Consider the following 72,089-nt stretch of genomic DNA (forward strand, 5'->3'; position numbering starts at 1 on the left):
CTTGTCACAATACTAGCTTCGTTCTCCTCACATGAACTATTATTACAATGTCAGAGTAAAATATAAAAAAAAATTAACTAAACTACATGTATACCTATGAAGTACTTCACTAATATTATATACATATCTCAGTATTAACCTGGATGTCAAAGAATAAGGAAAGTAAGCAAAAAGTGCAACATGGATATAAAAAGATGTGCATGAAAATTATTATTAAAGAGAGCAACATAATTTACAAATTATATTTCTATATTATTCATCTTGTATTCTCTTCTTAATCAATTTCATTAGTTCTCCTGAATTTCTCATTTTTCAACATTACCCACATTTGAGTCTTATTTTATTGAACAATTAATATAGTTTATTAGTTGGTGAATCACATATGTAACATATTCATTAAGGACGTATTGTATAAATAAAGATAAACAACTTACAATTCACCTAATACGAATATATCATGTATAAATGTAAACCTACAATCCACTCGAGAAGGATGCATCATATATGAGAGTGAACGACCTGTAATCCACTCATAACGAAATGAGTACAGATTACTTGTTGTTTTGCTTTGACTTAAATATAATCATCCCCTAGTGTAGTGTTCTGGATCATAGAAATGGCTAGAGATGACAATGTCATCATTTTAAAATAATTGATGCTAAATTTTATTATAAAATCATATACATATATTTCAATACGATGCGGCTGCGGCTGTGGCTGCAGCGTGTGGACATGAGGAAAGCAGGAGTTCTTAATGACATGGTGGTAGCGTCGCATTGACTGAGGAGAAGGGCCTGTGGTTGGACGGCGTCGGTTCTTCTCGTGGCGGATCATGCTCATAGTGTGCGTGGGTGAAAGAGGAGATGAGGAGAGGGGCAGTCGGTTAGCAGTGGGAGGTTGTAGCAGGGAAACACGACGTCGACGGTGGGGTTTCGATCGGGCGACTGTTGGCATGCAGCAGCAGCAAGCAGCTCGTCTGCGTGTGTCACTTTCAAAACATAGTGGTGGAAATGTAATTAGGGTTTGATAAACGTAGCGTAGCTTTTATATTTACGAATTAAATAAATGTTTTGGGAAATAAATAAACAAATATTGTAGGAAATTAAAGATTTTCTTATTTAATTAGGATAACTAAAACAACTTCTCTTTTATCCCGTTTATCCATATAAAATATAAAAAGACTCCTAAAAAATCTATAAAAAATCCAGTAAATTCTATAAATTCATATAAATCTATTTCTCTCTTAATTTTGCACCAATAATATTTACATCGAATTTTAATTATTTTAATCCTTATATATACTTTTTTAGCGTATTATATTCTCCCTCACTAATAAAAATTTGCTCTCAAAATTTACTACTCAAATTTTAATATTAAGGTATCCTTATAAAACGATAACTACTAAGTAATACACCTCGATACACTAGTGCATTCTAGTATCTCGAAAAGTTTGTAACGATCTGGGATCTCTTATACACTACATGATCAATTTCTAAAGTAGATAATCATTATTCTATGGGTTATGCACCCATCATGCATCCGTTATTCCCACCTTGTTGTCTAGTCAGAGCCGGCCATGGGCCAGGGCTACCAGGGCCCCTGCCCAGGGCCCAAAAATACTTAGGGCCCAAACATTATATATATATATATATATATATTTTAATAAAAATTTTATTCCTCACCTTCGCTTTTATTCCTCACATTCGCTCCTCGCGTTTCTCCCGTCGCCGAAGCATCTCCGAACTCAGCGAATAAGCCTAGCTCTCTCGAGTGACCGAGTCTCGACTCTCACCTTCGCTGCGATTCTCCGGCTGCCATCCTCAGTCCTCACCAACCCCGACTCTCACCCTCGCCAGCGTGGCAGCGCCGGTAACCTCAACGGCGGTCGGCGGCTCCTCCGTCCTCCAGTCCTCCGGTTAGTTATCGTTTTTATCTTTTAGGGCAACTGCGGTCCGCGACCAGATCTTGATTCCTAGTTAATTAGGGTTTTGTTATTTGATTAGGCAATCGATTAGAGTTTGTATACTTGATTTCACCAAAATTTTTTGGGGTCTTCATCGTTCCAAAAGCCTGCTGCAGTGCTGCTCCTACTCTTCTTAGCTGACAAAATTTGGTCAGTGGGTTGTTAATCTTTACCTTTAACTTTAATCTTTGATGAATACAAGCACTGCTCCTAAAAATTGCTTCTTGATGTTCTACAGTTGGCTGGAGTTCAGAGTTCTATTTGTGATGGCAAGATGCGGCAGTAACATCACAATTTGGAGTCTTGTCAACTCAGATTGAGTGAGCTTAGATTTAGATTTTACTTTTGACAGCCTAAATCTCAGATAGAAATTTGACTGTTTTGATTTGGCTTGCTGCAGTGTTTTTTGGGGTCTTCATCGTTCCAAAAGCCTGCTGTTCCTACTCTTCTTAGCTGACAAAACTTGGTCAGTGGGTTGTTTATCTTTACCTTCAACTTTAATCTTTGATGAATGCAAGTAGATTCCAAAGTTAGTATTTGTAGTTGGTCACACTTAGTAGGTTTTTGATTAAAAAGAATAAGCAGATATCAACAATTAGATTTTGTGGATTTTGTGTGTGTATGTGTAGATACAAGAATTTTCTTATTGGTTTACTCTAAAAAGCCTTGGCTTCTAGTTATTTATTCTCTTCAGATGGGTTCTTTTAGCTAGTAAATGATAAGTAGATTAACTAAGTTTTCATGTCATTTAGCTAGTTAGATTAATGTGCTTGTGTCTTTAATTGCATGAATAAGGTCCCAACTTCTAAACAATTAAATTATTGTGTTTTTTAATAAATTTGCAGGATATCCGTGTTAGGTCTTATATAAGTGGATTTCGAATCAAAGAAAAATTCTCCATATCAGGTTGTATTGTTCTTTGTTTATTGCTTATTGTTCATAATTATTTATCATCATGAAACAACTCTCTGGATATCAAAAAAGACAAAAAAAGAAAAAAGAAGAGGAGATAGCCCAAAGCTTAAGAGGTTCATTGAATAAATATTTTAGTAAAGAATCACATAACACAACGGAAAGTTTAGTTCAGATTTTAAGTAATGAATCAAATGCAAATGAAGATTTTGTTGAAAATAATAATAATGAATATGAAGAATGTATGAGAAACGAAAGTGATGAGAATGAAAAATTTGTAGAAAATGAGAATGAAGAGAATACAGGTCTTAATGATTTGAATGAAATTGAAATTGAAATTGACAAAACTAAAGATATTGATAATTGTTGTGATGATAAGTGTACAAACGAATATCAATGTTCGACATCTAAATATGATATAAACATATTTGATCCAAGAGTTTGGGATAACCTTGATACAAAAATGAGAGATTTACTTGTGGAAAGAGGTCCTAAAAGAGAAGATATTCTTAAGTTTCCTTTAGATAAAGAATCTCGACACTTTTCTCATACTTACTATGTTCAAATGTTACCAAATGGTGAAACTCGTGATCGAAAATGGTTAGTATATTCGAAGGAGTTGGACAAAGTATTTTGTATTTGTTGTAAGTTATTTAAAGTAATACACACCAAAAGTAATTTAGCAAGAGAAGGAGTTAATGATTGGAAACATTTATGTGACAAACTTAAACAACATGAAAATAGTGTTGAACACCTCACTAATCTGAGAGCCTTTGTTGAATTACAAATGAGATTAAAAAAAACATTGACAATTGATAAGGAAATACAAGAACAAATTAAAAAGGACACAAAACATTGGAAACATGTTATGCTAAGAATAGTTGCTGTTGTCAAATGTCTTGCTATACATAATTTGGCATTTCGTGGTACACATGACAAAATTTATGAAGATGGTAATGGTAATTTTTTGGGTCTACTTGAAATGATTGCAGATTTTGATCCAATAATGCAAGAGCATTTTCGACTCATTCAAAATAAAAAGATTCATTATCATTATCTTAGTCATAAAATTCAAAACGAGTTAATATCTCTTCTAGCTTCTAAAGTCAAGAATGCAATAATTAAAAAAGTAAAAGAGGCAAAATATTTTTCAGTAATTCTTGATTGTACACCGGATGCAAGTCACAAAGAACAAATGACTCTCATATTAAGATGTGTAGATGTTTCAGAGACTCCAATTAAAATAGAAGAGTACTTTTTAGAATTTATAAATGTAGAAGACACAACCGGTTTAGGTCTTTTCAATGAATTGCAAGTTGTTTTACAATCTTTAGAACTTGATATTGATAATGTCAGAGGGCAAGGTTATGATAATGGATCTAATATGAAAGGCAAAAATCAAGGTGTGCAAAGAAGATTGCTTGACATTAATCCTAGAGCATTTTACATGCCATGTGGTTCTCATTCTCTTAACTTAGTTGTTTGTGACATGGCAAATTCTTGTGCTAAAGCAAAATCATTTTTTGGAGCATGTCAATGTATGTACACTGTGTTCTCTAATTCAACAAAAAGATGGAATATTTTGCTTGAATATATTGATGGATTAACTTTAAAATCATTGTCAACTACAAGATGGGAAAGCCATATTGAAACAGTCAAAGCAATACTATCTCAAGTTTCCCAAATTAGAGAAGCTTTGTTCAAATTAGCAGAAATAAGTGAAGATGGCAAATTAAGTAGAGATGCTGAAACTTTAGCATCTGGTGAACTTTCAAGTTTTGAATTTATATTAAGCCTTGTTATTTGGCATGATATTTTGCATAAAATTAACTTAGTTAGCAAAAAATTACAGTCAGAGGATATGCATCTTGATGTTGCTGTAAAACAATTGTCTGGTCTTGTTTCTTTTTTTGAAAAATATAGAGAAAATGGTTTTGCTTCTGCTATGGATGATGCAAAAAAAATAGCATCTGATATGGAAATTGAGCCTGTATTTCCTACAAAACGTAAAATTTGTAGAAAGAGACATTTTGATGAAATTGCTAACACTGAAAGAGAAAATCAATCACCAGAAGAATCTTTTCGAATAAATTATTTTATCTTAGTGGTCGATATTGCTCTTGGGCAATTGAAGAGTAGATTTGAACAGTTGCAATATTTTGAATCTATATTTGGATTCTTGTATGATGTTGCAAAATTAGTTTCATTAGATGATGATGAATTGATGAGTTCTTGTGTGAATCTTGAAAATACTTTAAGAAATGGTGACACTTCTGATATTGATGCAAAATATATGTTTTCAGAACTACAAGTTTTGCAAGTAATGTTACCAAGTGAATCTTATGAAACAAATAAAAAATGGTCTTCCATTCAAATATTAGATTTTTTAAAAACAATGGATATGTTTCCAAATGTGATGATTGCTTATAGGATATTATTGACAATACCCGTGACAGTGGCATCTGCTGAAAGAAGTTTTTCAAAATTAAAATTAATAAAATCTTATTTACGGACCACAATGACTCAAGATAGACTAAATGGATTGGCAATTTTATGTATTGAAAAGAATATTTTGGAAAATATTGAATATGATGTTATTATTGATGATTTTGCCTTTAAAAGCGCATCACGAATACACTTTAAATGAGTTGCCTTTGTATTTTTTTGCAGGTGTATTACAACCAATAATTTAACTATATCTTCTGCATTCACTCTCATTCGCACTTGAAGGTAAATATTTTGTTACTTATGAGTACACGTGACATTGTATTTATGCTTTTAAAATGTTCATAAGTCATAACAACTCTAGTACCTATGCTAATTGGTGCTACTCATACTTTTTTCCTTTTGGTGATTAGATCAATTGATAGTTTAATAAATTGATAGTTTAATAAATTGATAGTTTAATAAATTTATACTTTTTTATTTACTGTGGCTTTCGGAGGGAAATGGTGGAGCATTTTCTATGGTGAAAATTTTGATCCAAGTAGCATCCTTTTTATGGAGTATTCTTAATATGCTTTGATACAAAGATGTTTTATTCATGTCAGATTAGGTAGCACTTTTTTTGGTGGTTGGCTGGCTGGAGTATGGATGTTGCAGTGGGAATCTTGCAGGGAGGAGAAGCTTATTTACAAAATGTGCCTAAAAGGGGTTGGATTGAAGCTGTGATGTTGATGGTTTATGATATGTTGTACAGGAATATTGGTACGATGTGCTTTCTTTATAATGATTTTTTGTATTGGTTGTTGGAAATTTGTAAAGTTGGTTTTTTGTATTGGTTTTGCTGGAAATGTGATGTTCTGATAGTGTAGGGGGTTTATGCATTTGGTTGGTTTTGTTTTGATGTGTTAGTATTTGATATGTTTTGATTGTGAGATACTATTGCTGTTGGAGTCTAATATAATGGTTTTTGAAGGTGGAGCAATGCATATTTTTTGAAAGGTTGTATATGTGGTTGATTCATTGAGTAAAATTTTATTAGATGGATTTCTAAAGATTTTCTTTGCAATTTGGAGTTTAGTTATTTTGATCAGAAATTGATAAACTATTATTTGTTTTGATTAGAAATTGTAGTATGAGATCAGCTTTGACCCTCTTCATTTTATGATTTTTTTTTTCATATGTGATTTTTTAAATTAATGAAAAGTAGTGTTTTGTAGAATAAATTGGGGCATGTTTTATAATTTCGCCCAGGGCCTTTGAACAATAAGGACCGGCTCTGTGTCTAGTTAACCGCTGTGGGTAAAATTCACTAGGCATAAATGATCTTTTAGTTGCCTCCAAAATCCTTTGCGCATGTTCATAATAGATCCTCCAGTTTGTGGATGGTGTGCTCCATCCGCTTGTCTGAAATATTACACCAAATGAAGTTTTGTACACATGACTCATTTGAAACTCTGCCAAGTGATCCAAAGAGTTAGTCCAACATGTCAGTAAGAACTAGACGAACTTGGATAATCGATCAACGATCACCCAAATTAAATCATGCACCCTCCAAAATCTCTTGTACTATGTTTCCCTTTCTACTCATGTATAAAAAATTCTTAAAGTAAGTCTACAGATCTCTGACACTCCTTTGTGTTGTGGGTTCGCAACACCTCCCCTACAATATTCTGATGTTCTGCCTTCGCTTGTTGACACACCAAATATCGAATTGCAAAGTCCGCAATATCCTTCATCCTAATATTCTAATAGTAAGAGCACTTTAGGTCTTGATACACACGAGTGTCTCTCAAATGACTAATGAATCTTGATCGATGTGTTCTTGGCGTAGGTCTTCTTTAATCATATATGTCTTGGGAACACACAATCTTCCTAGCTATTTAACTTTTCCCACATAAATTAATCTCCTTGGAAGAAAACAACCAACTCTAAACTCAGTCATCATTCCATAAATTAAATTTTGAAACTCCCATGTTCCAACTCTCTTGCTCAAAAAGGAAGAACAACTACTTGATTCAACCATCGTTACAGGAAACTGAATTTTCTGCAAGGAACTACAACCATTGTTTTAATTGAACCAAAAAAAAAACTATTCATCACATCTAGAATTCCATTGGTCTCAGCCTTATCTATGGCAAACTGATTAACAACATTTACAAATTCTCTTATATAGTCCATATTATCATATTCACCAACTTATAAGATTACCAATTGCAATTCTTCAAATATATAAATATCACCCATGTGTCACTCCCATGTTACTATCAACGATAAATTTTCAATAACTAAATCATAAAATCATATATCCACTAATAGACTATCAGAAAGTAACATATCACGAAAAAAAAAATCCATTTTCATAATATCCACCAATCCTAATTCATTCTCAACATCAATGTCTTATACAATGTATGTTGTAGGTCACATCAACAAATGAGTTGGCACTAACACAAGCGGTCCCCACCAATCTGTAGTACTCGATATTAACAATTCACCTCGATCAACACATTGTTCAGCATCTCCAAATTAATAATATTTAATTATCACGAACAAAGTCATTAACTAGATAATTATTTCCTATTTAAGCAACCTAAATCATCACTAGATCACTTCATCAATCATGTCATATATCTATTAAAAATTGTCATAGCACCATAGTCCATTTAGATCATTATAATCATCAGATAATTATTTCCTATTTAAGCAACCTAAATCATCTCTAGATCACTTCAACAATCATGCCATATATCTATTAAAAATTGTCATAGCACCATACTCCATTTAGATCATTATAATCATCATCATAATCATAACAAAAACACTAATCGCTGCTACAATCGTTATCATTATTGATTCTATCTTGAATATCAATACCAACACATGATCAATTTCAAAGAACAATCTTAGCACACCCATATAATCAATCAATTTTGGAAATCAGAAATGAAATTGTCCAAATGTTGATTATTCACCTTAATCTGCACTTCACATCAAGTATTTCTTCACTACGATTGATATCCACCATAGATCAGCATTTCATGCCTATGTTATACCAACTAAAGATATTATACTTTATAAGTAAGTTTGTTGCAGTTTGTGAGACAAACCTGACATATGCTTACAAATCAAGCTTCCCAATGACCAGCTCTCATCATTAGATACAATTAAGATGTAGAGCTATATTACCCTCCTACCAAAGGTGATATTGATTCTTTAGAAAAATTTTATTAACCTATTGGCATCAATATTTGAGCAACAATCAGTGCACACCTCACTAGTGTACATACTATCTACAACTATGACATATCAAAGTTTGCTGAACTCCATTTATAATCCTCTCTTATGCAAGATAATCCACTCTTGACACCTCCACCGGAGCATCAATTATGCAAAACCCTAGTCTTAGGCATTGGAGACATCATCGCAAGTACCTCAATCACGAACTTCACTCACCTTATAGGTGGCAAACTAAGGAGTTCGTCTAGAAATATATCTAAGTATTCTCGAACTATGCGAACGTTCGAGCAAAGTGATATACTATCCTTGTTAAGTCTTATTGACGGTAGCGGATACCTCTGACATCCATTATATAACAATTCCTTGTCTAATCGATCGTCCTAAAACAAGGTATTCCTTCGTCGTTAGTCTTGACCAATTTCAAAGATGGGTCGCCCAATGGTTGCATGGGCATTACCCTTTCTCAACAATTGAGTTGTAGTAATACAAATGACTAGTCCATGCCTAGAATGATGTTAAATTTCATTATTTTTCCAAAATTGGTAGCTCAATAGTGAGGGTACAACAACTAATGTCTAAGGGGCAACTCTTAACTTCTTCGCTAGAAGTCAATACTTCCTTTAATGGTATTATTACACCTAATCCACATGATCGCGATGTTGGGACTCTTCTAATCTTACTGATAAATATTAGGTCTACTGACTCTCTGATAGATACTGACCAAAGGCCTGAACATTCTGATTCAAATGTAGGATTCAAATCCTTGCGGGAAATAGAACCATGTGGTCCCAGTATTGAGGTACTAGGTGGGGGCAACTTTTCAACGAGTTGACTAAACTCCGTCTTATGCCAATTATGCTATAATCACCTCATTTAGGGTTCAAGAACTCTTGAAAGTAGAGAAATATTGACTCTACGTCTCGAAGGTCATCTTCTGCAATTTTCACTAAGTAATGTCATGATCTCACAAGTAATAAGCATCTAGTTCTATCTTCTCCACATCACTGTGGGTCATATATCAAAATGTACCTTCTAGGTTATCTAATCGGCTACGAGCGGTCTATGATTAAAATTTCCATGGTATAGGATATATCGATCCTTAATTGACTATGATAATATGAGTATACATTCCTTGTTCATTAGCCAAATTGTAGTGGCAAGAATGGAATGGTTGTTGATATTTCCTGAGACTATGCTCTTTAATCTCCAATAGGTTGTTGACGGGTCGGAACCCTACTTTCCAACTCGGCATCAGTTGGTGTCACAAAAGAATCTACATTCTTTCCATGATGTTCGGGTCCCTAGCTAGTGTCAACTGGTCACATCCATGGTTGACACCGACCATGATTGCAAATAAGGTTGATTCACTAAGTGTCATCATGCTAAACCAAATAGTGAGTACTTAATAGATAGATATAGAAATAGTTACACAATCCAACTAAATTGGAGAGCGTCTAACTAACCATACCTTAGTTTCTAAAACATACAATTTGATTACCCGTAACATAAACAAGGCAGTCAACACAAAAAGCAAGATAATCACTAGAGGTATGCCTTACTCTCCTATAGCTGAGAGATGTCCTTCGACTTGTCTTGTGTCTCAAACTCGAAAAATCATAAATCAAAACAAGACAGAAATCTCAAAAACACATTACGCAACATTCAAAATTGAACCATACTATGATACTAATAAAATTGTCATGCCCCGAGGGTATACTTGTCTGCCAAAATGGATGGTACCACTAGTGACAATATAGAAAATAATCAATATCAACCAATTCAAGCCAACACTAACGCTAATACAATATAATATCACCACGTTACAAATGACAATACATGTATGCATGCATGTACATGCGATCATACTACAAATACCCAAGATAAAAGTCATATTCTTCTAACAAGACTTAAAATTGATACAGAAAAAAATTGTAAATACCGGCAGCAAAAAATAAACCAAGCAACTTAAAAAAAAATCAAACTAGTGGGACCGACAGCTAGGACCTCTGAGTGACACAACATATCCTCTATCTACTAATCTAAACGTCAAAAGAAAAGCAAAGGACCGTGAGTACAATAACTCAATGGGTATAAGAAGATAATGCATGATACTATTTGTAAGGAGATCAAAAGAAGTAGTCTCAGGTAAAATACTTAATGCAAAAATAAGAGTACCAATATAATCATCTACAAATCCAAAAATATAACCAATAATATAACACCCACTAACTTGCTTAACTCGGTATAACTAATAAAATGGGAGTACATATAGTTTATTCAAAAACCTTCATGAACAAATACACAACCAACATATAGCAATTTTATAATGAATCTTGACTACACACAATAACATTCGATCACGATTGAGTCTCGTGGATAGTCGGAGTATATAAATAGTCACTGTCCGTGGAAAAATGGTCTACCACGCATTTTGCCAAGTTACTGACACCAAATTCGTTGGTGATTTATGATTGTTTGATCGATTCTTAAGTGCGTCGAGGTTGATTTGGAGTGTACTAAAATCAATTATGATTGAGTTATGGCTGGACACAATTTCTTCTAACTCGATATGATTAGTGAGTTTGGGTGCTGCTATTGGCAACATTGAGAAGTTTGATGCAATTTAAGGAAGTAGACTGGAAAATGATGGAGCAGTGGATCGACCAGGTGCTATGAATCCAAGCATTTTGGAAACATTGCAAAACATTTTGAACATGGACTTATCAAGTGTCTCTTTCAATCAATCCAGTGTCCAGTTCCTTTCCAGTTGCAGCAGCCAAAGAAAGAACACATACATATATAATCCCACCACATTAGACTTCCACAAACTTTAAACGAGTAGCTATCATGAACTACTCTGTTACAGCAATAGGAAAACTTTTTGAAGTTTTTGCTTAAGCAATTGCTGAATAGGCAGAGCAGAAGCAAGATCTTTGCTATAAATTTGTCCGATAAACGAGAGGCCCAATGATGGAGAACAAAAATCCAACAATTCATCCTTATGCTAGAAAGAGATGCTTGAAGATCCTGAACAATCAAAAGAAATGTCGTTTGCACAAATGTCTCTACATTTCCATGTACCTGACCAATAACGATCAAGCAGCTCCCAAAAACCTTTCCTCCGAAAAAATAATGGTCTTGACTTGTGAGCATCCTCCACCATTTACTGACCAATCTACATTAAGCTCTTTAATTCTTCCCTCTTTACTCTGAAGCGTAAAGTGTGAGTTAGATAAATTTCTTTTCTATATCTTTAAATTCATCAATACACTTCTTTTTACTCATTTTTTGTCCATTTAGAATAAGATAAATTGATCTTTCCTTGTCCATTCGATCCAAAAATTCATGAACGTGAACTCACAGCAAGGTCGGTGCTGTAAGCTGTGACCAATTTGGTGAGCTGTAGCTCTTCCTCAACCTCTCTACGGTCGTCAAGAGTTTCTGCATGAATGCGAGCTCTAACTTTGTAAAATACCTAAAAATGGCGAACAACGATAGGGGAATTTTTTCGGAATTTTTAGAAATTTTCTGGGAATTTTTCGGAGCTCGTATGAACGAGTTAACAGGGACAAAAATGGGGTCCGGAAAAGCCTGTTTAGGCGACCCTGTTTTAATGAGGAAAAGTTTTAATTTATATTTCCTTTTTCCCATTTTTCTTTTCTTTTTCCCATTTTCTTTTCCTTCCGCGAGCCGACCCTTGCCCAAAAATCTTGCGGCGACTTCTCCCGAGCCCTAACCGGCGCCGAGCTCCTTCTCCCTCTCACTCTCATGGCGAGGAGCGCCTCTCCCCTCTACTGATCTCCTCTCCCCCTCGTCCATGCTGAGCCGCGCGCCGATCACCGGCCACAAGAATCCAGTGCCGTCGCCGTGCCCTAGCGCCTGCCGACGCCCTCTTCCTCTCCTCTGGCCGACGCGACACTACTGCCCTTCTTCTCTACCTAGTGCCGGCCGCCGCCGCCCTTTCTCCATTTGCCTCGGTCACCACAGCCGACATCAGAACCCTAACGCCGAGCCTTCTTCGCTGCCCTAGCACCGACGCCCTGCCAAACAGCCATTGTGCCCGAAGATCTGCAACACCGACTGTCGCCTTGTTCCTTGCTTGAGCAGCCAGTGATCGCCGAGATTTTCCTCACTAGTGTCATGCCGTAGAGCTGATGCCACCACCGTCGTCATCCCAGCAGCCGCAAGTCCTTCTGCCGGCGTCGCGTAGCCTTCTTCCCCTCCTCAGCCGCAGATTCGACCTGACTTTGACCTTGCCATTGAGTGTCCTATTCTTCTCCAACCACAGACCAGTGCCATATTGATTTATTGTGCCAAGCCGTGCCTAGCCGGACCTTGGAGGGAGTTTGGATTGAAAATTCACTGGCATGTGAAATGTGAAGGTTTTAGATTTGAATTGGAGATTTTCTGATTCAAGGTAAACTATGTATATTGTTTTGGTTGATCTCTTGTTAGTATTAGGTTGATATGGATTGGTAACATATTATATTTGAGATGTTAATATGTGATAACATGACTAATGAGTAATTAGTTGTCTTAGGTTGGAATTTCAGATGAGATTTGAGGTGCGGATCGTCGATGATTTACATTGAGGGCGGCAGCTTCGTGGTTGCTCCGACTAGGATTTTCTGACCACCATTTCTTTGACTGCGAGGTGATTAAAGGATACTCACTATTGGGTAAGTTTAGTTTGATTCATGATGGTTATTTGGTGGTTGGTTGGTTCAGATGGATGATGGTTGAATTGGGTTGATAAAATGAATTGTATTTAGTTGAGATTGCTCTTGAGTTATAACAAATTGGGATCACTTGGGATTGATTCAAATTGGGTTTCCTTAATCGGAAAGGAAATAGGTTTATTTATTTGGTCCTGATCTTCAGTTAGCTAAATGATACTTGTTAGAGTAGCTAAATTGAATATTTGTATGCAGGACCCTGATTACGGGACGATTGTTCTGATGTGAGGATTGTTTATCACAGACTACAATTAAAGGCGGGTACCTCTTGACTTATCTTTTATGATATTGTCATTGGATATGTATAGTATTTTATAACTACATGCAATGAACATGTTTGCCTTTGGTATGTCACTGTTTGATATCCATAGCATGTTAGGTTTGTCACCTGTGATGTATCCGTGATTATATCTTGTGATTTGTTGCCATGATTATCTTGTTATCATGAGTATCTTAGTTTCTAGAGTGACATACCATGCTTACTGAGGTTAGGACTAGGATTTGGATTGTTGTTTCGGCACGTGTATCTAGATTATCCGATACTTAGGTTTTGTGCCATATCAGTTTGTGTACCTCTATTTGTATATCATATATGATTGTTTAGACCCTGATTCTTTGATCTGTGTATATTGTTGGTACATATGCTATGGAAGAGGGATATGATTTGGGTCTAGGTTGTTATACCTTAGAGGACTTGTATACCCTAGATCCGTGGATTTGGCTTACTGATACTGTGGTACCCACATTATGTATATATGGATTTTTCTATGCTGATCGTGATATTCCATACTTATTATGTTCGGGACATAGGTTTTGATATTCTATCGACCCATGTACTCTAGATCTTGGTATGTGACCATCGATCTTTGGTACCCATTTTGTATGTATGGATATGGTTATGTTGATCCGTTTTGCCATGCTTAGTGTCATGCATCATGATTGCATCTTTGTGCGATAGTCGACTCCATTGTTGTTGAGCCGCCGATTCATGGATCGCACACCACCACTCGGGTTAGTGGTCGATTCGAGGTGTGTCGGCGGGGACTTTGTTTGCTACGTTGGTCCGCTCGTGGGTAGTGTGACCTGACGTGTTAGGCGTGATTCCTCCGTCGTCGTGTCTGGGAGTTGAGGCATTGAGCTCCCCGTTTATGATTTGGGGTCGCGGGAGTACTCGACATCCCGTCCACTCGGTCACTCATTAGGAGCGATGTGACAGTGCCGTTGTCCACCCACCGGTCTCGCCGTTTGTGTGAGACGTCGGGGTGACGACCACGTCATTGGCATCATTGATCATTTATTTCTTGTGATTGTGTTTCCTGCATTTATTTGTTGCATTTGGTTGGATCATATGTTTGGCGTCATCGAGTTTAGGCACTTCGGTTTGTGACCCTTTTATGCGGATAGGGTTCTGGTGAGTCTGACTTTCTCGATTACCTTCGGGCATATTCCTATATATAATTAGTTGTATTCCATGTTTATTCTTTGTTAGATATATCTTACTAGGCGTATCTATTGGTATTATTGAGTTGTTGAACTCACCCCAGTGGACTCTATATTTTTCAGGTATCAGGTTATTTATGGTGTCGCTTGGAGCATCCTGTCTGCTGGTCCCCACGTCACATCAGAAGACTTATCGGTTTCACGTATGTTTTGCTTGTTTTATATTTCAGTTTGTTTAGCTCTGTACTCTGGCTTTATTTTTTGGAGTGTTGATGTTGTTATGTGGTATTTGTATTTGTTGTTAGTTGTGTAAGTCTAGCCGGCTAGCAGTTTTGTGTTTTGGTTTTGGTACAGCCGAGTGGGCTGCTTTATTATTAACTGCGTGGTGTTTGTTTTCTCTTATTGTATTATTCCAGCCGCATGTGGCTGAGGTATATAGTGCTTGTAGAAAAGTTTCAGATTGTCCGTCGTACAGGGGAGATGCTGCCGAAATTTCTTCGGACAGAGACTCCTCCGGGGCGTGACAATTTAGTGGTATCAGAGCAGGTATACGATACTTGCTATGTGTTCTGGATTTTCGAGATTTATCTGATATCAATTTATTTGGTATCAGAGATCGACTTACGAGTCTTATTCTCCTTGTGTTTCGGATTTTGTGTTTTGGTCTTCTCGATGTGACTTTTCGGGTTTTGGGACCGGGCAGCAGCAGGACATCTCCAAGCTATAGGAGGTATGTTGGTATATTGTTGTCCTACCTTTTTTGTTAGTATATACCCTGTTCACTAATACAGTTTATGACCTGGATTAGCATTATTTACTAGTACCTGTCTGGTTGTTGTAGCATATATTATATGTGATGGGTTAGCCACTGATCTTGATTGACCTTAATAGAGATTGAGGGATTACAGTTTCTAGCGATATTTCATATCATACACCAGTAGTTTTAGTTTCTGTTATTACTAGTTGGTTAGCAGATTGAGTAGCTAGGTAGTGACTAGTAATTTTATATTCTAGATGACCCATCCAGTAGAATACAGATATACTTTAATTAGTTTTCGTCGGTAGATGATTAATGTACTCTGGTTAGATCGGTCAATAGAAAACTGATTTACACATGTTGATTTAGGTAGTCGTGATCGATTTACCTTAGATGCTAGTAGATGACCGATTAGTTTTGTTGATCCGATCAGTAGAGGACAATTATACTCTATTTTTAGAAGTTCGAATCTTTTGATTTTTCGTGCTTAGTTGAATATTATGAGCACATTGGAGTACATGACTGTTACTGACGTGGGAAAAGACTGAATTAGCCGTATATCGTTGTTGGTTTGGTCAGTTTTTAGAGGATTGATTTATCCTATTCCGTGGGTACTTTAAATTTAGACTGTAAGTACCTTGTAGGATAACTTAGAAGGTGGCGTAGGGTTTGTGTGGTAGATTGGATTTAAAATATGTTGATTATGCATATTTATGTGGTGTGTAGATATGATTATTATGTGTTGTAGGAGTCCTGTGGTAGACTGACCGATTGCATCATTGAGCTTATGCTGATTGTATTATGGAAGGTATCACGGTGATTTATACCTATGATGTGAGTATTTTGGTGTGTACTAATTGAAGGATTATGTCGATCATACATATGTTGTGTGTACACGTGTGTCAGATGTATGTTGGTAGCATCATGATGATTCTACCTATGTTAAATGTAGATTGTTAAATGTCTACATTATGATATTGGATGTTTTTACGCTGTCAACTAATTCTCCCCTTTAGTGGGTGACCGACCCACTAGGAGGGTGATAGAGTTGACTATGGATTTGATTTGCTTACTGGGTGGTTATACCCTAGGCTATCCACAGTGATCTGTGGTAGAGAGATCTCGTGCAATCTCTAGCTAGATAGTTAGGTGCTTTGGGCCCTTATGTATTGTTGTGGTAGAGCGTAGCTCCCACATGTTATGGATCGTTTGTGGTAGAGCGTAGTTTCCACATATTCTGGATTCCTACATATTGCGGATTATTTGTAGCGGAGCATTGCTCCCATATTTATTGTGGATACATATTTTGGATTATTTGTGGTGGAGCGTTGCTCCAACATATGGAGGATTTCTTGTGGTAGAGCGTTGCTCCCACATATGTGGTATTTCGTGTGATAGATCATTGCTCTCACACTGGAGGTTCTATTCTTTGGTGATTATATATCGTTGGTGATCAGATTCCTGATTTGTTGTTGAGGATCTTATGGTTAGGAATGTCTGTGATACGGACATTATGTGTCTTGGTTTTACCATTAGTGCTTGTGGTGCCCTAGATGTTATCATGGACTCGATGATTGGGGTATCCCTAGAATGTTTGGATCAGTTTCCATTGTCTTTGTTGACGATGTTGTGATTTATTACGGATTTGAGGTGAGTCACGTACATTACCTTTGCATAGGTCTAGAGATGTTTCGACGAGAACATCTATATGTGATGATCAGTAGTGCTTATTTGGATTGTCTTATGTGATGATGATTTGGACACACGGTCACCAGTAGGAGTATACCGTGATTCCACAGGAGATCGAGGTTGTTACCGTTGGGAGTAGACGGAGTCGATATAAGAGGCTCGTAACTTCCTTGGTTTGGCTCGATATTTCCGGAGATACGTTGAGGGTTTCTCACGGATTGCTATGCTACGACCGGAAAGGCGTAAAGTTCAGGTGGGGATTGCAAGACCGACACAGGAGGCGGAGTTTAGTGTTGGCTCGATTTTGGTTTTACCTACGGAAGGGCAATTCGTGCTCATGCGTCTCTAGGGTTTGGGTATTTGTTTGATCTGACACGATAAAGTAGTCTCCTGCTTCTCGTCGGTTGAAGAAGCATGAGAAGAACTACCATGTACATGATCAGCTAGTCGTCATTATTTTTGCCATGAAGATTTGGCGACATTATTTATATGACGTTACATTTGAGATTCTCATGACCATGAGTCTCGAATATCTGTTTTACTAGAAGGAACCTAATCTCCGGAGGAGGCGGATGGAGTTCTGAAGGGTTTGATTGTACCATTAGCTATCACTAGCTAATGTGGTTGTCGACGCACTTAGCTGGAAGTCTAGAGTGACTTTGGCTTGCCACCGAGTACTGTGGTTACCATGGTTTCTCGTTCGTCGATCGGGACGAGGATCAAGCCCTAGGTATTGCGGGTTATTTGCGGATAGCTTCGGGTATGAGAGTTTATACGAGGCGAGGAGGTATTATATATTTCGAGGTAGATTATCGTATCTCGGTCTCATCGGTTTATAAGAGTTACTTAGGCTTATCGCTCATGATTTCTTTGTCCACCAGGCGGTACTGTGTGTACCAAGATTTGAGGTGTTTATTGGTGGAACGAAGGAAGACATCGCAGATTTTGTAGCTAGATGTCTTGTCAGTCGTAGTGAAGGTCGAGCACCAGATACCTGCCGGTTTACGTATTCCTATTCCGAGTGGAAATGGGAACCTATTACCATGGACTTTGTGGTGAGTTTGCTGAGGGTGGCCATGACGCGATTTGGGTAATCTTTGATCGATTACCGAATCCGCGCGTTTAGCGATTCGGAGGATCCTGGATCGATTGGCGGTCTGCGGCGGACCTTGGATACGTAGCTCTGTTTGTACAACTTTCCGTCCGAGATAGATGGGCGGTTAGAGTGGACCATCTGAGACTCTAGAGGATTTCTTGAGGTCGCGTGTATTGGATTTTGAGGCGGTTGGGAGTTTGCCGTTGGTAGATTCAACAACGGTTTGCGTTTGGCTATCCGGATGGCACCGTTTGAGCGTTGTATGGTAGGCCTTGACGGACCCCTCTGGGATGAGGTTGGGAAGGCCCATTGTTAGGACCTCATAGAGCTCGACAAGGTAGAGTTGGTCGTACTTTTAGGCGGAGTGGCGGAGGCAGGAGAGTTATCTTGGCCGGTCGGAGACTCTTAGAGTTCTCTATTAGCGATCGTATTTTTGCGAGATTCACCCACGAAAGGAGTAAAGAGATTTGGCCCGAGGTAAGCTAGCTCCGCGATACATTGGACCTTTCCGGATCTTGGAGAGGATTGTAGCGGTAGCTTATCGTTTGATACTACCATCGTTCTGTCGGTGTTCGGCGTATTCCGTATGTACATCTTTGAGGAGGTATATATCAGGCTCGGGTTGTTGAGATATCTCGGTTCTATTGACTGGCGTCACTATGAGGAGGTTAGGTATGGATTCTAGGCAGGAAGGCGTCGATTCGGAACAAGACTATCCGTTGGTTAAAGTCGGATGGCAGTATCATTTGGACGAGGAGGTTACTTGGGAGCTCGAGGATACTATCAGAGCTCGATACCCCATTTTTCATTTGGGATATGTGATTTTATTTAGCATTTATACTCGTTACTTGTTGTTAGTATTTGATGATGATAGGGACCAAATTTTTATTAGTGGGGAGAATGTAAAATACCTAAAAATGGCGAACAACGATAGGAATTTTTGAATTTTAGAAATTTTACGAATTTTTGAGCTCGTATGAGCGAGTTAGAGGGACAAAACGGGAAAAGCACATTTAGGCGACCCTGTTTTAATGAGGAAAAGTTTTAATTTATATTTCCTTTTTCATTTTCTTTTCTTTCCCATTTTCTTTTTCCTTCCCGCGGCCCCGACGCGACTTCTCTGAGCCCTAACCGGCGCCGAGCTCCTTCTCCCTCTCACTCTCATGGCGAGGGCGCCTCTCCCCTCTACTGATCTCCTCTCCCCCTCGTCCATGCTGAGCCACGCGCCGATCACCGGCCACGAGAATCCAGTGCCGTCGTCGTGCCCTAGCGCCTGCCGACGCCCTCTTCCTCTCCTCTGGCCGACGCGACACTACTGCCCTTCTTCTCTACCTAGTGCGGCCGCCGCCGCCCTTTCTCCATTTGCCTCGGTCACCACAGCCGACATCGGAACCCTAACGCCGAGCCTTCTTCGCTGCCCTCTGTCGCCTTGTTCCTTGCTTGAGCAGCCGGTGATCGCCGAGATTTTCCTCACTAGTGTCATGCCGTAGAGCCGATGCCACCACCGTCGTCATCCCAGCACCGTGAGTCCTTCTGCCGGCGTCGCGTAGCCTTCTTCCCCTCCTCAGCCTATTCTTCTCCAACCACAGACCAGTGCCATATTGATTTATTGTGCCAAGCCGTGCCTAGCCGGACCTTGGAGGGAGTTTGGATTGAAAATTCACTGGCATGTGAAATGTGAAGGTTTTAGATTTGAATTGGAGATTTCTGATTCAAGGTAAACTATGTATATTGTTTTGGTTGATCTCTTGTTAGTATTAGGTTGATATGGATTGGTAACATATTATATTTGAGATGTTAATATGTGATAACATGACTAATGAGTAATTAGTTGTCTTAGGTTGGAATTTCAGATGAGATTTGAGGTGCGGATCGTCGATGATTTACATTGAGGGCGGTAGCTTCGTGGTTGCTCCGACTAGGATTTTCTGACCACCATTTCTTTGACTGCGAGGTGATTAAAGGATACTCACTATTGGGTAAGTTTAGTTTGATTCATGATGGTTATTTGGTGGTTGGTTGGTTCAGATGGATGATGGTTGAATTGGGTTGATAAAATGAATTGTATTTAGTTGAGATTGCTCTTGAGTTATAACAAATTGGGATCACTTGGGATTGATTCAAATTGGGTTTCCTTAATCGGAAAGGAAATAGGTTTATTTATTTGGTCCTGATCTTCAGTTAGCTAAATGATACTTGTTAGAGTAGCTAAATTGAATATTTGTATGCAGGACCCTGATTACGGGACGATTGTTCTGATGTGAGGATTGTTTATCACAGACTACAATTAAAGGCGGGTACCTCTTGACTTATCTTTTATGATATTGTCATTGGATATGATAGTATTTTATAACTACATGCAATGAACATGTTTGCCTTTGGTATGTCACTGTTTGATATCCATAGCATGTTAGGTTTGTCACCTGTGATGTATCCGTGATTATATCTTGTGATTTGTTGCCATGATTATCTTGTTATCATGAGTATCTTAGTTTCTAGAGTGACATACCATGCTTACTGAGGTTAGGACTAGGATTTGGATTGTTGTTTCTGGCCTGTGTATCTAGATTATCGATACTTAGGTTTTGTGCCATATCGGTTGTGTACCTCTGTTGTATATCGTATATGATTGGTGTTTAGACCACGATTCTTTGATCGTATATTGTTAGTACATATCTTTATGGAAGAGGATATGATTTGGGTCAGGTTGTTATACCTTAGAGGACTTGTATACCCTAGATCCGTGGTTTGGCTTACTGATATTGTGGTACCCACATTATGTATATATGGATTTTTATCTTGATCGGGATATTCCGTACTTATTATTTCGGGACATGGGTTTTGATATTCTATCGACCTATGTACTCTAGATCTTGGTATGTGACCATCGTTTACAGTACCCATTTTGTATGTATGGATATGGTTATGTTGATCGGTTTTGCCATGCTTAGTGTCATGCATCCGATTACATCTGAGCGATAGTCGACTCCGTTGTTGTTGAGCACATGATTCGTGGATCTGCACACACTCGTGGGTTGTGGTCGATTGAGATGTGTGTTGCGGCGGGGACTTTGTTTGCTCGTTGGTCCTCGTGGGTAGTGTGACCTAGCGTGTTAGCCGCGAGGATTCCTCCCGTCGTCGTGTCAGGAGTTGAGGCGATAGGCTCCCCATTTATGATTTGGGTCACGGGCGAGTACTCAAAGACGTCCCGTCACTCGGTCGCTCATTAGGAGGCGATGTGACGAGTGCACGTTATTACCCCCACCCTCGGTCTCGCCGTTTGTGTGAGATGTGGTAGCGTCGGTGACCGGAGACCATCATCTAGCGTCATGCATTGATCATTTATTTCTTGTGATTGTGTTTCTGCGTTTATTTGTTGCGTTTGGTTGGATCGTATGTTTGGCGTCACAATGGATTTAGGGCACTTCGGTTTGTGACCCTTTTATGCGGATAGGAGTTCACGGTGAGTCTGACTTTCTCGGTTACCTTTCGGTTTCGTATTCCTATATATAATTAGGAAGTTGTATTCCATGTTTATTCTTTGTTAGATATATCTTACTAGGCATGTATTGGTATTATTTGAGTTGTTGAACTCACCCCCGTGGACTCTATATTTTTCAGGTATCAGGTTATTTATGGTGTCGCTTGGAGCATCCTGTCTGCTGGTCCCCACGTCACATCAGAAGACTTATCGGTTTCACGTATGTTTTGCTTGTTTTATATTTCAGTTTGTTTAGCTCTGTACTCTGGCTTTATTTTTTTTGGAGTGTTGATGTTGTTATGTGGTATTTGTATTTGTTGTTAGTTGTGTAAGTCTAGCCGGCTAGCAGTTTTGTGTTTTGGTTTTGGTACAGCCGAGTGGGCTGCTTTATTATTAACTGCGTGGTGTTTGTTTTCTCTTATTGTATTATTCCAGCCGCATGTGGCTGAGGTATATAGTGCTTGTAGAAAAGTTTCAGATTGTCCGTCGTACAGGGGAGATGCTGCCGAAATTTCTTCGGACAGAGACTCCTCCGGGGCGTGACAATTTAGTGGTATCAGAGCAGGTATACGATACTTGCTATGTGTTCTGGATTTTCGAGATTTATCTGATATCAATTTATTTGGTATCAGAGATCGACTTACGAGTCTTATTCTCCTTGTGTTTCGGATTTTGTGTTTTGGTCTTCTCGATGTGACTTTTCGGGTTTTGGGACCGGGCAGCAGCAGGACATCTCCAAGCTATAGGAGGTATGTTGGTATATTGTTGTCCTACCTTTTTTGTTAGTATACATTGTTCACTATGATTTATGACTGGATTAGCATTATTTACTAGTACCAGTCTGGTTGTTGTAGCATATATTATATGTGATGGGTTAGCCACTGATCTTGATTGACCTTAATAGAGATTGAGGGATTACAGTTTCTAGCGATATTTCATATCATACACCAGTAGTTTTAGTTTCTGTTATTACTAGTTGGTTAGCAGATTGAGTAGCTAGGTAGTGACTAGTAATTTTATATTCTAGATGACCCATCCAGTAGAATACAGATATACTTTAATTAGTTTTCGTCGGTAGATGATTAATGTACTCTGGTTAGATCGGTCAATAGAAAACTGATTTACACATGTTGATTTAGGTAGTCGTGATCGATTTACCTTAGATGCTAGTAGATGACCGATTAGTTTTGTTGATCCGATCAGTAGAGGACAATTATACTCTATTTTTAGAAGTTCGAATCTTTTGATTTTTCGTGCTTAGTTGAATATTATGAGCACATTGGAGTACATGACTGTTACTGACGTGGGAAAAGACTGAATTAGCCGTATATCGTTGTTGGTTTGGTCAGTCTTTAGAGGATTGATTTATCCTATTCCGTGGGTACTTTAAAGTTAGACTGTAAGTACCTTGTAGGATAACTTAGAAGGTGGCGTAGGGTTTGTGTGGTAGATTGGATTTAAAATATGTTGATTATGCATATTTATGTGGTGTGTAGATATGATTATTATGTGTTGTAGGAGTCCTGTGGTAGACTGACCGATTGCATCATTGAGCTTATGCTGATTGTATTATGGAAGGTATCACGGTGATTTATACCTATGATGTGAGTATTTTGGTGTGTACTAATTGAAGGATTATGTCGATCATACATATGTTGTGTGTACACGTGTGTCAGATGTATGTTGGTAGCATCATGATGATTCTACCTATGTTAAATGTAGATTGTTAAATGTCTACATTATGATATTGGATGTTTTTACGCTGTCAACTAATTCTCCCCTTTAGTGGGTGACCGACCCACTAGGAGGGTGATAGAGTTGACTATGGATTTGATTTGCTTACTGGGTGGTTATACCCTAGGCTATCCACAAGTGATCCGTGGTGAGAGATCTCGTGCAATCTCTAGCTAGATAGTTAGGTGCTTTGGGCCCTTATGTATTGTTGTGGTAGGCGTAGCTCCACATGTTATGGATCGTTTGTGGTAGAGCGTAGTTTCCACATATTCTGGATTCCTACATATTGCGGATTATTTGTAGCGGAGCATTGCTCCCATATTTATTGTGGATACATATTTTGGATTATTTGTGGTGGAGCGTTGCTCCAACATATGGAGGATTTCTTGTGGTAGAGCGTTGCTCCCACATATGTGGTATTTCGTGTGATAGATCATTGCTCTCACACTGGAGGTTCTATTCTTTGGTGATTATATATCGTTGGTGATCAGATTCCTGATTTGTTGTTGAGGATCTTATGGTTAGGAATGTCTGTGATACGGACATTATGTGTCTTGGTTTTACCATTAGTGCTTGTGGTGCCCTAGATGTTATCATGGACTCGATGATTGGGGTATCCCTAGAATGTTTGGATCAGTTTCCATTGTCTTTGTTGACGATGTTGTGATTTATTACGGATTTGAGGTGAGTCACGTACATTACCTTTGCATAGGTCTAGAGATGTTTCGACGAGAACATCTATATGTGATGATCAGTAGTGCTTATTTGGATTGTCTTATGTGATGATGATTTGGACACACGGTCACCAGTAGGAGTATACCGTGATTCCACAGGAGATCGAGGTTGTTACCGTTGGGAGTAGACGGAGTCGATATAAGAGGCTCGTAACTTCCTTGGTTTGGCTCGATATTTCCGGAGATACGTTGAGGGTTTCTCACGGATTGCTATGCTACTTACATGCCTGACCAGGAAAGGCGTAAAGTTCACTTGGACTGGGGATTGCAAGACCAGCTTCTAGGAGCTTAGGGTTGCCAACTCGCCAAGCTCTGGTTTTTCTTCGTAAACAGAGCTTAAGGCTAAGGACGCCAACTCGCCAAGCTATCACAACACTTAGGGTTGCCGAGCTAAATTTTAGGGTGTTCAAATTTATTTGATAAGGTAATCAAGCCAAGCCGAGCCGAGTTGAGCTTAAAAAAACCAAAGTTTTGAAATGATTGTTCATGTTTGACTTGACTTTTTTTTATGAGCTTGATCTTGTTTAAAGTTTGGCTTGAGCTTGGTTCATTTAAATGTCATTGAGCTCTCAATTCAAGCTTAGCTTGAGCTCGGTTCGTTTAGATATTATTGAACTCTCAATTTAAAGTTTGTTTGATTATTTGAAACTTTTAGTTATTTAATTGATTATTGAGCTTGATAATTTAAACTTATTTATTTATTTTATTATTTATTTAGTATATTGAAAAAAGTTTATTAATGAATATGATTTGTGAACATTGTTCATGAGCATTAACGAGCTGAATACATATATGATCAAGCTTGTTTGTTTAATTTAACTAGCATTTCAAGCTTGTTTATTTAATTAATCTTGTGTATATTGAACGAACATAAACAAGTTTTTACCAAGCCGAACACCATTCTTGTTCATAAACGCTTGGTTCATTTACAACCCTACCAGCACCATTGCTAGTTCGTCCTTAGGTCAACACGGAAGAGATAAATTACAGGTGGTTACTTCAGCAGTTGAATAGTGCATGGGGATGGCAGACACACGACATCTAGTTAGAATCACTACAAGAAAACAGGGCTTCAGAACAGTTTTTTGAAAGTGAAATAAAATCTATTTTAAATTTTAGTAAATTGTAAAAGGATTTGCTACAGAATTACTAATCCGTTTAACTTTAAAAAATAATATACAAAAAAATTAAAACAGAATTTAAAATAAATTATAAATAAAATTTATAAATAAAATTTTCTAAATATAAATAAATATGGAATAACAACTAAATTAGATACGAAATTTTATCTATTTTTAAATCTGTTTCAAATATTTTAAATAGAAAAAGTAATCCGTTATAATTTCTATAATTATAAAAGAAATTTATTAAGTAATTATAAAAATATTTTATTTTCATTTATTAAACCCTAAACCCCCATTCTATTATTATTTTTTGTGCTTCTCCTAAATCACAGACGACCACGGCTAAGGCACGCCCGACTCTGCCTCCTTTGCACGTGATCTTCGTCGTTCTTTCCACCAAAAAAGCTCAAGTAATCCTCATCTCCTTCTCCAATTCTTCTCTACTCTGCAATGTGTGAGTGGTGTCCTAATCGTGTGACAGCAATCATTTGCATGATCTAATCACACAAGACACCGACCTAATCTCACGGTTGTTGCCGCCTTACTGCCGTCGCAACCTCCTAGTCTCAACCATCTTGGCCTCTGTCGTGGCTATCATATCCTTGTAAGTACCTGACACTTCCCCAAACCCTGAATTTGTGCGTCCTAATCTGACGGAACAAAGCAAATAAGGTTCATATTTTATTTTGATCTGTGATTATCGCGTGTACATCATGCACCTTCATAAATTCCTTGGTCTTTAGTGAAAATGGAAGGAATTTATAATAGTGATAGTGAATTTATGTAGTTTATTGTACTTTTTCTTTTATTTCGTTTGGAGCAAAGTGTACTAAGAGAAATATTGTAGCTTTTGGATAATGTTTTGTTGGTTCCAAATAAATGTAGTTTTCTGGAGTATATATTTAGTTATTTAAATTTAGTTCAGATTGCACCAAGTTGAAAGGTAATATGTGGAAATTCTCTATAGCATGACATTTCTTTTTTATGTAACCTTATACCTATTTAAATAGGTATAAGGTTCTCTACAGCATTATATTTCTTTTTTAATGCCTATTTAAATAGGTATAAGGTTCTCTACAGCATTATATTTCTTTTTTAATGTAACATGTGGCAATATCTCTATAGTATACATTATTTTTTTTATTACATATATTGATTAAATATTTTAACATTGATTTAGGATGTCAAGTAGAGGAAAGGATATTGCTTCCAACAAAAGAAGATCAAGGGGGAGATGACGACAGAGATGACAATCTCTTACGATGTAGGATAAATATATATATTTAATTCATTAATGGAATACAATTTGATCAAACCATTGATTAGTTTATAATAATAATATTACTTTAATGATGATGCATGTAGTCAACATGATACAACACCAGGAGTTTATAACATACAAAATGAAATATAGGTGTGTTAATTTTATCTTGATATTATATTTATTAAATAATTACTTTATATTGTATGTATTTATTTATCATAGGAGGAGGAGGGAAGAAAATTTTCAGATAATAACGCAATCGATGATGTAAGATACAAATATGGTAGTTCATCAGTAGTTCGACAAAGAGGACCTAATCAAGGGTCTTAGATTCCAATAAATATTGATGGATGGACAAAAATAAATGTGGTTATGAATAATTCATATGACATTTTAAATTTAATATGTTTTGATATTTTTTTATTAACTTAGTTTTCTTGCTTTAATATTCTTATTTTTGTTATATCTTTAGATTTGTTGAAAATAAGGTTTCTAGTGAAATACAAATGATATTAAAGGAGCGATTAAAGGTGTTAGAATATTGTAAATATAATAACTAGGGGTATTATTATAATTATGTTGTATATCCTTCTCTATATAAGTCAATAACTCTATGGTATCTAATACACGATTTTCTCTTAACATGGTATCAGAGTTAAACCCTAATTTTCCCGCCGCCACCACCAATTCCTGCCACCATTAGTCATGCTTGGACGGGGACAAATCTCTCCCGATCTCTCTTCTCCCTCTCACGTCGCCCATGACCACAAGCCGCTGCCTCTCCCTCGCGCGTCACCTGCATCTCCCTCTCGCATCGCTCGCAAGCACAAGCGCCAGCAGAGGCATCTCCTTCCCGATCGCGAGCACAGGCTGTCATTGTTCTTCCTTCTGCGTGGAATATCCTTGCGACGCCGCAGCCAACCCTAAATTTTCCAGCGTCGTCACAGCAAACCCTAAATTTTCCAACGCCGTCGCAGCAACCCCTAAATTTTCCAGTGCCGCTGTAAACCCTTAATTCTCTCCGTGCTTGTCTCCAATGTGTTGCGACATCGCCGAAGAGTCGGGCTGCTGCCCTCTTTCATCGAACTGATCAATGGCTACCTCCAGCACTCCAAAGCCGGATATTTCAATCTTTACCAACCAGATCACCACACCACTCTCCTCCGAGCAATGGGATGGTCAGGCTTGTAATTCTAGTGCTGTTGTTGCACACGTTGGTAATTCCTTTGCTGACATATCTCACTCTTCAGGTCCTTGGGTTCTTGATTCTGAGGTCACTGATCATATCACAGGTAATAAATCTCTATTTTCTTCTCTCACTACTTCTGGTTATTTACCAATTGTCACCATACCCAATGGTTCCCAAACTGAGTCCAAGGGTATTGGTATTGTTTATCCTTCTCTGTCTTTTTTCATTCATAATGTTCTTTATATTCCCGGAGCTCCCTTTAATCTATTGTCAATAAGTCAACTTACTCAGTCTCTTGATTGTGTTATTTCTTTTACTAAAACGTCTGTTTCCTTACAGGACCGGAGTACGGGGAGGATGATTGACTTCGGATGTGAGTCTCATGGACTTTATCTGTTTTAACAACCCTCTCTTGTTGGCTCAGCGACGACATCTCCACTTCTTATTCATGCTCAGTTGGGGCATCCATGTATTGATAAGTTGAAACAATTACATCCTAGTCTTTCTCACTTAGAGTCTTTATCTTGTGAGTCGTGTCAGTTGGGTAAGCATGTTCGTAGTTCTTTTTCTGCATGCACTGTGAGTCGGGTTGCATCCCCTTTTGCTTTGGTACATTCTGATGTTTGGGGTCCGAGTCGTGTTTCTTCTAAATTGGGATCACAATATTTTGTTACTTTTATAGATGATTTTTCCTGTTGTACATGGTTATATCTGATGAAGGAACGTTCAGAATTATTTTCTATTTTTTAATCTTTTTTTCATGAAATTAAAACTCAGTTTGGTATTTCTCTTCAAACTTTGCAAAGTGATAATGCTCGTGAGTATATTTCTACTCAGTTTCCTTCCTTCTTGGCATCTCATGGTGTATTGCATCGCACGTCTTACCCTCATATCCCTCAACAGAATGCGGTTGCAGAACTTAAGAATCGTCATTTACTTGAGACCACTCAGACTCTTCTTCTCCATTCTCATGTTCCTCATCAGTTTTGGGATAATATCGTACTTACTGCGTGTTATCTCATTAATCGTATGCCTTCTTCCACTCTCCAGGGTAAAATACCTCATCATATCCTTTACCCACATAATCCGCTTCATCCTTTACCACCTCGGGTCTTTGGTTCTATATGTTTTGCACATGATCTTAATCCTAGCATTGATAAACTCTCTCCTCGGACTCATAAGTGTGTTTTCCTTGGGTACCCAAGGTCTTAGAAAAGGTACAAGAATTATTCCCCTACTCTTCGTCAGTACTTCAACTCTACTGATGTCACATTCTTTGATTCAGTTTCATTTTTTGGACCTCCCACTTCCCAGTTTGAAGTTTCTCCCTCTCCAACTATACCAGTGACTATCTTTTATCCTCCGGAGGCACCTCTATCATCCCCAGCCTCGTCTCCTCCTTTGAGGTTTATCAGCGTCGTCCTCGTCCTGCTTTGCCGCTGACCGACCCTGAGACTACCGTGGACACATCTTTGGAGCCAAGTCCTTCGCCGTTTCCTCCGGCCCCAGCTCCTGACTCTGATATTTCTATTGCATTTCGAAAGGGTATGCGTTCCACTCGTAATCCTTTTTCGCACTATGTTTCTTTGAGTTATCATCGTATTTCTCCTTCCTATTATTCTTGTATTTCTTCCTTGTAGTGTGTTTCTCTTCCTAAGACTGCAAGTGATGTCTTTGCCCATCCAGGATGGAAACAAGCTATGCTCGATGAAATTTGTGCTTTACAGAGTAGTGGGACTTGGGACCTCGTTCCTCTACCACCTGGGAAGTCAGTTGTTGGTTGTCGATGGATGTATACAGTGAAGGTTGGTCCAGACGGGTTGGTTGACAAACTTAAGGTGCGTCTCATCGCTAAAGGCTATACTTAGATCTTCGGATTAGATTATGGGGATACTTTTTCTTCCGTTGCCAAGTTGTCTTTTATACGCCAATTTCTGTCAATTGTTGCGATTCTCCATTGGTCTCTTTATCAGTTGGACATCAAAAATACATTCTTACATGGTGATCTACTCGAGGAAGTCTACATGGAGCAACCTCCGTGTTTTGTTGCTCAGGGGGAGTCTTCTGGTATTGTATGTCACCTGCGAAAATCTTTATATAACCTCAAGTTATCACCCAGAGCATGGTTCGGTAGATTCAGTACTATAATTCAACAGTTTGGCAAGACTCGGAGCAAGGTTGACCATTCTGTCTTTTATCGCCACTCATCTATAGGTTGCATCTATGTAGTGGTTTATGTTGATGATATTGTCATCACAAGTAGTGATCATCTTAGGATTTCACAAGTGAAACAACATCTTTTTAAACATTTCCAAATAAAGGACCTCGGCAGACTCAAATATTTCTTAGGGATAGAAGTAGCACAGTTTAAATAGGGGATCGTCATATCCCAAAGAAAGTATGCAATAGATATTTTAGAAGAAACAGAAATGTTAAACTCAAAGACAATCGATAGCCCTATGGATCCTCATGTCAAGCACCTGCCAAATCAGGGGGAGCCTCTTCTAGATCCTGAACGGTACAGGAGATTAGGAGAGAAACTAAGCTACCTTACTGTTACTCGTCCGGATATCTCATTTGCGGTAAGTGTAGCAAGTCAATTTCTCAACTTTCCATGCAAAGAACATTGGAATGTTATGGCTCGCATTATCTGATATATCATAGGTGCACCAGGAAAGGGTCTTTTGTATGCGGACGAAGGACATACTTGAGTCATAGGGTACTCTGATGCAGATTGGGCAGGATCTCCCACTGATAGAAGGTCCACTTCTGGGTTTTGTATATTTGTTGGAGGTAACCTTGTTTCTTGGAAAAGCAAAAAGCAGAATGTTGTGGCAAGATCCAGTGCAGAGGCAGAGTATCGGGCTATGGCCATTACTAGTCAAGAGCTTATATGGCTAAAACGATTGCTTCAGGAACTCAGGTTTGGGGAGGTTACACAAATGTCACTAATATGTGTCAACCAAGCTGCTATGCATATTGCCTCGAACCCAGTTTTTCATGAGAGGACAAAGCATATTGAAGTTGACTGTCACTTTGTTAGAGAAAAAGTCATATCAGGAGAAATATCTACTAGTTTTGTCAACACACATGATCAACTAGAAGATATATTCACTAAGTCACTGAGAGGTTCTCGAATTGACTACATATGTAACTAGCTAGGTGCATATGATCTATATTCTCCAGCTTGAGGGGGAGTATTAAAATATTGTAAATATAATAACTAGGGGTATTATTGTAATTATGTTGTATATCCTTCTCTATATAAGTTAATAACTCTATGATATTTAATACACGATTTTCTCTTAATAAAAGGAACGTGGAAAACATAGAAAAAGGTGCCTAATGATATTAAAGAGTTACTTTGGTTAAATTTTAAGGTAAGTAAAACATTTTTTGTTTGGAAACTTTTTTTGTTTGGCAAAGTGGAATAATTAATGGGAATATTTACTTTTGGAAAAATTCTTATGTTAATTATACAATAATGTGGTTCTGTTATTAATTTTATTTGCTAATTTCTCCCTAGACTATTGCACTGCACAATATAGTTTCCATAGCTTGCCTGATACTTCTTTACTTTATCTGCTTCAAGTAGCACAAAAAATGGCAAGGGCAATCATTGAAGTAGTTCACAGTATATAATTTACTATAGTCAACCTGCAACAAAAAATGGTTCGTCGTTTAAATCCGATAGACAGGAATTGATTAATTACTAAACTAATGTAATTAATATAGTTCATATTATGGATATCTTGGAATATATGGATATCTTGGACTATATGGAAATCTTGCAATTATTAGGATATCTTGGAATATATGTTGCTTAAATATTAGGATATCTTTTGTATATGTTTCATTATCTTTGTATATGTTTCCTTATCTTTATCTATTTATGATGTATATAAATACATCTTGTATCATTATTCTTAATTAGTGAAAACATAATCTTTTATTACCTCCCTTCATGGTATAAGAGCCTCAGGCCTATGCCACAAACCCTAACTCTATCCACGCCTAGTAGTAGTTGTCATCACTATCGTCATCTCCGTTGACACTGCCTACCCTCTCTCAAAAGCAATTGCTCCTATAGCTACACCTGCGACCACCCCTATCTCCTTCAATGTTGCTACTCATGCGCCCTTGAAGCTGACTTCATCCAACTATCTTTCATGGTGTCCACAGTGCACGACCCTCCTCACTGGTCATGATCTACTTGGCTTTATTGAAGGTTCTCACCCCTGTTCAGACTAACTACATACTGTCGACGGTACTCAGACTCCTAATCTTGCATATCAAGCTTGGATCCGTCAAGATCAACTCATATACTGAATGTTATTATTGGATCTATTTCTCCAACCTTAATTTCATTCATTGCTGCTGCTCGTACATCTTGTGATGCCTGGAACACTCTTGCTCTCACTTATGGTATGCCCTCTTGTGGTCGTATTACACAACTCAAAACACAAATTCGTAATCTAGTTAAAGGCTCTCAATCTATCATTGAATTAATGCAGTTTATCAAATCCAAGTCTGATGAACTGGCGCTCATGAATGCTCCTCTTGACATTGAAGATCTCACCATCAAAATTCTTCATGGTCTTGATGATGACTATAAGGAACTCGCACGTGCCATTCAACCCCGAGACACTGCAATCTCATATGAGGAACTCCATGCGAAGCTCCTCAATCATGAAGCTCATCTTGCTGCTTGTAAAGATACGCAAATCACTCTTCTGGCAACTACTCACCCTGTTTCTCAATCTGTTGCCTCTTCACGCAGACAACCTTATCCACCTATTGCGGCTCATCCACCTAACAGTGCTCGTCCCATTGGTCCGTGGTCCTCTTGACCGTGGCAATAGCCACACTCTCCAACGCAGGGCGTTGGTCAGCATGTCTCACGTCCCTATCTTGGACATTGTCAGTTGTGCAGTCGTCAAGGTCATTCTGCTTGGTGCTGCTCTAATTTTTCGTATCATCCCACTCCTACCCCTATGCCTCCCATTGGCTCATCTCGTGTTGTCTATGGACCGCCTACTTCATCACCCACTGCATACACTATGGCATCACCCTCTTCGTCTGATTGGATCATTGACTCTGGCACCACCCATCATATGAGTTCTGACCTCTCAAATCTCTCTCTACGTGCTCCATATGTTGGTTCTGATGGTGTTGTTGTCGGAGATGGAGTTGGACTTCCAATTACTCACACAGGTTGTCTCTTACCACCCTCTACCCCTTCTTCTTTAAATTTTCCCAATACCCTTTGTGTTCCATCAATTAATAAGAACCTTTTGTCCGTCTCCCAACTCTGTAAAACTAATGATGTTATTATTATTTTCTCTTCCTCTGGTTTTCCAGTGAAGGATCCTCGCACGGGGACTATTCTCCATCAAGGCATACTTAAAGGTGGTGTTTATTCTTGGTTCGCATCCATTTCTTCTTCACCACTAGTGTTTTCTTTTTCTGTCGTTTTTCTTCCTGTTTGGCATAGTCATCTGGGTCACCTGTCTACTCGAGTCTTACATCAATTAGTTGTGTCTAAATCATTGTCTTGCTATGGTTCTTTAGTTCGTCCTTCTTTTTTAATTCTTGTCACTGTAATAAGAGTCATAAATTACCATTTCATGACTCATCGCTCTCTTCGTAATTTCCGCTTGATCTAATATTTTCTAATGTTTGGACTTCTCCGATTCTCTCATGTTATATTTGTTGATCATCACAATAAATATATTTGGTTGTATCCCTTAAAATGCAAATCAGATGTCCTTTCTGTATTATGATGTTTTAAGTCTCTCAATGAGAAACGGTTTAATCATCCTATCCTCACCTTATATACTAATAATGGTGGAGAGTTTCTTGCACTCAAATAATTACTTAATTTGCATGGAATCTCTCACCTGACCACTCCTCTTCATACTCCTAAACACAATGGTTTATCTAAATACTGTAATCGCCATATTATCGAAACTGGTCTTGCGCTTCTTAATCTGGAATATGTACCTACTCAGTTCTAGCCCTTTGCTTTGCCATTTCCGCCTATCTTATTAATTGATTACCTGAACACAATCTTTCCTACAAATCTTCCTTTGAGTGTCTCATTGCCTGCATGTCAAATCTCTCCAAACTTTGCATTTTTGGTTTTCTCTACTATCACTGGCTTCGTCCCTATGCTTCTCATAAACTTGCACACCGTTCTTCACCCTGTGTCTTCCTTAATCACTCTCTTACGCGGAGTGCCTATTTGTGCTATGAGTCCTCTTCTGGAAATTTTTTTGTCTCTCATCATGTGATTTTTTTGAGTCTGAGTTTCCTTATGCCAGTGGTGGTTCTAGTGCAAGACTCTTTCTTGAAGCACTGCGTAGTATGCCTCTGGCGAATTCCCGTGTTGCTGATTCTTCACCTATTTGCTCCTTTAACCCGTGTCTCGTACCACCAGTTTTTCACTAGCCAGCCCTGCTAAATCTCCACCTACTGAACCTCTCCTTGTTGAACCTTTGCCTTCCGTGCCAGCAGCAACAATAGCTCCACCCGCACCTACTCCTCCAGTTCAGCCTTCTCCTAGCACCAACTCCCATCCTATGGTGACACGTTCCAAAAACAATGTCTTCAAGCCTCATCCTCGCTTTGGTCTCACCGCTATCACTAACGCTACTTCGTCTAAACCTACAACACATACTGTGACTCTCAAGGATTCCCGCTGGTGTGCGGCTATGTCTAAGGAGTTCAATGCTCTCCTTCATAATGGAACTTGGGATCTTGTCCCGTCTGATATCTCTCAGAATGTCATTGGTTGTAAGTGGGTGTTTCGGCTAAAGCAAAAGTCTGATGGCTCTGTTGACCACATCTAGTTGCTAAGGGATTTCATTAGTGCCCATGTCTTGACTACACGACACTTTCAGTCCAGTGGCAAATCCCACTACTGTCCGCCTTCGCTTGTCCATTGCTATTTCCAAAGGGTGGTCTCGTCGTCAGATGGATGTGAATAATGCATGTCTTCAAGGTCAGTTGGATGACTGTGTTTATATGGCTCAGTCGCCTGGGTTTGTTGACTCTTATTTTCCATCTTATGTTTGCAAATTGAACAAAACAATTTATGGTCTTAAGCAGGCACCACGCACTTGGTACACCGCGCTTCATCATTTTTAAATTAGTGTCGGTTTCGTGGCCTCTCTTGTTGATACATCGTTATTTATTTTCTGCACAGGAGGTATCACTATGTATCTACTTGTCTTTGTCGATGATCTAATTCTTACAAGGAATAATGCTAATGCCCTTCAGGGATTCATTAATCAGCTGGGTGTTCAGTTCTCTATCAAAGATCTGGGAACTTTATCTTATTTTTTAGGTGTTGATGTTGTTTCCTCTCCAGGGGGCCTTTGTCTCTCTCAGAAGAAATATCTGCTTGATATTCTTACCAAAACCTATATGGCGAACTCGAAACTTGTTCAAATGCCTATGGCCACGTCCACATCTCTGCACCTCTCTGATGGCTCCCCTCCCGCGGACGCTATTTTATATCTCCAAGCAGTTGGTAGTCTGCAATATCTCTCTTTTACTCAACATGATATTGCCCTTACTTTTAATAAACTCTCTCAGTTTATATATGCTCTCTAATCTCTTCACTGAGGGTTGTTAATCGTCTGTTGTGTTATCTTAATGGTCCACGCTCTTATAATCTGATTCTCTGATGACACTCCTCTCTCTCTCTTTGCATGCCTATTGTGATGCAGATTGGGCTGGTGATATTGATGATCGTACGCCCACTAGTGCTTATATTATGTTCCTAGGTTCCAACCTAATTTCCTGGAGCTCCAAAATGCAGGGTTCTATTGCTCGGTTGTCTACTAAGGCTAAATATCATGTCATTGCCTCTACTGCTGCAGAACTACAATGGGTTCGATCTCTTCTTAATGAATTGGGTGTGGACACTGTGGCCTCTGCTGCCTCTATCTATTGCGATAATATTGGAGCTACGTATCTCTATGTAAACCCAGTGTTTCACTCATGCATGAAGAACATTGCTTTGGATTATCATTTTGTTCGTGAACTGGTTCAGAGTGGTAAAGTTCGTGTCTCGTTGTCTGACCAGTTAGCTGATGCGTTGATGAAACCACTTCCTAGTGCTCGAATTTGTCTTGTTTGTTCCAAGATTGGTGTCTCTACGAGCCCACCATCTTGAAGGGGCTCATTATGGATATCTTCGAATATATGGATATCTTGCAATTATTAGGATATCTTGGAATATGTGGAGCATAAATATTAAGATATCTTTTCTATATATTTCCTTATCTTTGTATATGTTTCCTTCATTATTCTTAATTAGTGAAAACATATTCTTTCAATACCTCTCTTCAATTCATAGTACATGAACTAATGATGCATGGGATATTCAAATGGATTGGTAGGTGGCTTGAATTTACTTGAGTTTTCAAAGAATCCTTTTGAATTTTCTACATCGGCAAAATGGCTTCTAGATTTTGTCAGGTTGGCATTTAATCTCTACATACTAACACTGTTGAGAAATTTGAAGAGTACGTAAACTTTTCAGGTTGAAATGAATTTTTATCATGAACATTATAGAGATTCTTTTGTTTTTTTTTGGGTGCTACTATGACTAGCCAATGTTGATTCAATTTAGCCCTCATAGTAATTGTCTTTTTTATTTCCAACACATGCTTATTGTGGTCACTATTACTAGAAAGAATTTTAGTAATTAAGTAATCTAAAATACTGAAAGATTATCTTGATGGGATTTAATATGAATCTTATCCCATGCATGTATTAGTTGCACAATGAGAGTAACTATAAACAAAGAAAAGATTTGGGACGACACTACAACAAATTTGTTAAAAGACAACACTATAAAGACAACGATTTTTGAGGAAACTGTTGTTAATTTGACAAAAGACAACAGTTTTTGACAAAACCGTTGTCTTTTAGCTCTATAGAAAAACAAAAGACAACGGTTTTTGTAAAAACCGTTGTCGTTGAGCGAATTGTTTTATAATCAACAACACATTTTACAACGATTTCCTAAAACCGTTGTTTTTAAGCGCATTTTTTAGAGGAGTACACATTTTACAACGGTTTTTAAACCGTTGTAAACCTAATTCTTTTGTTCCATTGCCCTGGTTTAATGTCTTCCCCTCTCTGAAATATATTTTGGCGCGTGTTTTCCCTCCCTCATCCCGCGATCTCTTCGGGAACCCTAGGCAACTGTGTCTTTCTCCTCTCCTCATCCCGCGATCTCTTCACGCTCCCTCTCCTCACAGAATCTCCTCTTCCCGATCTCCTCACACAATCTTCTCCACTCCTCACACATTTTTGCCTTCCACCCCTTTGCACAAACCCCTCTCCTCAAAACTCCTCTCTGGCTAAACCTCTCTCGCTGAAAGTCTCCGACGAACCCCTCTCCTTGAACCTCTCCTTCGAACTCCTCTCAAACTAATCCTCTTCCGCTGAACATCTGAACAAGCCACCTTCGTTCCCTTTTCAAATGGGGTGAATCCATAGTTACACTGATATAACTCAGGTATGGCTGGAAAAACTCTTTCATCTTTTTAGAAGGGTTTATAGTATTTTTTTTTCATCTTTTTAGAAGGGTTTAGAAAAAGACCATTGTGATGCATTGTTATATGGAGTTTGTAAACAACATACAAAAAGGTTTTTTTTTCCCTACTTTGGTAAAGTATATCATAGTAGTTGTTTCACTTATGTGAATTGAACAAATTATCTTGATACTAATCAATGGAGATGGACCTTGTAAAGTCTCCATGAATGTCTTCAGAATTTTATAGGCAAGTCTGCATTTTCAGTTTCAGGGGCAAATCAGGAACTCATGCGAGTCCCTTGATTTGGTTAGCTGTGGACCATGTGCAGCAACTAAAATAGGGAGACATCTGGTACCTGTAGTGATAATGGAAATTAAAAGCTAAAAGACACAATTTGGAAATCAAAATATATCAGAAACATCATGCTACCAGGAGCAATATTTGAACACAAGTTATTTTTTTTAAAACAAGAGAAGCTCAACTAAAAAGGAGATGAGGGAAACGAATATACTAGCGATGCATTTAAACACGCTACTTCTGGTTTTAGATTTCCCAATTTAAAACAAGAGCTTGCACTACTTCTTGTTCAAGTTTTCCTTAGGTAAGAAGTTGTCCGACAATTAATAAGAAATCACAATACGTTTGATATGATGCCAATAAAGAAGGAAAACATGGTTCCATATAACTTGTCAATCCATACAAGCATGATCTACAACTAGAAGTTTTTTTTGCTAAATCATGTTATCCTGGTCTCTTCTTTACAATTCTTCTAGCTTGTCTCTCTTCAAAGTATACTTCTCTTATCTCTACTACATGCTTAATGTTTAAAATAATTGATTAATAGTTGTCACATTTAATATTAATTTAGCTGTATTTACCTTAATAATTAAATGAAATTTAATATATATATTCCAGCATAATTCACTAGATTAATTTTGTGTTGTTTGTAGCATTGCTAATTTAATGTTATTCTTACAATTGTTTTGAAGGATTTGACTCATTATTAGCTGCTTAGTTGTATGAGTAATGGGTAAAGATTGGATGTCAAAGAATAGGCTATCACATGAATATGAGATTGGGGTAGAGTCTTTCTTGCACTTTGCAACACAAAACGCTATAGATCCGAATGCAATACCTTGCCCATGTGCAAGATGTGGTAATCTAAAGACGAAAGATGTTGACACTATAAGAGCACATTTGTGTTGTAATGGTATGGATTTAACATATCATACATGGATTTGGCATGGGGAAAAATCTAAGATCGGGAACTCAATGAATGATCGAGTAGGCCAAGATAACCACAAATCTTTTGCTGAGGAACCTATTGATATGGTACATGCTGCATATGATAGTTATGCTGAGAATCCAAAACAATTCCATAAGCTACTTGAAGATGCTGAGAAACCTTTATATCCAGGATGTACTAAATTTACAAAGTTATCTTCACTTGTCAAATTATATAACTTAAAGGCAAAATATAGTTGGAGTGATAAAAGTTTCACTGACATACTTAGTTTGATCAGGGAAATGTTTCCAGATAACAATGGATTACCTTTATCTTTGTATGATGCAAAGAAAAGCTTATCTGCATTAGGGATGGATTACGTGAAAATTCATGCTTGCCCTAATGATTGTATCTTATACCGAAAGGAGTATGAGGATTTTACCAGTTGCCCTATTTGCGGGATGTCACGGTGGAAGTTGGGAAAAAAACATACAATAAATGAAGGAGTTCCATCAAAAGTCCTTTGGTACTTCCCACCTATTCCAAGATTTCAAAGATGGTTTAAGAACAAGGAGATATCTAAGGAGTTAACTTGGCATGTTGATAAAAGAATTCATGATGGATACTTGCGTCATCCGGCTGATTCACCCTCTTGGAAATTGGTGGATCACAACTGGCCTGATTTTGCTTCTGAGCCAAGAAATCTAAGATTGGCCATATCAGCAGATGGGATTAATCCCCATAGTACGATGAGTTCTGCATATAGTTGTTGGCCAATTGTTATGATCACTTACAACTTTCCTCCAATGTTATGTATGAAGAGAAAATTTATGATGCTCACTATGATGATTTCTGGTCCCAAACAACCGGGGAATGATATTGATGTCTACTTAGCACCTTTAATTGATGACCTAAAATGCTTATGGGATATAGGTGTTGATACATATGATGCATATCGAGAGGAAAATTTCTTGCTTAGAGCTGTTTTACTATGGACAATCAATGATTTTCCTGCATATGGGAACATGTCAGGTTGTGTTGTGAAAGGATATCATGCATGTCCAATATGCGGTGAAGAAATATATTTAATAAGGTTAAAGCATAGTAAAAAAATGTCATATACTAGCCATAGAAGGTTTCTTCCTAGAAGTCATCCTTATCGAAGGCAAAAGAAAGCATTTAACGGGAATCAATAGTTTAACCTTGCACCAAAACCATTAACTGGCCATGAAGTATTAAAAAGAGTTGAAAGTATTAATTATTGTTTGGGAAAAATGAGTGGGAAGCTTCAGTTAAAGGATGTTGATGAAAAATCATGCTGGAAAAAGAAATCTATATTCTTTGAACTTGAGTATTGGAAACATCTACATGTTCGACATGTTCTTGATGTGATGCACATTGAAAAAAATGTTTGTGAAAGTCTCATTGGTACGTTACTTGACATTCCAGGAAAAACAAAGGATGGAGTAGCAGCAAGACTAGACCTTATGGAGATGAATGTGAGAACTGATTTGGCACCAAAGATGGGGGAGAATAAAACATATTTGCCAGCAGCGTGTTTTACACTAAGTAAGGCTGAGAAAATTTTTTTTTGCAATTCTTTGTTAGGAATAAAGGTCCCAACAGGTTACTCATCAAATGTTAAAAACCTTGTGTCGATGAAGAACTTGAAACTTGTTGGCCTTAAGTCACATGACTATCACACTTTGATGCAACAATTGCTTCCAGTGGCTATCCGTGGTGTCTTGCCTAAACATGTTAGAGATACTATCATTCGGTTGTGTGGATTTTTCAATGTGGTATATAATAAAGTGATAGATGTCTTAAAGTTGGATGATTTGCAAAGAGAGATTGTGATGCTATTGTGTTTACTTGAAAAATATTTTCCCCCATCTTTTTTTGATATTATGATTCATTTAACTGTCCATCTTGTGCGGGAGGTGAAATTATGTGGACCGGTATGGTATAGGCATATGTACCCATTTGAAAGATTCATGAAGATCTTGAAAGGCTATGTGCGAAATCGCAATCGACCTGAAGGATGTATAGCCGAAAGTTATATTGCTGAAGAGGCTGTGGAATTTTGCTCAGACTACTTGTCTAGTGTGCATACAATTGGGATCCCATCAAGGCATCGAAGAGTACAACTCATAAAGCCTCTATCTGGTTCAGTAATTCACTCCCCTAGTCATGATGAGTTGCATCAAGCACATCGTTATGTATTAGAAAATGATGATGATGTTGATCCTTATATCGAGTAATTTCTCTAACTTATTAATACTTTCTTGAACTTTTCTTATATTCAAATGGTTAACTTATCCCTAATCATTTCATCAGGGAGCACATGACATTTTTGAATGCAAAATTTCCTCATAAGGCTAAGTCCAAAAGGTGGCTACAAGATGAGCATAACCGATCATTTATTAACTGGTTACGTGATCGTGTAAGTTTCATAAGTTTTGAAATATAGGTTTTTTCAAAGCTAAGTTCAAATTTTATCACATTGTGAAATATAGGTTGCAAGTGCAGTTTGCCATTCCACTAGTCAAATATCAGAAAGATTGAAGTGGATAGCGCGTGGACCTAGCAATCAAGTGTTAAAGTATTCTAGTTATTTGATTGATGGGGTTACTTATCATACAAAAGAGCGTGATGATATACGAGTTGTTCAAAATTCCAGAGTAAGCTTAATCGCAAAGACAATGCAAGTTGCTAGTTCAAAGGACAAAAATCCAGTTGTCTCAGACATGATTTTTTATGGAGTCATTCAAGAAATATGGGAACTTGATTATCAAAAGTTTCAAGTTCCAATGTTTAAATGTAATTGGGTTGAGAATAATAATGGTATTAAATTTGATGATCTTGGTTTCACGCTGGTAAATCTCAAGAGAATTGGATTCAAATCTGACCCATTTATATTGGCCAGTCAAGCAAAGCAAGTATTTTACATTGAAGATCCTCAAGAGCCTACATGGCATGTTGTACTTGCAACACCTACTAGGGAGAACATTGAATATATAAATGATGATGAGTTGGAAAATGATGTAATCCACTACCAATGTTTTACAAGAGGGTTTCTATCAATGGATGTTGATGGAATAGATGAGAAAGAACCACCATGTAGCCATGAAGATTGTGATGGGACTTGGGTTATCAATAAATAAGTGATGGAACATGTTCCTTTTTTTTTATTATGGTTCTTGTATGAGTAGCATTTTGAATGACATTGATGTATGATGCAAATGGAAAACTACTGTACTTTATTTACCAATGCAGTGCATAGTGTAATTTTATGAATGGCTAACAAGTTGTCAATGCATAATGCAGGAATTGCATCATTGAAGAACTTAACAAGATTCTGGAATTGTATCTCTTCATTGCTTTGTGGAAACTATGACATCTCGTGGAAAAAAGAGTACAAGAAAGGGAATTCAGGAAGATGGAAATATTGTAGGAACCAAAGAAGGTAATATGGCAAATTCTGGAAATTCTGAAAATTCTGGAAATTCTGGTACAGTAATGGAATCTCAAGAGACCGAAACAACAAGAACTTCAAGAGGTCGCACTTGTTTGGATAAGCTGGTTAGGTAAAGGGCCCACGGAATTAGAAAGGATATAAAATTTAATAAATTTGGACAGCCAATAGGAGACTTTGCTAGTGAAATGCAAAGTTATATCGGCATTCTCGCTCGGGAAAAAGTTAGGATAAGTTACAAGTCATGGAAGCAAGTTCCAAGTGGCGTTAAGGATTTAATATGGGAATCAGTTAATGTAAGTTAAATTTCTTTTGAAAATTTTAATTACCTTATATATGTTTATGATCTATTTAATGTAATGGGTTAATATTTTTTATAGTTGAGTTACAATGTTGACCCCAGATGGAAAAAGGGGTGTTTGAATTCGGCAAATAGTAAGTGGCGGCAATATAAAGCTCTCCTCACTCATAAGTTTATTTTTAGCAAGCTTGCTAAACCGGAAGAGTTGAAAGAACCACCAATTGGGTATGGTATTACACGAGATGATTGGAGTGCGTTTGTAATCAGTCGCATGTCGGACGACTTCAAGGTAAGGATTATAATTTGCTATTTTCAATTGAGTTGATCACAAGCCACTGTTTTAGTTTTAAAGCTGGTATATATGAGGAATGTTCAATTAACTAGAAAGTAAGTGATGAGCAAAAGAAGAGAAGAAAGCAGAATGTATACCCACATCGGCTTGCCCGTAAAGGTTATGCTCGTTTTGCTGATGAAATAGTAAGTATTTTTGCTTAATTCGGTAAATATGATCTAGAATCTGCCTATATTTTATTCTTACTAAATCTATTAATGTGATTTATAAAGTTGTATATATTATACATTTTGATTGTAGGGAGATGAATTATGTGATGATGAAGAGATTAATCGAGCGATTATTTGGAAGGAAGGACGGATGAATAAGAAGGGGCAATTTGAAGGCGATGATTTGAAAATGGCAATAGAAAAGATTGTAAGCAAGCTCATTATGCGTCTTTCCTACTAAATCTATTATGCCTTTATGGTTTTTATTATGCCTCTGTCCTTTATTGTCGCAACAATAATATATTGTTACATTTATGTACACTACAGCATTGCAGAAAAAAAAAATCAAAATCTGCATCCAAATCTGCATCTGCTTCTTGATCAAAATCTGCATCTGCATTAAAATCGTTTCATCTGCTTCTGCATCTGCATCTGCATCAAAATCATTTTGTTTTCTTAATAGGGAGTTATTAATTGATGATTTCTGCATCAAAATCGTTTCTTAATAGATGATTTCTGCATCTGCTTTTGTATATCCATATTAGTGTTAGTACTTAATAGGGAGTTATTTACCAGTAATTAATTTTGTACCAGTAATTATTTTGTTTTCTTTTACATGACAGGATGATTATGTGCAACAAAAACGGGAGGGTAAGTTGCACTTAGAAGAGGCAAACACGGATATCCTTTCAAAAGCACTTTCATCTGAGGAGCATTCTGGGCGTGTGAGGGGTGTTGGAGGATATGTCACTCCAACATTCTATTTTAATGTTGGCAGCATAGTGCAGAAACACCTTGTTAATGAGCAGTTTATCCTTCAACAAAAAGAGTTGATGGAGGCAAAGATATTAATCTCACAACAAAATGCACGCATATCAAATTAAGATGAACGCATACAGAAACTTGAAGCAATGTTCAGAAAGGGTGCATGCGACTTAGATACGGATGAAAAGGTAGTTGCTCAGTAAAGTTGCATCCCATGAGTGATGAAAATATCAAAATTGAAAAGTGTGTCCCAAATATTGAAACTTTGGATGATGATGACATGCAAATTTTGAACAATGATGATTTCTTCCAGGTATATATTTAGTTGTCATTATATTACTTAGTATTATTGAAACTATGAGTTGCATCAATTTATAACATGATTACTTATCTTCTAGGGTAAACCGGTTGCATTGACATTGGGTTCTAAGAGCAATATTGTTGCCTATGGTACAATTGTTCATGTCAATGCGGTTGGTAAATTACTTCATGGTGTTCCATTACCTATTAATTGTATGCGTGTCTCCATTGATAAGGCTTTGGATGAATTAGCACAATTGCCATGTCCAATTCCAAATCAATGTGATACAATTGGTGATGCTATTGTAACACATGTGGGATGGCCGTCTAACTTGGTAGTTATGCAAGATGAGGTAAATGTCATATTATATTTATAGTTAAATTGTCCAACAAAGATTAGTGTTGCACCTAACATGTGTACATTTGTAATTTTTAATCCTCAAAGGAAAAGAAGTGTTGTCCAAAGAAATAACCCAATTATTTCATCAAGTGTGCCAAGGTCATTGCATCTGCTGTATTGTTATTGTAACCGTGCTCTAAATGATGAAACAAATATATCAATGATTTGTGAGGAGGGTTTCTTTGACGATCAATATGAAATCCTTGTGCACCTTGAAGATATCATTCCCTTTTATCATTTGGATCCCATAACTGCAAATTGTATAGTAATTTACATGTGGTAAGTCTTCTTATTCTATTTGTTTACCATATAGATTGTATAAACTTTAGTAATTTAGCATTGTAACATTCTTCATTTTGAAATGGTAGGCATCTTTATAAAAAGCTGAAAACATATAACAATGTCCACAAAATCAGATTTGTTAATCCACACATTATCCCATATGTGGCATGTGTGACTCGACTGGACAAAAACAGCAAATTCGAGCAGTTGAATGAAAGAGCTAGTGTTTTGGCAGATAAGCTGAGTCAAGCATCAAGAAATCAACTTGTTTTGGTGCCACATAATGTTGGGTAAGTAAGACTTATAATATCAGTTTTAATTTATTGTTTCGAGAAATATGCATGCAATAATTATGTGATTTGTGCATAGTTATCATTGGATTCTCACTGTCATTGATCCATATAAGGAGACAGTTTATTTGTTGGATTCGCTTAGTCATCGCATTCGTGACGAGGATTGGAAATACGTAGTAGATATGTGAGTACATTTTTAATTTTATTAAGCATTTTTTTAATCAGTAAAACTCTCATATGCCCATTCTTATTGATGTATAAAGGAGCATAAGATTGTTTAATTCAAACAAGGCAAAAAAAGGGAAAAAACATGTTACATGGGAAGTAGTAAAGGTATGCATGTCTACTTATGATTAAATTACAAACAATTAAACATGTATATTAGACATTTACAATTTGTTTTTAACATAGGGCCCTCGCCAACCAGATGCGAAACAGTGTGGTTTTTATGTGATGAGATATATGAGAGATATTATTGAAGAATTGGCAACTATCGAGAGAGATTCACTTCGATCAATAGTAATATTTGACATTCAATTCTCAATCTTCTCAAATATTTGTGTGTTTATCATTTTGCACTTATCATCTTTTGATTATTTTTTACTAATCTAATCTTTGTTCACAGTTCATCAAACCCCAATACTCTAGAGAAGAAATTGATGAAGTGCGTTACGAGTGGGCAGAATGCATACAAGACTATATTTATGACTAGGTATTTAAAATCATACAATGACTTGATCTATTCGGCAAGTATTTGCATATAATGCAAATTACATAATCTGATCCTAACAGATATACCCCTGGAAACATCATGATTATTAAAACTTTAGTGTGTAGGACATCTAGGTAGAACATCTCTATTTTATTATTATTCTTATACTGGAATGCATGAAATGTTTTTCAATATCTTAAGATTTTGAGATGTTCAAACATATATATCATTTGCTGGTAAACACATTTTTGTAGGACTAACACACTTGTCAGATTATGATGAACTGATTAACTTTGAGCATCATGAATTGTTTCCTTTCTTAATGGACAGTTTTCTGAAGACTAGGATTTACACGTAAAGGAGGTGAGCTAGATAAATATTTTGAGCAGTTACCTGATTTATGAACATGATAATACATGTGGAAAATGCAGGAGCAAGACCAATTTAATTAATAGTATTGAGATTCTTGTTTTCTTTGGGAATGAAAATGGTTTCTCAATCAAACAAAATTGAAAATATTTGAAATTTGCAATTTGTTGGACATGATGAATGGTCGGAATGGGTTAAAGTTGGATGGAAATAACTTACACTTTGTTGAGAATCACAATAATCAAGTTCATTCACATAGTTGTTTCGACTTACTTATACCAATTTAGCAATCACTGTATGCAAGATACACAAACTATCTAGACTTACCTAGAGTTGCTCTGATCTGACTGCTTTTTTCTTCCCAATGTATTCTGCCCTCCTTTATTTGTTGTTACTAGCTACAGGGATTGTTGGTATATTCCGTGTAAGGCTTCACCTTGACTTAAGCAGGGTGGTGTTATCATATTAGATTATGTATAGCTCATGTGTACTTGGTATGTGTTGGATTCAACTTCATCTGCTTGCTAGACGTTTTTGCCAATCCTGGTTTCAGTCCTTGTTTTTGCTAATCCTGGTTTCAGTCCTTGTTTTTGCTAATCCTGGTTTCAGTCCTTGTCCACTGCACACTTTTGCTCTATTTCATGCACAAGACGATTTAATTCAATTACCTTATTTATTTAACTTATCTGTTGTACTATTTGTCCAACTTTGTACAATTAGCCTTGAACTAACAAAAGAAATGAATTTGAAGGGTTGGATCGAACAACCATATGAACCAGCTGTTTCATAAACTTTTTTTATTCTCACTTCACTAATGAAATTGTGAAGCGGCAACGTTTCTCGTGCTTATTTGGCCATCCTTTTTTTTTTATGGCTTTAACTATATTTTATTTTCATAACAGGAGAAATTGCTGGGTTTGCAAGCTGGGAATGCAGAAAAAGAACCAGCTGGGAGAAATTGCTAGGTTTGCAAGCTGGGAATGCAGAAAAAGAACCAGGGAGAAATTGCTGGGTTTAATATATAGCTGGGTTTGCAAGGTTGTGGTCTTATAAACTTAATTTTGTGGTTTCATCTTTTGTGGTTGCCATGATATATTGGATACTACTTGTGGTCATGTTTGTTTATAAACTTAAGTGAATGTACACATGTACCGGTTTTTGTTTGAGACAAGATGTATATATAAATTAAAGACAACTAATTGAATGTATATCTGTTGAAAACTATTTTTGTGAATGTATAAATGTTATGTTGTACCTGCAGTTTGTGTGCAATGGCTATGGTTTTAATCGTTGTGAAAAGTACATATATAGACATGCAACTGAATGTACAAAGACAACGATTTTTAACCGTTCTGAAAAGTATTCTAAGACAATGGTTTTAAACTAAAATTTGAAGAAAGACAACATGTGTATATCTTGTTAATAGTATATCAGCTGCGATCAAATTTTTGCAAAACTGGCAATTACAACGGTTTTATACTGTTGCAGAACTGTTGTCTTTGGTATTAAAAGACAACACATTAAATCCGTTGCATGACTGTTGTCTAATGTGGTCAAAGACAACGGTTTTAAACCGTTGTCTTTTACCGCACATTTTACAACAGTGTCAGTTACAACGGGTTAAAAGGGCCTATGACAACGGTTTTTAACCGTTGTCTTTTAATGTTTTTGTTGTAGTGCGAGCAATTGATGAATTTAAGGTTTTTGAATGAATGCATAAAAGAAAATAAGGTACTGCAGAGTTTGTGGATAACAAATCGACTCAAGTTAATGTAAATCAACATAATTAATTATTTATTATCTTGTATTAATTCTTACTTGTTTTTGTATTTGTTAAACTAATACTAATTAAAGTATTGTAATATGAACATGAATAATATAAAGAGAGACAAAATGTTGATAATCAGTCTACTCAGTCTTCATTTAATCTTAAATCATGGTGTAATGTGGTGAGCAACCCATGTAAGGGGAGGGTGTATGGATTTACACACAATCAACATCGCAGAAGATCATACAATGAAAGTTCCAATAAAATATGCTCCAATGAGAAGAACAAAGAATTATCTCAAGAAATTGAAAACATGCGTACTACTAGCAAGAGGATGGAAGTAGAATTGTCTCAAGAATAACTTATTGAAGAAGGTAGCAAAAGAGAAGAAAATCAAAAGGAGATGATTCGTAAAATGATCCAAGAGGCGGGATATATAAATCATTTATATCTAGGAGGATCTGGTCCCCAAGAGCATTGTGATAAGAGAAATAAAGATTAATTTATTTATTTTTGATTAATGGTTAAATATATTTAGATGATATGAATACTTATTTATTTCAATATTAATTGTATGAGAGATACTCTTTGCATTAGAAATTAATTGTTTTACATATTTTCAATTTGTTTGAAATGTGTGATTGTTTAAAGGATTATGTAGATGAGACATATAAAATTATATAAATTTAGTGATAAATATAAAAATAAGATTATATACGTGTCTATAAATAAACAGATTTGAAATAAAATCTTTAAACAGAATTATAAATGACTTTATAAACAAATTAAAATTTATATTTGTTATGTAATTTTAGATAGACTAATGATAGATTTAAAATAAAATTAGAGATGAAATTTGTATTTAAAATTAATTTCATTTGGTCAAATAAAACAGATTCATAAATAATTTTTCAATCCATTTTTAAAATTAATTAGGTGGCGTTTGGTTGGTGGATTTAGGAATGAGAGAATGAAATGATAGTAATATAGGATGTTTGGTTAATGCGTTTGGGATTAAAAATTTTGATATCATTTCTAAATAATTTTGAATGACCAAAACTCAATTAAACACATGAGTTTAGAATTAATTCCCGATTCTTAACTCTTAATTAATTTATTTAGACCAAACTAAGTGGCTTCCTCTCTTTTCTTCCTTTTTTTAATTAAAATAAATTTTTTTCACTTAAAGTTTAAAAATCAATAATTGATTTATTTAGATCTTTGATGTAATGTAATTTATTTTTTAATTATTAATGAGATTCTATATTAGTAATTTTTGAATTTAAATTTTAATTATATGTAAGTGAAAATATATGGAAAAAGTGTATGATTTATAAAAAAAAAAACTGTTGAGAGTTAAAATATTTATTTTTAAAATTTTTTACACCAAAACAAATGAGTAGAAATTTCACAAAAGGCAAATAATAACGAAATCACACTTGAAATTTAATTAAAGAAAGAAAATGAATGATTGGATGGCAACAACTTTAATTAATTAATTAATTAATACTAAACACCTAGTTGAGCTCGCTAATTGCTGTTGGATTTATCCTAATAATTCGCCGCTTCGCAGCAACTAACTCTGTTTAGTGAGTTTGCGATTTTCTCGCTTTGATTTCCTGTGGCTCTATTTAAACTCCTCCGATCCTTCCCTTCAATTTCCACTCCAACTGGATCGATCGAAATCTAACATCTCCTGGATCTCCAGCTTCCACTACTTTCGCATTTCTAAAATCACCAAACAGACTCATCATCATGGCTGTCGCAGTTGTCAACAACGTTAACGATATGCTAATTTCCTCTTCCGCCGCCAGCACCAGCAGAGTCGAGGTTCGCTCCGTGTGGGCTCATAACCTCGACGAGGAGTTCGCCCTTATCCGCTCCGCCGTCCCGTTCCACCCCTTCGTCGCATTGGACACCGAGTATCCTGGCGTCGTCGTCGCTTCCAAAAATCCCTACTGCACCCTCACCCTCCCCCAGCGCTACGAATTGATCCGCGCCAACGTCGAGGCCCTCCGCATCGTCCAGGTCGGTCTCACCCTCTCCGACGCCGCCGGCAACCTGCCATGTGCCATCTACAGCGACGGCACTTGTGTGCGTTACGTGTGGGAATTTAATTTCCGCGACTTCGACATCAGCCGCGACCGTTACGCCCCTTCCTCCGTCCACTACAAGAAAAAAGCTAAACAACAACGCTTTTTTGGCGTTGTCGTATGTACTTAAAAAGTGATGTTGTAGATGGTGTTGTAGAAAGTCATATCAAAGACAACGCTTTAAAAGCGTTGTGGTTGGTCACAAAGACAACGCTTTTTAAGCGTTGTCTTTTCGTTCTTAAAAAGCGTTGTTATAGATGCTGTTGTAAAAATGCACATATCAAAGACAACGCTTTAAAAGCGTTGTGGTTGGTCACAAAGACAACCTTTTTAAGCGTTGTCTATTCGTTCTTAAAAAGCGTTGTTAAAGATGCTGTTGTAAAAATGCACATATCAAAGACAACGCTTTAAAAGCGTTGTGGTTGGTCTCAAAGACATTGTTTTTTAAGCGTTGTCTTTTATTACTTAAAAACGTTGTCTTTTTAAATTTATAAAAATAGTGTTTTCTTAATTAAATAGCAAAATTATAAAAATACTCAAAATTTACATATAATTGAATATCCACAACCACAATCATTTTTATAATAAGACTATTTAACAAATAAATAAAACTTTATATTATACAAACAAAATGTATACATATTGATCCACAAATTAAATTTGTATCATACAAGTTATCCTTAACTTCATGACAATAATTTTTCAAACACACAAGTTTTACAAAACCTCATCATTGACTAACTGCTGTTGTTGGTGTCCATCGCATGGAATTGCTTCTTTAAGTCCAAGAATCTCTTCTTCTGAAAGGCTTTCACTATCACTCTTAGAGCCATCTTCTTCAACTTGTCATCAAGACACCTGGGGTTGTAGGCACTCAAGAAATTTTGTATGAAAACTTTCATACATGTAAATCTCGTACTAAATAATATGTCAATGTTATATATACATGTAATTCATACCGTAAGTGTGTTTATATCGTAACTGACAAGTTTTCTTTATATATTGAACAAAATCAATAGGACAAAAAATCCAATTCCTTGAACAAAAGACCCTTCAACCTGCAGAAACACTCAGATATAAGTATATGAACATACGGCTGATTGTGATTTAGGATTATAAAATCAATAGGACAGATGAAAAAAAAAAACCTGTCCTAGATCCACGGCAGGACTCAAGCTCTGTCCGCAGTCATATGTAAGGTCTGCTCTCAATATCGTAGTAGCTCCAGTGAGAACATCAATTTCTACCTAGAATGCACACAATTTTCAAAATCAAGAAAACAGACTAGCAATGTGATTACAAGCCAATCATATGAATGATCTACAAAGGAGGTTACCTCGCTTATAGCAGCCCCATAATTTAGATATGATGAAGTATCGTCAGCAACCCAAAATGTACTCGCTGATAAGTTCACATATTGCAAATTTGCCTGTATATTGTAAGGTAACTAGTTCATAATGGATGAAAGGAAGTAACTGCTTTGATTTCCAAAATATAAAAAAGCCCAGGAAATCCCTAAAAGTGAATGCATATAAGCTATCCTGTCCTTCACTTGCATAAGCTAGCTAACACATACAGACTACAGAAATAAGCTTAGCTTCTTGCCAATAAATAAACAGTAGTACATTTGATTAATGACGTAATTACACACCTGGGTAATAAGGGTGTCCCATGAAATTGATCCCATTTGCTCTTCCAAACTTTGCTTAAGAGGCTTTAATCTGCTGACTAGAATAGAGCATGCTAGACGAACTGCTTCGCAGCTTGCTTCAGATTTGGTGCTTCCAGCAGTTAAACCTTCCTGAACCAAACTCAGAGTATCTGCTTGAATGATTCTAACCCTATCCAAAAGATATTTTTTCTCTTCATCCCATAGCTGTTCAAGACCTAATGCAGCCATTTGCTTCACCTTTGTCCACAGTCCCTGGCCTATTTCAATTCCTCCGACTTCAACAACAATTGAACCATCATTTAGAATGGATACTTTCCCTGGTGTTGGCATTGGTTCCACTTCATATACAATTGGTACCCAAGAAATCCCTCGTTTTTTCCATTTGTTGCAACTATTGAAATGCAATACCATTTCAAGACGATTGAAGTAGCTTGCAGATGTAAACAACTCATCAACTATAGCAGGTAAAGTATATTCCGGAGCTTCTCCACTGCTACTTCCATAAAAAAACTTCAGGCTTTCATATGTATGCAAATTTCCTTTTCTCACAACATCGACATTCAAGGACAGGAAAGATGCTACACGCTCAATAATAGCTTCAGCAATGTAAGATCCCTGTACCTGCCCTGGTGCTCGCATCGATGATTTACTTGTAAGATTCGTCTTGCATAGTTTAATATCAAAAGCGAGAGCACTCCAGTTGTATTTTTTTAGACAAGTTATAATGGCATGTGAAATAAGTGGACTATAATCCTCTGATATGCCTGCATTTACCAACAAATTCAAGTACAAGGCCGTAATCTTTCCATCGGATTTAAAACCCACAGAATAGGTTATTTTCATTGGATGCCTTCCTCCTACCATTACCATATCCGTGCTACGATCAAGGTACATCTTTATTGGATGACGCAACTTAAAGGCTGTGAGAGCACATGCTGTTGCAATCTGTGAGCATCAGGGAAAAACCATAGTCTAACGGTTTATTAGCTAAATCATAAACATTCCAAAGCCAGAGAGGGAGAGATAGAGAATGACATCACACATTATTATTTTGTCTAAAATGTAGCAAAATGATATGATTGAACGATTTTGAGATTTTGAGACATTTTGACTGGATGTACAATGGGCTAAAAATATAAATTACATCTATCAACAAGAAAAATCACAAGTAACTGCAATAAGGGATGACTTCTTTAAAAATTTTAACATGATTTACCAAACCAATATAAACTAATTCTTTTATTGAGCATAACTTCATTACATACTGCCAAGTTTGATATTTTTTATTTCATGTAAGAATTCCATAACTCAACTTTGTTTCAATAATAGAGAAAGTTAACTAAGGAACTGGTTAAGAAATCCAAACATTGGTAGCAAAAATAAATATTAAGAACATCATGAAACAAGTTCCTACCATTAATATTTTTCTAAGGGATCCCCTATAATGATGCTAGTTTATGTGCTATGCAAAGAGTTCTGTAATCTGTATTCTACACTTATTATGCACTTCATACCGTAAGTGTGTTTATATATTGATGTTTGACCTGTCTTTATTGGATTTTGCGGCCCCGGTCTTCTTGTAGCCAGGCACAATGTAATACTTGATGTTGACTCTACCTTTGCAGTTGTTTCGGCTTGAGGAGTGGCAAAGAATGGTGGAGTAGAGGATGGATTTCAGGTATTCATCCGTGCCATCGAGGAAATGACTCCAGTAGGTGACTAGCATGTTGACCAGGGCATGCTTGGAGAAGATGACTTGTTTCAGAAGCTTTTTAGATCAAAGATACGAAGTGCATTGTTATAAAACTAGATGCACGAACACTTGCTTATACGGTTCTTGAAATAAAATACATTCATAACCGTCACTAGCCCAAGCTCAATAAGGAAAATTCACGGTAAATGTGCATAGTATACCTCAGATACTGCAGATGATAGGGAAGGCCAGAAGACAGTTTGACGCAAATATTGAGATTGCCCAAGCCAATCCATGGTACTAATCCTGACAGCTCCTCCAAATCGCACTGACTTGATTGTGTCCACCCATCCTTGTTCATCAGCTTGGAACCTTTGAAATGAAAGCTGCATTGGGTACATGGAAAAAACAACAAAAAGGGAGGATAAATGATAGCCACCAACCTAATTGTTCACAAATATCTGTATAAGTTATTAAGGGTGTTCATAGAAGTTGATCCTTTAGCCGTGTCTGTTAGATGGTCAAATCTAGGCGCCAACTCAAAAATGTTGGCGTCCAAGTGTTAGTGTTCAACTACTTCTGATTTTCTTCATCTTTGAATTGTTAAATACATAGGGTATTTATAGGGAATACTCAAGATGTATCTAAATAAATACATGAACCAATATTAAATGACATACATTCATCATCCGAAGAGTCATTCATGAATCCTCCAATATTCATGCTCCAGATGACCATACATTAGATTATAAGTCCAATTAATTTGATTGCAAGGTTGTAAACAGTCCTTGAGGGCTATTGATAGTGATTCCAGTACGTACTGGAAAATAATGGAACAAACCTATGAAACAGCTATCAAGGGATTCACTTCAACTTTCCTAAACCAAAGAAGAAACAGATGGATTACAAAAGAAAACAATTTGCACCATCAAACTGAAACTTATAATAAGCCTTAATAAATTAATGAAAAAAGAATTGTTTAGAAGTTCACTGAGAAACATATGAAAATACAACAAATGCAACTGCAAAAAAAAATAAAAAACTAGTATCCAATTAACTTTTTTTATACTTTCGGATCAAAAGGTCAAATTTATATACTTTGATTCATGTTCAAGCAAGAGGATAACAATCTCATCGACGGTTAGTATTTCCTTTTAATATAGAACACTAAAAAGAAGGAATATCAATGATGAAACAAACCTGAAAATGCGAGCTACTGAGGCAGCGAGCAATCTGCTTGAACAAGGTAATCATGCAGCGTTGGAACTCTGTCGTGAGCATCAAAGACCAAATATTACCAAATATTAAGATCACTGACAAACCAAATAATACCTTATTTTTAACAGCTATCTAGAGGATCTGGCTTTTTGACTTGAAGCTGGTTCAAAGAAGACAAATCAAATATACAAATACTAAGATGAAAGCATAATGAAGTAGTTAACTTTTTCTACTTTACCTGATTATAAGATCTACAGCTTCTTGCTCAGTATTTTGCTGCACGAGTAATTATTAGAAAAACAAACCCAATAGTGGAACAAAAGCTAGATAAAGAAACTAGATAATTTACACTGACAGAACTTTATATAACATATAATATAGTGCTTTGTACTTGCATATTAATCCAGAAAACATCCTTTCACCTAAGTGACAATTTTTCCAAAACATCATCATTCACAAAACATCATCATTCACTAAAAATTTTCACAAGTTTTTAAACTTCAGTGACAACTTTTCTTTGGGGTCAACTGCTCAAGGTCGATCTGGTAACTATGCACTGCATCAAAAAAATTGGCATTAACTATGATTCCATTACCAAAAAAAACCACCATTCCATGAACTTAAATCTAAATAGAATTATGGCAACTATCATTCCATACCTATTCATAAATATGATCTTGTATGCACTCCGCCAACTCGGACTGAACCTCATCAATTTGTTCACGAGAGTACCCTATTTTTGTGAACTGTGAGCATACACAATTTATGTTAATGGAAAAAATAATCAACACTGATCACTTTGCAATTTTAAATAGTTTATGTCAAATAATTTGAGATAAGCTAAATAATGTTACTATTGATTGCAGCGAATCTCTCTCAATAGTCTCAACTTCTTCAATAATTTCTCTCATAAATCGCATCACAAAAAAACCACATTGTTTCGCAGGAGAGGAGATTGAGGAGCCTATATATAGTAATTAGAGTCAAATTGTTAATGAAAATTATACACATTACAATATATGTTAAACAAAAGTACACATACCTTAACTACTTCCCACTTAACATTTTTCCTACCTTTCCTTCCCTTGGTTGAATTAAACAATTTTAAGGCCCTTCATACGTTAAGAATATTTGTTAAATAAGATTTTTATTATAATAAATATTTACTAAAAGAAATCTGAACTCACATTTCCATTACGTATTTTGAATCATCATCGCGAATGCGGCAACTTAGGGAATCGAGCAGGTAAATAGCATCCTTGTAAGGTTCAATAACACTAAGATTCCAATGGAAATTAACTAGGCAAATACATAGGATTATACCGATTACGATCCAATGTATGAAGGGCCAAAATTGCATTGATTCCAATGCAGCAACCAAAATTGCATTGATATAGATTAATTAACCTTAATTGCAATTTTAATTTGCTACAAAAATTTGATTCAACAATCATCAGATCTTCACCTGGCTAGGCTACCAATATCTAATCCCATCGGATTTCATCCTAAAAAAATAGAACCATTACTTATCAACCGATATCGATTAAATCGGCTCATCTAATCTGCATCTACCTTAAAAGATATTCTAATTAATGAAAATATTTATGTATTAATTGCTAGTGATATCAGAACACCTGAGATTCTCAAGGACTTGATGAACAGGCCAGAGGTATAAATAATCATAGAATTATATCGTGGATTAAAAATGCCTTTTCTCTAATATCATACAGCTAACCAACTTCAATACATACTACCAAAGAAGCATAGGACTTTCATTCAATTATGTATAATCAAACAAATTTCCTTTAAAATTTTATAAGTTAAAAATGGATGTTATGCATTTGCAATAGCAATCAGAGAAATCCGTGTTAAAATTTCACTCTCAATATTAATTGATAAAAAAAATGCTGCATTTAACATCACTAAGTATATTTAACCGCATATTAACTATGGAAACAAAATCCATAATTATTTTACCGGTATCAAGTAGTCCATTAGCTCTTATGGTACTAGAGTGTAGACCCTTGATACAAATATTTAGAAAAATCTCCACTAATTCAATTCTGGATGGTCCTATATGATGTACTTTTATAAGTAAACTAAGTTTCAAATAAAGAACAAACATCATAGGAACATAAATCACTAAACTAACAAGCATTACATGGAATTAAACTAAAGAAAATGTATCAACTAAAATCTATATAATGGAAGAGACATTTAATCAAACACTTGATGGGCATGAGTCAATGAAATCATAATGTGTACAAATTGAAACATAGGATGTGTACACTTGATGGGCTGAACGAGAATATTAAGATCCAAAGAAGCCGATTACGATGAGATCTTCATAATTAAACTTAAAAATTGATTTGCAGCTTGAATCATCAAGGCCACGATGCTTAATGTTCTTTGGAAATGGTGGTAGAAAGTAGTGTTCAGCAGCCCCTGCTTTCGAGATAAGATACAGACAATTCTCAGAAAGTAACAAAAACACTCACCGTTCAGCTTGTATCTGGCATCTAAGCTAAAGTTTTCAGTGGACCTTTTGCAAGTGAGTAAGAGTAATAAAATTAACTCGGACGAACTTTTGATCTGCTTTAATGCATCACCCGGGCTCTCCTTCCAGGGGGAAAAAAATGGCTTGAACTAATTCCCCCTCTTGCTCCAGCTACATATATATAACTGCAAAACCAATGAAGTGTCATGCAGAGGTTTCAAAATCAAGTCTAGGACTGTGCCTTCATTCATGTGATGCTGCTTCACCTTTTTACCAGGTAAACATAAAAATGCTCTGCTAAAAAAGATCAACACATGCTCTGATAAGCAAGCACTTCGCATACTGTTAGCAAACCTGAAGAATATCACGGACAGAAAAGTTAATGCATATAACTTTCTGAATACAGACCAACAACGTTACAATCTGCGATCTTACTGAAAGCTCAATGACACTCTAGTTTTATATATATATATATATATATATCCCATGCAGAGGTAGGTACTGAATTAGAAATTAAAGCATCAGTCAATGGAGAAACAGATCATAGGAATCAGGGGAGGGGGAAAATTGATGCAGTATGAATCCGGCAAAATGGCTAGTTCGGAAAATAATTAAAAATAAACAAAATCTTATTCTAGAGGGATGGAAGAAATTTTACCTTTCTTTCTTCCGTTCCTCCTACTCTCGAATCTGCTCTGCGAGGAAGGAACTAAGATCGAAGGGTTCAGAGGAGTTGAGGAGCCGTGAGAAGATTAGGAAGGGTAAGCTGACTTTGATTGAGGAGATGGGGAAATGCGAGATTAGGGATCTCGACTTGGAGGAGTTGGGCCGGCGTGAGGAGTTTTGCGTGAGGAGTTTGGGTCGAGATTAGGGTTCAGAGGAGATCACGCGGCAAGGAGAGGAGAAGGCGCTCGTGGAGAGGAGTGGAGAGGAGAAGGCGCCCGGGGGGGGGAGGAGGAGAGGAGAAGGCACCCGGGGGGGGGAGGAGGAGAGGAGAAGGCGCGGGGGGAGAGGAGTGGAGAGGAGAACGCGTGGAGAGGAGTGGAGAGGAGAACTCGTGGAGAGGAGTGGTGAGGAGAAGGCGCGCGCGCGTTGAGGGTTTAGAGTTTAGCAAAGCGAGGGCTGCGAATTTATTTTAAGTGAGTTTAGGGGAAACATACACAACACTTTAAAAAACGTTTTTTAAAAAAATGTTGTCTTTGACCATAAACAACAACACTAAAGACAACACTTCATTAAAAACCGTTGTCTTTAGTAAAAAGTAAATACCATAGACAACGCTTTTCACTAAAAGCGTTGTAAAACAAAGAACGACAACGTTTTTATTAAAAAGCGTTGTCTATTGGGTGTTGTTGAATGCAAAAATTCTTGTAGTGGCTGCTCAAGGCTAATGGCATCGACTTCCAAAAGAATCAAATATGGGGCATCGACTCTTGCAGATTCGCCCAGCACTTGGCCACCTCCGGCTTGCTTTCCTTTGGCCATTTTTCTCCCGTCTCCTGGGTTACCTTCCAAGGCGCCTATGACTTCGCCTTCCTAGTCAAGATGCTGACATGCGACTGCAAATTACCAAAGACCGTTCGTGAGTTCTTGCACCTTGTTCACTTCTTTTTCGGCAAAAGGGTGTTCGATGTGAAGCACCTTAGCAAGCATTGTCCTGGGCTTTACGGAGGATTGGAGCGGGTGGCCTCTACCGTCCGAGTTGAGCGAGCAGTCGGCTCTCGACATCAGTCCGGCTCCGATAGCTTATTAACATGGCAGGTGTTCTACCAAATCGCTTCTCGTGTGAATCCACAACTCATCCATCGTCCAGAACACATGGGAACACTATTTGACCTCCAACTGCAATAGTATGGAAACACAAATCGCTTCTCGGTGGCTTTTGGGTTTTGCATTATAGAGTTCATGGTTTATCACAGTTGATTGTGGTTCAGCATTAGCTTAATTTGCCCACAAGATTAATTGTCCATTGCTTCATCGTATCATTTTGTATATAAGTACAGATTACATGCATGTTGTTGCAATATCGTCAGCAGATTTGCAAACAAATTGTCAATATTAATTCTTTGGATGATGAGTACAGATTACTTGTTGTTTTGCTTTGACTTAAATTTAATCATCCCCTAGTGTAGTGTTCTGGATCATAGAAATGGCTAGAGATGACAATGTCATCATTTTAAAATAATTGATGCTAAATTTTATTATAAAATCATATACATATATTTCAATACGATGCGGCTGCGGCTGCGGCTGCGGCTGTGGCTGCGGCGTGTGGACATGAGGAAAGCAGGAGTCCTTAATGACATGGTGGTAGCGTCGCATTGACTGAGGAGCAGGGCCTGTGGTTGGACGGCGTCGGTTCTTCTCGTGGCGGATCATGGTCATAGTGTGCGTGGGTGAAAGAGGAGATGAGGAGAGGGGCAGTCGGTTAGCAGTGGGAGGTTGTAGCGGGGAAACACGACGTCGACGGTGGGGTTTCGATCGGGCGACTGTTGGCATGCAGCAGCAGCAAGCAGCTCGTCTGCGTGTGTCACTTTCAAAATGTAGTGGTGGAAATGTAATTAGGGTTTGATAAACGTAGCGTAGCTTTTATATTTACGAATTAAATAAATGTTTTGGGAAATAAATAAACAAATATGGTAGGAAATTAAACATTTTCTTATTTAATTAGGATAACTAAAACAACTTCTCTTTTATCCTGTTTATCCATATAAAATATAAAAAGACTCCTAAAAAATCTAAAAAAAATCCAGTAAATTCTATAAATTCATATAAATCTATTTCTCTCTTAATTTTGCACCAATAATATTTACATCGAATTTTAATTATTTTAATCCTTATATATACTTTTTTAGCGTATTATATTCTCCTCACTAATAAAAGTTTGCTCTCAAAATTTACTACTCAAATTTTAATATTAAGGTATCCTTATCAAACGATAACTACTAAGTAATACACCTCGATACACTAGTGCATTCTAGTATCTTGAAAAGTTTGTAACGATCTGGGATCTCTTATACACTACATGATCAATTTCTAAAGTAGATAATCATTATTCTATGGGTTATGCACCCATCATGCATCCGTTATTCCCACCTTGTTGTCTAGTTAACCGCTGTGGGTAAAATTCACTAGGCATAAATGATCTTTTAGTTGCCTCCAAAATCCTTTGCGGATGTTCGTAATAGATCCTCCAGTTTGTGGATGGTGTGCTCCATCCGCTTGTCTGAAATATTATACCAAATGCAATTTTGTACACATGACTCATTGGAAACTCTGCCAAGTGATCCAAAGAGTTAGTCCAACATGTCAGTAAGAACTAGACGAACTTGGATAATCGATCAACGATCACCCAACTTAAATCATGCACCCTCCAAAATCTCTTATACTATGTTTCCCTTTCTACTCATGTATAAAAAATTCTTAAAGTAAGTCTACTGATCTCTGACACTCCTTGTGTGTTGTGGGTCCACAACACCTCCCCTACATTATTCTGATGTTATGCCTTCGCTTGTTGACACAGCAAATATCGAATTGCAAAGTCCGCAATATCCTTCATCCTAATATTCTAATAGTAAGAGCACTTTAGGTCTTGATACACACGAGTGTCTCTCAAATGACTAATGAATCTTGATCGATGTGTTCTTGGCGTAGGTCTTCTTTAATCATATATGTCTTGGGAACACACAATCTTCCTAGCTATTTAACTTTTCCCACTTAAATTAATCTACTTGGAACAAAACAACCAACTCTAAACTCAGTCATCATTCCATAAATTAAATTTTGAAACTCCCATGTTCCAACTCTCTTGCTCAAAAAGGAAGAACAACTACTTGATTCAACCATCATTACAGGAAACTGAATTTTCTGCAAGCAACTACAACCATTGTTTTAATTGAATCAAAAAAAACTATTCATCACATCTAGAATTCCATTGGTCTCAGCCTTATCTATGGCAATCTGATTAACAACATTTACAAATTCTCTTATATAGTCCATATTATCATATTCACCAACTTATAAGATTTACCAATTGCAATTCTTCAAATATATAAATATCACCCATGTGTCACTCCCATGTTACTATCAACGATAAATTTTCAATAACTAAATCATAAAATCATATATCCACTAATAGACTATCAGAAAGTAACATATCACAAAAAAAAAATCCATTTTCATAATATCCACCAATCCTAATTCATTCTCAACATCAATATCCAAATTGATCTCAATACTATTAAACAATGTATGTAATAGGTCACATCAACAAATGAGTTGGCACTAACACAAGCGGTCCCCACCAATCTATAGTACTCGATATTAACAATTCACCTTGATCAACACATTGTTCAGCATCTCCCAATTAATAATATTTAATTATCACGAACAAAGTCATTAACTAGATAATTATTTTCTATTTAAGCAACCTAAATCATCACTAGATCACTTCATCAATCATGTCATATATCTATTAAAAATTGTCATAGCACCATAGTCCATTTAGATCATTATAATCATCAGATAATTATTTCCTATTTAAGCAACCTAAATCATCACTAGATCACTTCATCAATCATGTCATATATCTATTAAAAATTGTCATAGCACCATAGTCCATTTAGATCATTATAATCATCATCATAATCATAACAAAAACACTAATCGCTGCTACAATCGTTATCATTATTGATTCCATCTTGAATATCAATACCAACACATGATCAATTTCAAAGAACAATCTTAGCACACCCATATAATCAATCAATTTTGGAAATCAGAAATGAAATTGTCCAAATGTTGATTATTCACCTTAATCTGCACTTCACATCAAGTATTTCTTCACTACGATTGATATCCACCATAGATCAGCATTTCATGCCTATGTTATACCAACTAAAGATATTAAACTTTATAGGTAAGTTTGTTGCAGTGTGTGAGACAAACCTGACATATGCTTACAAATCAAGCTTCCCAATGACCAGCTCTCATCATTGGATACAATTAAGATGTAGAGCTATATTACCCTCCTACCAAAGGTGATATTGATTCATTAGAAAAATGTTATTAACCTATTGGCATCAATATTTGAGCAACAATCAGTGCACACCTCACTAGTGTACCTACTATCTACAACTATGACATATCAAAGTTTGCTCCATTTATAATCCTCTCTTATGCAAGATAATCCACTCTTGACACCTCCACTGGAGCATCAATTATGCAAAACCCTAGTCTTAGGCATTGGAGACATAATCGAAAGTACCTCAATCACGAACTTCACTCACCTTATAGGTGGCAAACTAAGGAGTTCGTCTAGAAATATATCTAAGTATTCTCGAACTATGCGAACGTTCGAGCAAAGTGATATACTATCCTTGTTAAGTCTTATTGACGGTAGCGGATACCTCTGACATCCATTATATAACAATTCCTTGTCTAATCGATCGTCCTAAAACAAGGTATTCCTTCATCGTTAGTCTTGACCAATTTGAAAGATGGTTCGCCCAATGGTTGCATGGGCATTACCCTTTCTCAACAATTGAGTTGTAGTAATACAAATGACTAGTCCATGCCTAGAATGATGTTAAATTTCATTATTTTTCCAAAATTTGTAGCTCAATAGTGAGGGTACAACAACTAATGTCTAAGGGGCAACTCTTAACTTCTTCGCTAGAAGTCAATACTTCCTTTAATGGTATTATTACACCTAATCCACATGATCGCGATGTTGGGACTCTTCTAATCTTACTGATAAATATTAGGTCTACTGCCTCTCTGATAGATACTGACCAAACTCCTGAACATTCTGATTCAAATGTAGGATTCAAATCCTTGGGGGAAATAGAACCATGTGGTCCCAGTATTGAGGTACTAGGTGGGGGCAACTTTTCAACGAGTTGACTAAACTCCGTCTTATGCCAATTATGCTATAATCACCTCATTTAGGGTTCAAGAACTCCTGAAAGTAGAGAAATATTGACTTTGTGTCTCAAAGGTTATCTTCTGCAATTTTCACTAAGTAATGTCATGATCTCACAAGTAATAAGCATCTAGTTCTATCTTCTCCACATCACTGTGGGTCATATATCAAAATGTACCTTCTAGGTTATCTAATCGGGTACGAGCGGTCTATGATTAAAATTTCTATGGTATAGGATATATCGATCCTTAATTGACTATGATAATATGAGTATACATTCCTTGTTCATTAGCCAAATTGTAGTGGCAAGAATGGTATGGTCGTTGATATTTCCTGAGACTATGCTCCTTAATCTCCAATAGGTTGTTGACGGGTTGGAACCCTACTTTCCAACTCGGCATCAGTTTGTGTCACAAAAGAATCTACATTCTTTCCATGATGTTCGGATCCCTAGCTAGTGTCAACTGGTCACATCCATGGTTGACACCGACCACGATTGCAAATAAGGTTGATTCACTAAGTGTCAACATGCTAAACCAAATAGTGAGTACTTAATAGATAGATATAGAAATAGTTACACAATCCAACTAAATTGGAGAGCGTCTAACTAACCATACCTTAGTTTCTAAAACATACAATTTGATTACCCGTAACATAAACAAGGCAGTCAACACAAAAAGCAAGATAATCACTAGAGGTATACCTTACTCTCCTATAGCTGAGAGATGTCCTTCGACTTGTCTTGTGTCCCAAACTCGAAAAATCATAAATCAAAACAAGACAGAAATCTCAAAAACACATTACCCAACATTCAAAATTGAACCATACTATGATACTAATAAAATTGTCATGCCCCGAGGGTATACTTGTCTGCCAAAATAGAATGTACCACTAGTGACAATATAGAAAATAATCAATATCAACCAATTCAAGCCAACACTAACGCTAATACAATATAAAATCACCACGTTACAATTGACAATACATGTATGCATGCATGTACATGCGATCATACTACAACTACCCAAGATAAAAGTCATATTCTTCTAACAAGACTTAAAATTGATACAGAAAAAAATTGTAAATACCGGCAGCAAAAAATAAACCAAGCAACTTAAAAAAAAAATCAAACTAGTGGGACCGACAGCTAGGACCTCTGGGTGACACAACATATCCTCTATCTACTAACCTAAAAGTCAAAAGAAAAGCAAAGGACAGTGAGTACAATAACTCAATGGGTATAAGAAGATAATGCATGATACTATTTGTAAGGAGATCAAAAGAAGTAGTCTCAGGTAAAATACTTAATGCAAAAGTAATAGTACCCATATAATCATCTACAAATCCAAAAATATAACCAATAATATAACACCCACTAACTTGCTTAACTCGGTACAACTAATAAAATGCGAGTACATATAGTTTATTCAAAAACCTTCATGAACAAATACACAACCAACATATAGCAATTTTATAATGAATCTTGACTACACACAATAACATTCTATCACGATTGAGTCTCGTGGATAGTCGGAGTATATAAATAGTCACTGTCCTTGGAAAAATGGTCTACCACGCATTTTGCCAAGTTACTGACACCAAATTCGTTGGTGATTTATGATTGTTTGATCGATTATTAAATGCGTCGAGGTTGATTTGGAGTGTACTAAAATCAATTATGATTGAGTTATGGCTGGACACAATTTCTTCTAACTCGATATGATTAGTGAGTTTGGGTGCTGCTTTTGGCAACATTGAGAAGTTTGATGCAATTTAAGGTAGTAGACTGGAAAATGATGGAGCAGCGGATCGACCAGGTGCTATGAATCCAAGCATTTTGGAAACATTGCAAAACATTTTGAACATGGACTTATCAAGTGTTTCTTTCAATCAATCCAGTGTCCAGTTCCTTTCCAGTTGCAGCAGCCAAAGAAAGAACACATACATATATAATCCCACCACATTAGACTTCCACAAACTTTAAACGAGTAGCTATCAGGAACTACTCTGTTACAGCAATAGGAAAACTTTTTGAAGTTTTTGCTTAAGCAATTGCTGAATAGGCAGAGCAGAAGCAAGATCTTTGCTATAAATTTGTCCGATAAACGAGAGGCCCAATGATGGAGAACAAAAATCCAGCAATTCATCCTTATTCTAGAAAGAGATGCTTGAAGATCCTGAACCATCAAAAGAAATGTCGTTTGCACAGATGTCTCTACATTTCCATGTACCTGACCAATAACGATCAAGCAGCTCCCAAAAACCTTTCCTCCGAAAAAATAGTGGTCTTGACTTGTGAGCATCCTCCACCATTTACTGACCAATCTACATTAAGCTCTTTAATTCTTCCCTCTTTACTCTGAAGCGTAAAGTGTGAGTTAGATAAATTTCTTTTCTATATCTTTAAATTCATCAATACACTTCTTTTTACTCATTTTTTGTCCATTTAGAATCAGATAAATTGATCTTTCCTTGTCCATTCGATCCAAAAATTCATGAACGTGAACTCACGGCAAGGTCGGTGCTGTAAGCTGTGACCAATTTGGTGAGCTGTAGCTCTTCCTCAACCTCTCTACGGTCGTCAAGAGTTTGTGCATGAATGCGAGCTCTAACTTACTCTGGCAGATTGCTGCTCTTGGCTTTGGCCAATCACTACCACCGTGGTTTCCTTTTTCTTTTTCTCTTTTTTCTTCGTAAACAGAGCTTAAGGCTAAGGACGCCAACTCGCCAAGCTATCACAACACTTAGGGTTGCCGAGCTAAATTTTAGGGTGTTCAAATTTATTTGATAAGGTAATCAAGCCAAGCCGAGCCGAGCCGAGCCGAGCCGAGCTTAAAAAAACCAAACTTTTGAAATGATTGTTCATGTTTGACTTGACTTTTTTTTATGAGCTTGATCTTGTTTAAAGTTTGGCTTGAGCTTGGTTCATTTAAATGTCATTGAGCTCTCAATTCAAGCTTAGCTTGAGCTCGGTTCGTTTAGATATTATTGAACTCTCAATTCAAAGTTTGTTTGATTATTTGAAACTTTTAGTTATTTGATTGATTATTGAGCTTGATAATTTAAACTTATTTATTTATTTTATTATTTATTTAGTATATTGAAAAAAGTTTATTAATGAATATGATTTGTGAACATTGTTCATGAGCATTAACGAGCTGAATACATATATGATCAAGCTTGTTTGTTTAATTTAACTAGCATTTCAAGCTTGTTTATTTAATTAATCTTGTGTATATTGAACGAACATAAACAAGCTCTTACCAAGTCGAACATCATTCTTGTTCATGAACGCTTGGTTCATTTACAACCCTACCAGCACCATTGCCAGTTCATCCTTAGGTCAACACGGAAGAGATAAATTACAGGTGGTTACTTCAGCAGTTGAATAGTGCATGGGGATGGCAGACACTAGGCATCTAGTTAGAATCACTACTAGAAAACAGGGCTTCAGAACAGTTTTTTGAAAGTGAAATAAAATCTATTTTAAATTTTAGTAAATTGTAAAAGGATTTGCAACAGAATTACTAATCCGTTTAACTTAAAAAAATAATATACAAAAAAAATTAAAATAGAATTTAAAATAAATTATAAATAGAATTTATAAATAAAATTTTCTAAATAAAAATAAATATGGAATAACAACTAAATTAGATACGAAATTTTATCTATTTTTAAATCTGTTTCAAATATTTTAAACAGAAAAAATAATCCGTTATAATTTCTATAATTATAAAAGAAATTTATTAAGTAATTATAAAAATATTTTATTTTCATTTATTAAACCCTAAACCCCCATTCTATTATTATTTTTTGTGCTTCTCCTAAATCACAGACGACCACGGCTAAGGCACGCTCGACTCTGCCTCCTTTGCACGCAATCTTCGTCGTTCTTTCCACCAAAACAGCTCAGGTAATCCTCATCTACTTCTCCAATTCTTCTCTACTCTGGAATGTGCGGCATCAGTGGTGTCCTAATCGTGTGACAGCAATCATTTGCATGATCTAATCACACAGGACACCGACCTAATCTCACGGTTGTTGCCGCCTTACTGCTGTCGCAACCTCCTAGCCTCAACCATCTTGGCCTCTGTCATGGCTATCGTATCCTTGTAAGTACCTGACACTTCCCTAAACCCTGAATTTGTGCGTCCTAATCTGACGGAACAAAGCAAATAAGGTTCATATTTTATTTTGATTTGTGATTATCGCGTGTACATCATGCACCTTCATAAATTCCTTGGTCTTTAGTGAAAATGGAAGGAATTTATAATAGTGATAGTGAATTTATGTAGTTTATTGTACTTTTTCTTTTATTTCGTTTGGAGCAAAGTGTACTAAGAGAAATATTGTAGCTTTTGGATAATGTTTTTGTTGGTTCCAAATAAATGTAGTTTTCTGGAGTATATATTTAGTTATTTAAATTTAGTTCAGATTGTACCAAGTTGAAAGGTAATATGTGGAAATTCTCTATAGCATGACATTTCATTTTTATGTAACCTTATACCTATTTAAATAGGTATAAGGTTCTCTACAGCATTATATTTCTTTTTTAATGCCTATTTAAATAGGTATAAGGTTCTCTACAGCATTATATTTCTTTTTTAATGTAACATGTGGCAATATCTCTATAGTCTACATTATTTTTTTATTACATATATTGATTAAATATTTTAACATTGATTTAGGATGTCAAGTAGAGGAAAGGATATTGGTTCCAACAAAAGAAGATCAAGGGGGAGATGACGACAGAGATGGCAATCTCTTACGATGTAGGATAAGTATATATATTTAATTCATTAATGGAATACAATTTGATCAAACCATTGATTAGTTTATAATAATAATATTTACTTTAATGATGATGCATGTAGTCAACATGATACAACACCTGGAGTTGATAACATACAAAATGAAATATAGGTGTGTTAATTTTATCTTGATATTATATTTATTAAATAATTACTTATATTGTATGTATTTTTTTATCATAGGATGAGGAGGGAAGAAAATTTTCAGATAATAACGCAATCGATGATGTAAGATAGAAATATGGTAGTTCATCAGTAGTTCGACGAAGAGGACCTAATCAAGGGTCTCAGATTCCAATAAATATTGATGGATGGACAAAAATAAATGTGGTTATGAATATTTCATATGACATTTTAAATTTAATATGTTTTGATATTTTTTTATTAACTTAGTTTTCTTGCTTTAATATTCTTATTTTTGTTATATCTTTAGATTTGTTGAAAATAAGGTTTCTAGTGAAATACAAATGATATTAAAGGAGTGATTAAAGGTGTTAGAATATTGTAAATATAATAACTAGGGGTATTATTATAATTATGTTGTATATCCTTCTCTATATAAGTCAATAACTCTATGATATCTAATACACGTTTTTCTCTTAACATGGTATCAGAGTCAAACCCTAATTTTTCCGCCACCACCACCAATTCCTGCCACCATTAGTCATGGTTGGACGGGGGCAAATCTCTCCCGATCTCTCTTCTCCCTCTCACGTCGCCCGTGAGCACAAGCCGCTGCCTCTCCCTTGCGCGTCACCAGCATCTCCCTCTCGCATCGCTCGCAAGCACAAGCGCCAGCAGAGGCATCTCCTTCCCGATCGCGAGCACAGGCTGTCGTTGCTCTTCCTTCTGCGTGGAATATTCTTGCGACGCCGCAGCCAACCCTAAATTTTCCAGCGTCGTCACAACAAACCCTAATTTTCCAGCGCCATTGCAGCAACCCCTAAATTTTCCAGTGCCGCAGTAAACCCTTAATTCTCTCTGTGCCTGTCTCCAATGTGTTGCGACATCGTCGAAGAGTTGGGCTGCTGCCCTCTTTCATCGAACTGATCAATGGCTACCTCCAACACTCCAAAGCCAGATATTTCAATCTTTACCAACCACATCACCACACCACTCTCCTCCGAGCAATTGGATGGTCAGGCTTCTAATTCCAGTGCTGTTGTTGCACACGCTAGTAATTCCTTTGCTGGCATATCTCACTCTTTAGGTCCTTGGGTTCTTGATTCTAGGCCACTGATCATATCACTGGTAATAAATCTCTATTTTCTTCTCTCACTACTTCTGGTTATTTACCAATTGTCACCATGCCCAATGGTTCCCAAACTGAGTCCAAGGGTATTGATATTGTTCATCCTTCTTCGTCTATTTCTATATATAATGTTCTTTATATTCCCGGAGCTCCCTTTAATCTATTGTGAATAAGTCAACTTACTCAGTCTCTTAATTGTGTTATTTCTTTTACTACAACGTCTATTTCCTTACAGGACCGGAGTACGGGGAGGATGATTGGCTTCGGATGTGAGTCTCATGGTCTTTATCTGCTTCAACAACCCTCTCTTGTTGGCTCGGCGGCGGCATCTGCACTTCTTATTCATGCTCAGTTGGGACATCCAGGTCTTGATAAGTTGAAACAATTACATCCTAGTCTTTCTCACTTAGAGTCTTTATCTTGTGATTCGTGTCAGTTGGGTAAGCATGTTCGTAGTTCTTTTTCTGCTCGCACTGTCAGTTGGGCTGCATCCCCCTTTGCTTTGGTACATTCTGATGTTTGGGGTCTGAGTCATGTTTCTTCTACATTGGTATCACAATATTTTGTTACTTTTATAGATGATTTTTCCCATTGTACATAGTTATATCTGATGAAGGAACGTTCAGAATTGTTTTCTAATTTTCAATCTTTTTTTCATGAAATCAAAACTCAGTTTGGTATTTCTCTTCAAACTTTGCAAAGTGATAATGCTCGTGAATATCTTTCTACTCAGTTTCTTTCCTTCTCGGCATCTCATGGCGTATTGCATCGCACGTCTTGCCCTCATATCCCTCAACATAATGGGGTTGCAGAACGCAAGAATCGTCATTTCCTTGAGACCACTCGGACTCTTCTTCTCCATTCTCATGTTCCTCATCAGTTTTCGGGTAATGTCGTACTTGCTGTGTGTTATCTCCTCAATCGTATGCCTTCTTCCACTCTCCAGGGTAAAATACCTCATCATATCCTTTACCCACATAATCCTCTTCATCCTTTACCACCTCGGGTCTTTGGTTCTACATGTTTTGCTCATGATCTTGATCCTAGCATTGATAAACTCTCTCCTCGGTCTCATAAGTGTGTTTTCCTTGGCTACCCAAGGTCTCAGAAAGGGTACAAGTATTATTACCTTACTCTTCGTCGGTACTTCATCTCTACTGATGTCACATTCTTTGATTCGGTTTCATTTTTTGGGCCTCCCGCTTCCCAGTTTGAGGTTTCTCCCTCTCCACCCACACCAGTGACTATCTTTTGTCCTCCGGAGGTGCCTCTATCATCCCCAGCCTCGTCTCCTCCTTTGCAGGTTTATCAACGTCGTCCTCATCCTGCTTTGCCGCCGACCGACCCTGAGACTACCGTGGACACATTTTTGGAGCCAAGTCCTTCACCGTTTCCTCCGGTCCCAGCTCCTGACTCTGATATTCCTATTGCATTTCGAAAGGGTATGCATTCCACTCGTAATCCTTCTCCTCACTATGTTTATTTGAGTTATCATCGTCTTTCTCCTTCCTATTATTCTTGTCTTTCATCCTTGTCGTTTGTTTCTCTTCCTAAGACTGCCTTTGCCCATCCAGGATAGAAGCAAGCTATGCTCGATGAAATTTGTGCTTTACAGAGTAGTGGGACTTGGGACCTCATTCCTCTACCACCTGGGAAGTCAGTTGTTGGTTGTCGATGAGTGTATACGGTGAAGGTTGGTCCAGACGGGTTGGTTGACAGACTTAAGGTGCGTCTCATCGCTAAAGGCTATACTAAGATCTTCGGATTGGATTATGGGAATACTTTTTCTCCTGTTGCCAAGTTATCTTTTATACACCTATTTCTGTCAATTGCGGTGATTCGCCATTGGCCTCTTTATCAGTTGGACATCAAAAATACATGCTTACATGGTGATATGCTCGAGGAAGTCTACATGGAGCAACCTCCGTGTTTTGTTGCTCAGGGGGAGTCTTCTGGTCTTGTATGTCGCCTACGAAAATTTTTATATAGCCTCAAGCAATCACCCAGAGCATGGTTCGGTAGATTTAGTACTGTAATTCAACAGTTTGGCATGACTCAGAGCGAGGCTGACCATTCTGTCTTTTATCATCACTCATCTACGGTTGCATCTATGTAGTGGTTTATGTTGATGATATTGTCATCACAGGTAGTGATCATCTTGGGATTTCACAAGTGAAACAACATCTTTTTAAACATTTCCAGATAAAGGACCTCGGCAAACTCAAATATTTCTTAGGGATAGAAGTAGCACAGTTTAAATAGGGGAGCATCATATCCCAAAGAAAGTATGCAATAGATATTTTAGAAGAAACAGAAATGTTAAACTCAAAGACAATCGATAGCCCTATGGATCCTCATGTCAAGCACCTGCCAAATCAGAGGGAGCCTCTTTTAGATCCTGAACGGTACAGGAGATTAGGAGAGAAACTAAGCTACCTTCCTGTTACTCGTCCAGATATCTCATTTGCGGTAAGTGTAGTAAGTCAATTTCTCAACTCTCCATGCAAAGAACATTGGATTGTTATGGCTCGCATTATCCGATATATCAGAGGCGCACCAGGAAAGGGTCTTTTGTATGTGGACAAATGACATACTTGAGTCATAGGGTACTCTGATGCAGATTGGGCAGGATCTCCCACTGATAGAAGGTCCACTTTTGGGTTTTGTATATTTGTTGGAGGTAACCTTGTTTCTTGGAAAAGTAAAAATAAGAATGTTGTGGCAAGATCCAATACAGAGGTAGAGTATCGGGCTATGGCCATTACTAGTTAAGAGCTTATATGGCTAAAACAATTGCTTCAATAACTCAGGTTTGGGGAGGTAACACAAATGTCACTTATATGTGACAACCAAGCTGCTATGTATATTGCCTCGAACCCAGTTTTTCATGAGAGGACAAAGCATATTGAAGTTGACTGCCACTTTGTTAGAGAAAAAGTCATATCAAGATAAATATCTACTAATTTTGTCAACACACATGATCAACTAGCAGATATATTCACTAAGTCACTAAAAGGTTCTCGAATTGACTACATATGTAACAAGCTGGGTGCATATGATCTATATTCTCCAGCTTGAGGGGGAGTGTTAAAATATTGTAAATATAATAACTAGGGGTATTATTGTAATTATGTTGTATATCCTTCTCTATATAAGTCAATAACTCCGTGGTATTTAATACACG

At 36.9% G+C, this 72,089-nt stretch overlaps 5 protein-coding genes and 1 long non-coding RNA gene across 7 annotated transcripts; 5 read left to right on the forward strand and 1 right to left on the reverse strand.

Moving 5' to 3' along the window:
- The first annotated feature begins 4,070 nt into the window (after positions 1-4,070).
- On the forward strand, positions 4,071-5,344 carry LOC122034035 (zinc finger MYM-type protein 1-like). Its single transcript, XM_042593172.1, has 2 exons — positions 4,071-5,195; positions 5,306-5,344. Exons 1-2 carry the CDS (start codon positions 4,071-4,073, stop codon positions 5,342-5,344), a joined length of 1,164 nt encoding a protein of 387 aa, XP_042449106.1.
- A 6,826-nt stretch (positions 5,345-12,170) lies between these two features.
- LOC122035250 lies at positions 12,171-13,543 on the forward strand. The gene is made up of 3 exons (XR_006126941.1): positions 12,171-12,974; positions 13,098-13,236; positions 13,489-13,543. It is a non-coding gene; the product is annotated as an uncharacterized LOC122035250 (long non-coding RNA).
- Positions 13,544-22,452: 8,909 nt separating this feature from the next.
- LOC122034036 lies at positions 22,453-44,169 on the forward strand. Its single transcript, XM_042593174.1, has 10 exons — positions 22,453-22,505; positions 41,908-42,351; positions 42,436-42,645; positions 42,741-42,833; positions 42,949-43,065; positions 43,481-43,696; positions 43,757-43,810; positions 43,867-43,935; positions 44,021-44,099; positions 44,159-44,169. Exons 2-10 carry the CDS (start codon positions 42,244-42,246, stop codon positions 44,167-44,169), a joined length of 957 nt encoding a protein of 318 aa, XP_042449108.1. The 5' UTR covers positions 22,453-22,505; positions 41,908-42,243.
- Positions 43,831-47,163, forward strand: LOC122034905. Of its 2 annotated transcripts, XM_042594260.1 has the most exons (8): positions 43,831-44,275; positions 44,368-44,601; positions 44,691-44,894; positions 44,974-45,081; positions 45,161-45,230; positions 45,309-45,416; positions 45,523-45,609; positions 46,881-47,163. In XM_042594260.1, the coding sequence occupies exons 1-7, from the start codon at positions 44,271-44,273 to the stop codon at positions 45,607-45,609; spliced, it is 816 nt and encodes a 271-aa protein (XP_042450194.1). In that variant the 5' UTR covers positions 43,831-44,270; the 3' UTR covers positions 46,881-47,163. The 2 variants fall into 2 exon arrangements, with proteins under 2 accessions (XP_042450194.1, XP_042450193.1); XM_042594259.1 differs by having other exon boundaries at positions 43,833-44,601.
- Positions 47,164-50,834: 3,671 nt separating this feature from the next.
- LOC122034037 (putative aldehyde oxidase-like protein) lies at positions 50,835-52,375 on the reverse strand. Its single transcript, XM_042593175.1, has 4 exons — positions 51,491-52,375; positions 51,176-51,268; positions 50,988-51,086; positions 50,835-50,897 (listed from the first exon to the last, which is right to left on the reverse strand). Exons 1-4 carry the CDS (start codon positions 52,373-52,375, stop codon positions 50,835-50,837), a joined length of 1,140 nt encoding a protein of 379 aa, XP_042449109.1.
- Positions 52,376-57,115: 4,740 nt separating this feature from the next.
- LOC122034038 (probable CCR4-associated factor 1 homolog 11) lies at positions 57,116-58,770 on the forward strand. Its single transcript, XM_042593176.1, has 2 exons — positions 57,116-57,196; positions 58,294-58,770. Exons 1-2 carry the CDS (start codon positions 57,116-57,118, stop codon positions 58,768-58,770), a joined length of 558 nt encoding a protein of 185 aa, XP_042449110.1.
- Positions 58,771-72,089: the final 13,319 nt, after the last annotated feature.

The sequence above is a fragment of the Zingiber officinale genome, chromosome 11B (assembly GCF_018446385.1).
Source record: "Zingiber officinale cultivar Zhangliang chromosome 11B, Zo_v1.1, whole genome shotgun sequence".
In the NCBI taxonomy this organism is placed as follows: Eukaryota; Viridiplantae; Streptophyta; class Magnoliopsida; order Zingiberales; family Zingiberaceae; genus Zingiber; species Zingiber officinale.

Bases quoted from the DNA above. Each gene is read 5' to 3' on its own strand.
- LOC122034905 (XM_042594259.1), top strand. From the start codon at position 44,336: ATGTGTACATTTGTAATTTTTAATCCTCAAAGGAAAAGAAGTGTTGTC. The intron at 44,895-44,973 runs GTAAGTAAGACT...ATTTGTGCATAG, and splicing joins TTGGTGCCACATAATGTTGG to TTATCATTGGATTCTCACTG. The intron at 45,231-45,308 runs GTATGCATGTCT...TTTTTAACATAG, and splicing joins TTACATGGGAAGTAGTAAAG to GGCCCTCGCCAACCAGATGC.
- LOC122034035 (XM_042593172.1), top strand. From the start codon at position 4,071: ATGACTCTCATATTAAGATGTGTAGATGTTTCAGAGACTCCAATTAAA. The intron at 5,196-5,305 runs GTAATGTTACCA...GATTGCTTATAG, and splicing joins CAGAACTACAAGTTTTGCAA to GATATTATTGACAATACCCG.
- LOC122034038 (XM_042593176.1), top strand. From the start codon at position 57,116: ATGAAGTGTCATGCAGAGGTTTCAAAATCAAGTCTAGGACTGTGCCTT. The intron at 57,197-58,293 runs GTAAACATAAAA...AAATTCTTGTAG, and splicing joins CTGCTTCACCTTTTTACCAG to TGGCTGCTCAAGGCTAATGG.
- LOC122034036 (XM_042593174.1), top strand. From the start codon at position 42,244: ATGCAAAGTTATATCGGCATTCTCGCTCGGGAAAAAGTTAGGATAAGT. The intron at 42,352-42,435 runs GTAAGTTAAATT...TATTTTTTATAG, and splicing joins TAATATGGGAATCAGTTAAT to TTGAGTTACAATGTTGACCC. The intron at 43,066-43,480 runs GTAAGCAAGCTC...TTTACATGACAG, and splicing joins AAATGGCAATAGAAAAGATT to GATGATTATGTGCAACAAAA.
- LOC122034037 (XM_042593175.1), bottom strand. From the start codon at position 52,375: ATGGTAGGAGGAAGGCATCCAATGAAAATAACCTATTCTGTGGGTTTT. The intron at 51,269-51,490 runs GTGTGTAATTAC...TACAATATACAG, and splicing joins GGGACACCCTTATTACCCAG to GCAAATTTGCAATATGTGAA. The intron at 50,898-50,987 runs GTTTTTTTTTTT...GTGTTTCTGCAG, and splicing joins CTGCCGTGGATCTAGGACAG to GTTGAAGGGTCTTTTGTTCA.